At 40.4% G+C, this 72089-nt stretch overlaps 1 protein-coding gene and 1 long non-coding RNA gene across 5 annotated transcripts; one reads left to right on the top strand and one right to left on the bottom strand.

Moving 5' to 3' along the window:
- Window positions 1–18571: 18571 nt before the first annotated feature.
- On the bottom strand, window positions 18572–41529 carry LOC125447897 (uncharacterized). Its single transcript, XR_007246625.2, has 3 exons — window positions 37342–41529; window positions 35089–35219; window positions 18572–18867 (listed from the first exon to the last, which is right to left on the bottom strand). It is a non-coding gene; the product is annotated as an uncharacterized LOC125447897 (long non-coding RNA).
- irx2a (iroquois homeobox 2a) lies at window positions 39707–46934 on the top strand. Of its 4 annotated transcripts, XM_048522672.2 has the most exons (5): window positions 42498–43090; window positions 44055–44463; window positions 45069–45746; window positions 46012–46075; window positions 46378–46934. In XM_048522672.2, exons 1-4 carry the CDS (start codon window positions 42854–42856, stop codon window positions 46053–46055), a joined length of 1368 nt encoding a protein of 455 aa, XP_048378629.1. In that variant the 5' UTR covers window positions 42498–42853; the 3' UTR covers window positions 46056–46075; window positions 46378–46934. The 4 variants fall into 4 exon arrangements, with proteins under 4 accessions (XP_048378643.1, XP_048378635.1, XP_048378629.1 ...); XM_048522686.2 differs by lacking the exon at window positions 42498–43090 and adding an exon at window positions 39707–40391 and having other exon boundaries at window positions 46012–46934; XM_048522678.2 differs by lacking the exon at window positions 42498–43090 and adding an exon at window positions 41781–42333 and having other exon boundaries at window positions 46012–46934.
- Window positions 46935–72089: the final 25155 nt, after the last annotated feature.

Below are 72089 nucleotides of genomic sequence, written 5' to 3'. Positions count from 1 at the left end.
GCACCACACAACCAGCCCAGCTCTTCCCCTCCACCCACTGCATCCCAAAACCAGTCCAACCTGTCTCTGCCTCCTTAACCTGTTCTTCCTCTCACCCATCCCTTCCTCCCACCCCAAGCCGCACCTCCATCTCCTACCTACTAACCTCATCCCACCTCCTTGACCTGTCCGTCTTCCCTGGACTGATCTATCCCCTCCTTACCTCCCCACCTATACTCTCCTCCCCACCTATCATCTTTTCTCTCCATCTTCGGTCCGCCTCCCCCTCTCTCCCTATTTATTCCAGAACCCTCACCCCATCCCCCTCTCTGATGAAGGGTCTAGGCCCGAAACGTCAGCTTTTGTGCTCCTGAGATGCTGCTTGGCCTGCTGTGTTCATCCAGCCTCACATTTTATTATCTTGGATTCTCCAGCATCTGCAGTCCCCATTATCACTCACAATTACCAGTACTTGTACTCTCTGCAAGTGATTTTCCTTCTTTCATCAAAATAGCAAAGCAATTTAATTTCAGCAGCATTCCACGGAAGTATTTTGAAGAATTGTCAAAAGAGAAGAAAATGGCTTGGAATCCTGAACTGCCAGCTGACCATCTGCCATGACAAAGGAATTCTAAACTAAAAAACCCAGCTCTGGATTTTTACACTCCATATTGAAATCAGTTACATTGAGAAACTCACAGTCTTTAATTTAAATTGTTGCTAACTGAACAATCTCTTTTTCTATTTGATTTGATCTCTACAATTTGCTTGCAACTGTGCCTGTATTGTGAAGTAACACGACTCCCCATTTCTAAGAGTGTGTGAAATAAAATGTATATCTGAATCAACTTTACAATAGTTTTGCTTCAGTCCTTACAAAGTCAAGTCCCGAAACAAAGGAGTTAAGTAAATATGTCACCATTGGTTATAAAGGAGAATTTAGGTTAAATTTAGGTTTTTATTGTTACATGTACTCAAGTATAGGGGTACAGGAGTAAAGTGAAAAGTGTACAATGCTGCCATTCCCTGTGCTACCTTAGGTAGAAAGGTATCTAGGTACAAAATCTTAGGTACAAAAATAGAAAAATAAAGAAATAAGTTAAAAAGTTCGACACTGCTGGTCTCCTTAGTATAAAGTAGAAAAAGGTAAGAAACAAGTTAAAAGTTAAACTTTACAGTCCTTTCTTAAACTATGGGCCCTCAGAAGCTCCACACTGAGCTTTCCCCAAGAGGTCTCGTTTTCCCCCGCACTGGGCTAAGTCCCACCCAGGCTCACCAGCAGGCTCACTTTCGACCTCGGCTTTGCCGCTAACCACCGTCTGGGCTCACTGGTTTCGCTGATTTTTGAGTTGTACATTCACATTCCCACCACAACCAAAATCACAGGTGATATCACCCAGGCAGTTGTCTCCATGGTTGGGCAACTTCAATTTTGCATTTTTCTCTGGGTGTTTGTCCCTCTTCTAGCCTCTGCCAATCTCAGTGTTGAAAGAGGTAAACACGGCAACAGCTTCTGAAAACATTGAGATCTCTTGCAGAAATCTCAGTCTGCTTACAGACAGGTGTTGAAAATACGGAGAAATATTTGTTGTAAGACTCAGAATTGACAATAACACATTCATGGATGTTGAGGATGCTGGGCAAGGTGGGTCAGTACTGAAATGTGGAAGACAGGCCTGAGAGAATATGATAGTGTCTAGATTTGAAAGCCTTTGAATTAATATCAATGGGCAATCAGAAATGTAAGCCAATTATGTTGCTGAGACATGCCTGTACTCAAGGGAACGAGTGCTTTTAAAACAATACGATAATATGTTTGTCATTAATTGAAAGTTAATTTGTTCACTTGACACCAAAATCTTGCCCAGAGCATCACTATGGAATTATAGAGGATTACACAGAGGATACACTAACACGGCTCAAACCTGAATTTGTAAAGGACATTTAGAGGGCATCAGAGAATGGTTTGGCCTAGGCATGGTTTGCTCTGCGCTTCATGATCAAAATATGAGTACATGATGAACAAGAAATCATAGAGTCATATGCAGTGTGGAAATAGGCTCTCTTTCCCAACTCATCCAAGCTGATCAAGTTTCCCAGTACCCCTTATTAGAAATTGAGACCTCATTTTTCTATTTTCCTTTCACCAAGTTTGAAACTTTTAATAAATTTACTTGTGATGGCTTTGAATCTCTCACTACATATTGAAATATGAACAATCTCCAACAAAACTAAGACAAAAGACAAATTAAATTAAAGATTATGAAAGTTACGAAGGCTACAGACACCTGGTTGTTTAGGACCTTAATCCTTACCGATATTGCTAAGAAAAAAACAGAAGAATCAGCTCTTACAAAATATATGCTGACTTTGAGCTAGAGGCGGGCAAGAAAGCAATAGTATTCTGATGTCATGAGTAGTTGCCCCAAGTCAATTAGCTAGAAGGATTGAAATGTTCGATTGATGCCAGTAAATTACCAGCCCTAGAAACAAAGTTATCAACATATGCCCAGAGTCAGGGCCAGGCCTTGTCAGCTGTCTTCTTCAGGTGAAAAAATATCAAAAAACTGTTGTTTTGATTTCTTCATGTGGAAGGTGGATTAAATGAGGAAGAGGGAGACCCGAAGGAAAGCTCCTGAGCACTTTGGTTGGATAGCAGAACGTTAGCTTCACAAGTTCAACGACATCAACACACTCTGTGCAAATTGTCTGTATGTCCTCGGGTGTCAGTTGGGCACTCTCAATTCTTGCTGGGTGCATAATTTTTGGCTAATTAACTAATAAACTATATCTAAACTGCTGCTTCTTAACAAATTGAATAAACTTCTGTAAATTAATTATGAGAGAACAGTGTTGTAAGTGTGAGCAACTATCAGCCACGCCATGAGCTATATCGTATTCTGACAGCTGTGTCATTATTTTGCCAGGGATGGGCAGGGCAGATAGCCAAGGCTTGTCCAGGTGCACCGTGGCCTTCTACAAATGATGTAGTTACAAAGGATTCTGGTCTTTTGATGGATATCTGCTCAGTGGCAAATACTTCCGAGATCAGCATGTGGTAGCCTGGGGCTAGAATTGCTGAGAGGGATGCCATAGGGATGTGGTAGATAGTTACAAATTGAGTTCAGTAAGATGTGATGAGATATCTTGACAGTCTTTACAGCAAAACTTCCTCCAAAAAACTAATACTTAGCCAACAATATTTAAGATTCAGTCCAATAAGTGCTTCTGAGGCTTTATAAAGCTCTAGTTAGGCCCCATTTAGAATACTGTGTCCAATTTTGGGCCCCACATCTCAGGAAGGACATACTAGGCCTGGAGCGTGTCCAGCGGAGATTCACACGGATGATCCCTGGAATGGTAGGTTTAACATATGATGAACAGCTAAGGATCCTGGGATTGTACTCATTAGAGTTTAGAAGGTTGAGGGGAGATCTAATAGAAACTTACAAGATAACGTATGGTTTAGAAGGGGTGGACGCTAGGAAGTTGTTTCCGTTAGACGGGGAGACTAGGACCCGTGGGCACAGCCTTAAAATTAGAGGGGTAAATTTAAAACTGAAATGAGACAACATTTCTTCAGCCAGAGAGTGGTGGGTTTGTGGAATTCATTGCCACAGAGTGCAGTGGAGGCTGGGACGATGGATGCCTTCAAGGCAGAGATCGACAAATTCTTGATCTCAGAAGGAATGAAGAGCTACGGGGAGAGTGCAGGGAAGTGGAGTTGAAATCCCCATCAGCCATGATTTAAATGGCAGAGTGGACTTGATGGGCCGAATGGCCTTACTCCAGCTCCAATGTCTTATGGTCTTATGGTCAATATGTTTTAATGAAAGGGAAGTCATGTTTAACCAATTTATTGAAGTTCTTTGAGGCAGTAACATGTGCTGTAGATAAAAAGGGACTGGTAGAGATACTGAACTTAGTTTTCCAGAAGACATTTGATAAAGTGCTTCATCAAAAATTATTAAAGCTACTAAAAGGTGTGTGTTGTGGGTAATGTATCAGCATGGATTGAAAACTGGCTAACTAAGAAGAAACAAACAGTCAAATAAATGAGGAACAAAAACAGAAGTTTCTGGAAAGCCTCAGCAGGTCTGGCAGCATCTGTGAACAAAAAGTCAGAGTTAACATTTCAGCTCCGGTGATCCTTCCTCAGAATAGTCATTTTATGTTTGACAAGATCTAACAATTGTGTGCTAAGGTAAGCGCTGGTGTATCAGATTTGCTGATGATACAAAGCTAAGTAGGAATGTTAATTGCAACAAGTACATAAAGAGGCCACAAAGAATCAATAAACAGATTAAGTGAGTAGGCAAAGATGTGGCAAAATGGAGTATAATGTAAAAAATGTAATACTGTGAATTTTGGCAGGAACAATGAAAAGGAAACATGTTGCTTAAATGGTGAGAGTTTACAGTGCTCTGAGATGAAAAAGAGTGCCTTATCTCAAGGAAGGTTACTATGCAGGTAAAACAGTAATCAATAAACCTCATAGAATGCTGTTGCTCATTGTTTTAGATTAGAAATGTAAAGAATATGTCGCTGAAAGGATTTAAGTCAGAAGTCATATGACACCAGGTTGCAGGATTATTTGAAATTGCGAGCTTTTGAAGCACTGGTCATTCACCTGACGAAGGAGCAGTGCTTCAAAAGCTTCTGATTTCAATTAAACTGTTGGACTACAAGCTGATTTTGGGTGACTTCTGACTTTGTCAATCCCAGTCCAAGACTGGCACCTCCATATCACGAAAGAATTTAAAATCCCAAGGATTCTTGATGTTATTGGAAAAGCTGTTTCGTGATGTAGTGAATTGAGAACACTGTTTTAGAACAAGAAATCGCCTATTTAAAATGGATTTTAACAAAAGATTTTCTTACACAAGTTAATGAATCTTTGAAACTCTATACCCCAAAGAGTGGTAAAGAAGTATGGTCCTCGAATATTTTTAAGGTACAAACAGATGCATTTTTGATGGATATGGGTGAAAGGTTTTAGGGGTAGGCAGGAATGTGGAGTAATCAGGTCAGCAATGACTTTATTGAATGGCAAAACTGGCTGAATGAGCCAAATGGCCTACTCTTGCTGCTAATTCATATGTTTGCGTGTTTTACTGACAGATTTATGGCCTGCTTCTCAAAGTGTATCAGGAACCTACATCAGGCATCCCTCACTTCCCTGATAATAGAAACTGCAGATACTGGAGAATCTGAGATAACAAGGTATAGAGCTGGGTGAACACACCAGGCCAAGCAGCAGCAGAGGAGCAGGAAAGCTGACGTTTCGGGTCTAGACACTTCCTCAGAAATTTCATCCTTCATTTCTGAAGAAGGGTCTATGCCGGAAACGTCAGTTTTTCTGCTCCTCTGATGCTGCTTGGCCTGCTGTGTTCATCCATCTCTACACCTTGTTATCCCTCTCTTCCCCGTCTGGAGATGTTAGCTCTAATGAAAGTTGGGTGTTAATGCATTCTAAATAAAAAGTAGTTCCGAGTCTTCAAAGCGTTACAGTTTCTGAAAAACAATAAAGCACCATATGATGTGTGTGCCTGAGATACCTGTGAGGTGCTTATCCCAAAGGCATCTTTTATGGTTGTGTCCATGTCTCGATCAAGCCTTTGGTGAAAAGCTATCAAATGATACACCACCCTAGTTTTGATGAAAGATCTTGGACCTGATGATGAGTGAGCTGTTGACTCGTTATTCCTATTATGTTTTAAGTGTGTATGCCGGCAGATGTGTAGGAGGTAGTACCACTTTCGAGTGGTAAGTAGTGCTAGTTTGAAAGCTATAATGAAGTGATAGACATTGTTTGCACATAAAGCCTCTGATGGAGATGCAGCTACAACTTTACAGTCCTAACTGAAACTCATAGGGACATAAAGCATTGAGCATATTCTGTTGGATCACAGAAGATCATTCAGATTCTCTTGGACTTCCTATGGTGCTGAACCCTGCAATCACTTCCGTTCAGGTTGTCTTTGTCAGTCAGGAAGGTCTCCTGTTATCATTCATAGCTAAAATAACTTTCCTTCTCCTCTGGAGATGCTTCAGAAGAACATTATGACAGCCATCACAAAAAATTGGTGCAATATTTTTGGTAGGGGTGGGTGGGGGTTGGTGTCTAGAAGTTGAGTGATGCTCCTCAGTTACTGACAGTGTAGTGCTGTCCAGGTGTCTTTTAAATATTCATGTCCAGAATTTGGAGCCCAGAAGGTCACAACTGTGGGCAGAGTTTGCTGCCAAGCTTTTCCTAGAATTTTGCATTTTATGTACCAATGTAGTGAGCTTAGAAGAACATAATTATGCAAAAAATATGACCTACAGTTTAGAAAAGGTGTTGGCCACTATTAGTCTCAAAGCAACAAGATTCTCCCGATTGATTTCATGCTCTGTTTATCCTGTAGCTTGCACCTTTCCCTTTTCAGTTAATGATTCAATTCTCTCTTGAATGCCATGATTGAAGCTTCTCTCACCACACTCTTACCATTTATTTAATCAGTTATCTTTAATCTGTGCCATCTGATTCTCAATCTTCCACCAGTGGGAACAATTTCTCTCTAAATACTTTGTCCGGAACCCTCTTTTTTCTATATGTCTATGGATTATTCTCTCAATCTCTGTTATAAGGAGAGTAGGCTTAGCTTGCTCAATGTATGTATGTAATTGAAGTCTCTTATCCCTGGAAACATTCTCATGAATACTTTCTGCAGAGTCTCTAATGCCTTTAATGTACTGCACACTGTACACTACATACTGTAAGTAACTATTTATAAAGCTCATGGTCTCATATGCTTTATGAACTGCACTTTCAGATACAACCTTCACTGATTTGACCACATACAAACCCAGATTGCTCTGTTTCTTCACCCCCAATAGAATTAGAATTTTTTTTGTCTCCATGGGCAGAATTTTCCTCTCATTAGAAGGTGAGAAGTGAGGAAGTTGGTGGGAAGGTCAAATAATCAGGCCCATTGGCACTCAAGACATACCTAACCCCATTCCTCTGCCTCAGGAATTAAGTTCTGGGTGGAAAAACCCATGGTTGAACTTCTGACTCATTGCCAATGACATGGTCATATAATGACCACTTACAGAGCCTCAGACTAAGTGTGCTACAATTATTTCAGCTCCTGGGTAAAATGAGAACCCAAATCCCTAACTTATAAACCAGTGTGAACAGTCAGTTTAAAGAATGGGGAAAGGCTAGATTTGTTGGAATGACATTGGAAAACTAAAGTATTGTTTCTCTTCAATTGTGTTAAGCCTTGGTCAAATGACTACCTAGAATATCATGTCCAATTTTGAGACTCAAATTCAGGAATAATATATTAATTTGGTAAAGTGCAACACAAATTCATCAAAATTGTAATAGATCTCAAAGGGTTAAATTAAGAATTCAATTATAAAGACTTAATTTCATTCTTAGAACTCAGAATGGCAAGTGATCTCCAGAAGAAAAAGACTAACAAGTGATCTGAACAAGATTTTCAAGAATATGAGAGAATTTCATATGGTAAAAATAGAGATGCAGGGGAAAGCAAAATTAAAAGCAATAAATGTAAGAGAGCCACTAATAAATCCAAAAGGGAACTTAGAAAAATCTCCTTACTCAGAGAATGAGTAGAATGTGGAACTCCTAAGCACAGACAGCAGTTGAGGAACACAGGTCCATTAAGACGAATGTTATGAAATGAAAGATAGGTAAGCAGGGTGAATCGAAAAGGAGTGGAAAAGCCTGAAGTGGAACGAAAGTGCTTGCATGGACAGATAGGCTGATTGGCCTGTGTCTGTGTTGCACATGATTTGTGAGACTGTAAGCCTTTGATCTAACTGATGTCTTTAATAACAAAGATGCTACATAACGTTGCACGAGCTTGTCAACTCATTATTTTGTTATTAATGACGAAGGCTTTTGCCATCATCCTATATTAAATGATAGCAGTGTCCGAGAGCTGCGTGCTGGCTCCTGAGCCCAGAGCTCGTTCACTCCCATGTGCTTTTTTTCTCTTTTTACTTCTGCTCTTCTTCTTTCTTTCTCATTTTTCTTCTCTTTAAAGCCCATTGCAGCAGATTAGCCAGTGGAATTGGCACAGCAGCAACAGCAGGCAGTGCGCAGAATGGCAGTAGTGGCCGGGCTGCCGCAGATGCTGTTTCCACCAAACTCCTCTCAGTGATCGAAGGCAGCAGCAGCACTTCGGCACCGAGAGCGGGCTATGTGTAGAATGGTGGCACCGCCCCAGCGGCCGAGGACGGCAGCAATTGCAGCTCCTGCCGAAAATTCGAGGCAGTGACGGCTGCAACAGGAAGGTGGTTCTTTCAGCGATCGATGCGACACTCGCAGGCAGACGGAGACTCCATGCCGTGGCTAGGCCCAGGTTCCCAGTGATTCCATAGATCTTTATGGAGATAAGACTTAGACTTTAAGATCTTAACATTTTCTTACGTTTTAGCTTTCTTTTATTTCTGCTGTTGTTTTGTTTTATTCTGGCTGTGTAACCAGTGTGGTACCGGAGAATGGTGACTTTGTATACTTTTCAATGTACTCATGTATTCCTATACTTGAGTACGTGACAATAAAATCAAATTCTAATTCAAATAAAAGCAAGTGTAGGAAACTGCAAGGGCTTGCTTAGTCTACTGCAGGAGAAGCAAGCATCTCCCTTGTCTCACTCAAATATTTTCTTAGAGTGAACATAGTATATTGCATTTTAACACCTAGTTACAGTTCATGTTCACAGATGACAGACATTGTTAAAGACACTTTGAGGAGGGCCAGATGTTAAGTTTCAGTCAAGATTCTAAGCTGTTCTGCCTACAACCCCACATGACCTCATTATAATTGATGGTACTAATGTACTCTTTAGTGCTAACTGTTTTAGAAACTTCCAGATCACATAGCAACAGATAGCATACAGGCTTGGACACTGCAAATCAAGAACTTCCCCTTGGACTATAGTGGTTGCTGTCAGAAACGGATCTGAAGAAGGGAAAACTGGCCTCAAGGTTTACAGACACCGCCAGGCAGGGTCGACCTGAGGAGGTCAGTCCTCCTTCCAGCTGACTGCATCAGAAAGCTAATCCAGTCGGGGCAGAGGTCACGGCATGGTTCAGTGTTTTGGCCATACTTAACTGGGATGGTCAGAAGTGCTTGGAAATTGTAAATGATCTCCTGAGTCCTGCAAGGGTAAGTGGCACCATCTTCTCTCTGTTACTTCACACTCATGGGGCCATCACTCAGTCTGACTGTTTCGCTGTAAACATATTTTACCAGACTGCAAACTTCAGCATCACATGTACGATGTCCGCTCAAAGGCATTCTCATTCTCTCAAACTACAAAGACTTCCTGCACAATGCACTACTTAAGCACCCACTGGTCAAGTCTTGCTGTCCTGCCCGGAAATGTATGATCACGAAATGCAAAATTATATATTAATTTTTAAAATGTGGACAGATTTGACTCAGGTTGGATGTTAAAATTGTTGAAATGTAAATCCAAATGTCAGCCTCTAATCTGCTCATTTCCAATTTTAGTGAAAGCAGGACAGATAGCAGACAGAAATTCACTTCAAGGAGGCGGGTTTGTATTATCAATGTTTTAATCGGACTTTAAGTCCAATTTATTTTCATCATTTGGAGTTTCATTCTAAATTGGCAGGTAGCCCAAGCCTTGGGGAAGCCTGTAACTAAGCCTAAGTGAGGACTGTTAGATTCCAATCATCAGAGCTTTTCCATCTGTGTTTTGGGTGGGTGTGTATGTAGTGCATTGTGCAGGAAGCCTTCGTCATTTGAGAGAATGAGAATGCCTTTGTGCAGATATGGTATGTGTGATGCTGAAGTTTGCTGTCTGGTAAGATATGTTTACAGTGAAAGGGTCAGAATGAGTGCTGCTCCTGCACCTATTCCCATCATACTCAGGCCTTTTCCTTCTCTCTTTGCAAGTAACCAAGGCCCATAACAGAGCCAAGAAGGCCAAAATTGGTGGCGGGTGGTAGTGCATTGGAAGAAACCAAGTCCCTCATCCAGTTTGAGGAAAACATCATCTATCTTACTAGGGAAGTGTAGGATGGCCCTTTGGTGTTGGGGAGACAGCAAAACCAAAACAGTGACATTGTGCTCCATGGATGAACATCAATGCTAAAACTTTATTTTGCATAAGCTTCGCTCCATCTTCACCAATTAATTACCAATTTCTGTTATGCTGCTACTAGCAACATCAAGGAACCTCAAGTCAAAAGAGGCCACAGCCTGACCACTCACCTCCAGCATCCACTTCCTATAAGTTGGAGTGTGAACTCCCAGAGATGCCCTAGCAAGGCATCAAAATGCACCTTCTACCAGGACAGAAACAATTGCCTCGGTGATTAGTCTAGCTAGATTAGACTCAGCAGCATAATCTGGTAAGTATGTCACTATCATATCCTAGCAGAAGAAGAAACATCCCATTCCCTGACACTCAGAGGACTAATGGAGACCAGCCATTGCACAGCCTCATATATATGTGCTCAGCCATGCATTCAACCTGTAGAGGATTGGCACTGTTACATCAAGTAAGTGTGCCAGCAGTACGTTGTGGGCTTGAACTAAGATGAATATTCTCACTACTGTGGTGACTGTTGCCTGTGAGGGCATGAATGTCTTCATGGAAGGGATAGCAACAGCCTGGAATTCCAAATCCAGCAAAACACTCAATGGTTGCAGGATATGCAGTCAGACCGGCACTTCATCATATTACCCATGGGTGCTGAACATCAGTAGCAAGGTGAGAGGGGAATTGCGGGATCTCAACTTCGCTCCAAGTGCCTCTTCTTTTCAAGGAGCAATAGGGAGGAGGAGTGCCATCGTGGTCTCCCAGCACATCTTCTCAAGACATCTCAGTGGTGCTCTAACCCTTCGCCTCCCTCTGTCTGTGACCTCAATTCCTGCAGCTATTCAAGCCAAGGAGGGTAAGCCTGCATCTGTGAAGAAGACTCTTAGTAGGCTTGGGTCATTTAGGTCAAAAGGCACCAGGGGATCACCACCCTCATCTCAAGGTCACAAGGAGGCTTCATGCAGCAGACTTCCTCTGTCCCAGCTGCAGAAGTCAGGCCTGCAGTTCGAAATACTGGGAGACAGAGAAAGAGAAAAAAAGCATAGTCAGGGCTCATAAGTAGCACGATTTTCATTCAATTTATAAATACAGCACTTTTGTAAAAATACGTCCATTTGCACTGTTATAGCATCTGTTGTAATCCTATTGCACCCATAGGACCTAGTTGCGTTCTAACATCAGAAAGATGTGGTGGATCTGCAATTGCTTGGATCCTTATTGACATGAAAGGTCAATAAAAGGAAGGCCGCCAACACATCCTTGAACACAAGCTGACTGAAGATCAAATTCGAGAGGTACCTGCTCAATTTTTAGTTTTCAATATTTGAAGCATCTGGTTTCTTGACTGGGAAAAGGTTAACTGGAAAGCTGAAACTGATAAGGAAAATTCCATCATTAATGAGATGCAAAGGCATGCTAGAGGTGAGGAATCAGGCTGGGTCCTCTTTGACCTGAGGTTCCATGATGTTGCTTGTAGCACCATAAAAGATAGCGGTAATTAATTGGTGCAGATGGAAGGAAGCTTGTGTAAATCAAAGTTTTAGGCATGTCATCAGCTTCTCACAACCTGATGAGAGCATTTTCCAGATAGTCATGCTGGAGTCAAAACACAGGTGGAAAGGCTCTGATGATTAGAATCTAACAGTCCTCACTTAGGCTTAATTGCAGGCTTCCCCAAGGCTTCGGATACCTGCCAATTTAGAATTTTTTAAAATTAATACACCATTTTGCACAGAGATATCACTCAGCATGCAGTATGTGACAATTATAAAGTTGCCACAAAGAGTTTGTACAACAGAATTCCCACTTATGAACTTTGGGGATGTTGAATAAGCCAGATTGACCAGTTCATGACTGCTCCTGGTAAGCATTGCCCAATACTGCATAATTCTTAGACAAAAGTCACATGTTAATGCACAATTAAAAAGTGAAACCCCTTCCTATTCATAAACAGCTGGTGGATATGAAGATGGTTTAATAATCAGAAGAATGCAGATAGCAGCAGTCTACAGGACAATAGTTATCTAATTCAATCAGTGTGAATGAAGACACTGGAACATAACATCAAGCAAGATGTAAATAGGACAGTCACCAAACCCACCTGACAGGCTCTGCTCAACTTATGTACCTGGATTTGCATAGATTTGACAAATACACTTCATGCTGTCTGGTAAATATTGCTGTGTATATTTGCCTTTTCAGAGTATGTGGGTTAAGTTAGCTCAGTTGGATGGCTGGTTTGTGATGTAGTTGTGATACCAACAGTATGGGTTTAATTCCCAGATTGATTGAGGTGAGCATGAATGACACTTCGCCCCTTGCATGAGATATGATAAGCCTGCCTCCATCACATTTTCGACCAATGCATTCCATTTCCTAACTTTTTGCTGTGTAAAGAAGCCTTTTTTTTGTTTCTCACATCTCCCTTGCTTCATTTACAAAATCTGTATCCTCTCATTCTTGTTTCTTTTACAAATGGGAACAGCTGTTGCAAATCAACTCTGTCCAGCACACATGATTTTGAAAACCTCTATCAACTCTAAAAAAACAAGACCTATTTTCACTATAGGACTTGTTCATTTGAGCCCCTTTCTTTTCCTGTCATTTATTTTAATCACAACATTTAATCATCTATCAAATTTAATGCAATTTAAATAAAGTACAGGTAAACTATTTGACTAAAAATCCCTGCAGCATGCACATCAGATGGTAACTTAACATTGTATAATAAAAGCTTCTGCTTTGTTAACAGTTAAGTTTAACAAATAGTAAAAGTCAAATTTAGATCAAGCTAGTACTAACTCGCTCCCTGACCCCACCAAGTTTAATTCTCATGCTTTTTCAACTTTGATCAATTCAACACTTGATCAATTCAAAACTCACATATGTCCACATTTTTATCTTGACTACTTCAATTTGAATCATGACTTCCAGTGATTGAATATTGAGCTATCAACTGTACAAACTGTCTAAGATGTAGATTTAAGGAAAAGATTTGGGAAGAACACAAAAGAGGAGAAAAATCAGTAATAAAATAAATTTTTAAAAAGACAACCAATCAAAGGTAAATTGTACCTGTGAAATAAAATACTACTCATGTTGCAAATTAAAAATAAACAGAAATGCTTAAAACACTCAGCAGGTCAGGTTGAGTTTACTGAATGAGAAACAGAATAATTACGCCTCAGGATGATCCCCTTTTGTCAGAACTATGTTTATCAACTTAAAAGGTAAACTATTACCTAAATATGACAAACAGGCTGCAAATCACAGAATAATTCTGAATTAATTAATAAGCTGATTGTTTTCTATAATTACTGAATTACAGATTTGGTTAAATATCTGGTTCAATTTCACCATGATAAATATAGAGCTGAATCCTGTGATATTTTAATGAAGTGTCAATTCTGTCAAGGTACACAGCAGGCTTCTCTCATGAGTTTCAATCATGAGGCCTAGTGAGAGTTTTCTCACTATATTGTTCCAAACTTGCCTCATCAACCACCTACCCCACTCTTAAGGCAGCCCTTGTGTCAAATGCTAGCCCATTTCTACCATTCACCACAAATGGAAGAATACACCATTCACCAGGTATCCCAGAATAGATTGCCATTACACATGCTAATGCCAACCTTAAAAGCCAGCCAAAAACCAAGCTAAGGATTGACATTCTGGAATTGCTATCATCTCATTGCCTGACATTTCTGTGGAAAGGAAATTACTTGCTCTACATCAGCTTAAGCCTGGATATTGTCCAGATCTTGCGACATTTAAACTTGAACTGCTCCGACATCCGAAGAGTCGTGAATGCAGCTGAACATTGTGCAAGCATGGGAAAACATCTCCAGTTCTGATCTTGTAAGGAAGAGAAGGTCATTGATGAAGCAGCTGAAGATGGTTGACTTAAGACACTACCCTGATACTAGCATTATAACTGTAATGGAAGAGCTTGTCTAGGAGTGCAGGAAGTTCTGGAGTACAGTTCTTCAAGACTATTGCTAGAATGTTGTCAGGGTCCATAGTTTTTGCTGTATCTAATGCCTTCAACTGTTTCTTGATATCACACGGACTAAACTGAATTGACATCTGTACTGGTATCTGCAATGTTGGAAACCAGTGGAGGAGACCAAGATGGATCATCCATGTGCCACTTCTGGTTGAAGATTGCTGTGATTGCTTCAGCTTTATCTTTTGCACGTATGGGCTCTTCCATCATTGAGGTTGGGAATATTTGTGGAACCAGTTCCCCAGTGAATTGCTTAATTGTCCACCACCATTCATGACTGGATGTGACAGGACTGCAGTGCTTAGATCAGGTAATTATTGGGTGCCAATGTCTGTTGATGCAGCATGCATATAGCCAGTCCCCTAGAGCATAGCCTGAGATGTAGTTGCCAGGTGTCCGAGATAGCAGCCCAGAGGCATGAGCCGAAAGCTGAGGTTGCAAGGTATCTGCTCCAATTTTCATGTTGACGTCTAGTTTCCTTGAGACAGGAGGTACACTGAGAACTTATTGATGACTTTTGGGGAAGGAAATCTGCCATCCTGTCTGACCTACAGGTGGCTCAAAACCCACAGTAATGTAGTTAACTCTGAACTGCCCTCTGCGAATAAGAGATGTGCAATAAAGTCTGGTCTCGCCAGCAACGCCCACATCCCATGAATGAATAAAAAAACCTTATGTATTAATGAGTTGAGATTTGTTGTTAACAAGGCTGTTAACAAGCAATAATCCACTTAAATAGGCATCTTGCTACTCGCTAGTTAGAATCTTGTCTCAATGCCCAGAAGTCTGTTTGAAAATGCAACGCGTTACTCCCGATATTTGGAAAGCTCAACCTACTTCTCACACGGTTCTCCCAGATTTCTTCCCGCAGCTCACATTGTTCAGGATCCTATAAGATTCCACAAATAGTTATTGATATTTTCCAGCATTTGACACGTAGATAAAGACTCTGACATGTTCAATATGTTTATAGTGGCACATACAAAGTAATCAAATTGGTATATTTATGCCCTCAATTCAATTATTCAATCATGCAATAAATGAATATAAACTGAAGTTGAGCTTATACATTGAGCTGTTGATATGCACAAAATGACTGGTTTATGTTGGACTGGCATTATTTATTGTGATAACCCATGAAATGTGAACAACTGGATAAGATTTTAGATTTGGATCAGAGTTATTATTTTGAATGTTGTGCCTGGATCATAAGTTCTGTACAACAGGGTGTAGGAGTTGTGTCTTATGATTCAGTACAATTCTAAGGCTAGATCAGAATTATCCTTGGATTAAATATGTGTTCATCTGAAGTCAAGTGTAGTTAAAGAAAATATATCCTTCTCCAGCAAATTCATTCTTTCCTATTTTTGATCAAATAACTAAGTCCCATTTGAGATTATTTTAGAGGCCACTACAGCAATGTATACCATGATGGGAGTAAAGCTTAATCATCCAATCCTAGACTATATTGATTTTGGAAGTACTTGCTATGACTATATAAATAAGCCATTTTTCTGCAACTGTATCTGAGGCCGGTCATGAACCCAAAAAAACCTTCACAAGCTGGCCCAAAGTGAATTATGCCCTGCAGAAATAAATTAATAAAACTTACACAGCCGGCTTTTCTACTAACTTATTTTCACGTTTCAAGAGCTTAAAAATAAAAAATCAATAATCATTTAGTCATAAGGGTAAATGAACTGACATAACATCAAAGTATCCCCTTTAGCCATTCAGCTCATTCTAGACAATTTATCTAATCAAAAAGCATTGGTAATAATCCCTTTCCACACTGAGACAACCAGCCACACAGCTCCTATATTATCCAAGTGTAAACAAGTTTTGAGAAAATATTAAAAATCAATAGCTGTTTCCTTCTTTCAAATCAGTCGGTATCCATTATAAATTATATGATTGATAGCACTTGATTTTAAAGAAAACAGACTTTCATTTTTAGTTTCTAACTTACTTAATATACTGCATCGGCACATACACATTTATTTATGAAAGAAGTGTATTTTTGCGTACATCTAAGCAGTATGATACTTTAACAAGCATTACTTGTGTTGGCTAAAAGAGCTATTATCAGAACAAATTCTGTTTGACAGTTGCCGGGTTCAGTTATATTATGCTTAAAGCTTTTTGTTCCTTGATATTTCTCTGAAAGGTCTACATGTAAACATGCTAGAGACATATTTAAATACAAAATATTTGCTCACCAAAAGACCAACACTGCAAACTATCAAATGTCTTTGTTTAAATTATGAGGTATGCGTAGAACAAAAAAAATCAAGTAAGAGACTATGTAATATTTATTTTAAAATGTGCCCTTATTTTGGAATTAATGTATTAGCACAAAATGAAGTTAATGATTTATATGTGATAGAGCTATTATTTTCTACAGCAAATAAAGGCAGGGACAAATTCTAGAAATTATAGAATTTGTCACATAATATAGTATACACTGGACAATCAGAAAGCAATGAGTGCTGGCTGAGTCCTGATACTCAAATTTTGTACAGGATGCTCTGTGTCATCTAACATTTTTAGTAAGATTGGTTATGCCAGAGAGCATGAAGACTACTTCCAAATGTCACTGCCAAAGAACTTGGATCTAATTATTTAATTTAACATAATTGCACCATATGAACAGATGACTTAATGATGATAATGCATCATTTAAGTAGCATCCACTTAAATACATGGGGATCAGCTTTTCAGATCAAACTCAATATATTGTTGTTGCCCTGGGGATGGGTTTGCATTCTGCCAACGCCTATATAAGCCAGCAACATGAATCATGCACTCAAAATAGTGTGGTTTTGGAACATCAAATATCATTGAATGTCTGTAACATAACATAAATTCTGAAACACATTTTATAGAGCAAGTAGCCGTACAGAAAGCAGAATAATCATCTTTGAGTCACTGGTTAAAACTAATGAGTAAAAACTAAATACAGAAATGATCTAACCCCTGTTTAGGTGACTATTTGAATCGCTGTAAAAAATGAGATTTGGAATTTAGCAATGGAATCACAGATTGGACCTGGTTATTCAACTGAACCTCTGCCAGGCAAGAGAAACCCTATAACATGTTCAAGTGATTCTGCAGTCAAGTGCAGCAACACCTTGAAGTTTCTGACCTTGTCAGGTTCTTCTGCTGATATTGGCTTCTTAAATTCCCTGTGAACTTTGGGACCACAGGGTAATAATCATGACAAATGAGAGTTACTTGAAGCAATCTCACTTTTCTTTCTGAGAAACCCTTTTACTTTAGACTCTTCTGCCATACTTTTAATTTGAAAAGCTGCCACTTGCATTTTTGATTTTAATATGAAGTCAAAGGCCTTGTTTCACAGTTGCCTGTTCTAAACCTGACTGCCTTACTTTTTCTTCTGAAGAAGTGGATATTCAATGTCTTTGACACCTTCCTGCACTGGAATCTATCAATAGCGTGTTAACCAAATCAATAACTCTTTAATTCCAGGATGAACCTTCCACCAATTTGTCATGCTTTGTCTGAATAAAATGATCCTCAATACAATAGATGTGAAAGTTTATTTTGTAGGCCAGGATAATGCCCTAGTATCTAACTTAATGAAGTTCAGTTAAGACAAAATGTTCTTATTGTGTTAGTGGCACCTCACCCAATCTTGCCCATCTAGATTTAGTAAACTGTAACCTCTCCTGTGTGGAATGCTTTGGGATTTAGAAGTTTCTGGATTATTGAATGATATCAGAATGTCTAATCACAATTGCGTGAACCATGGATTTAATTATTTACTTAAAATATAAAACTGAGACAAAACGCTATGAAGCAGTAATAAAAGTTTCTTCCCCTATCCAAATACTGTATCTTCCATCTTCCTGTTGACACGTACATATTAAAATAATGCTGATGATTTTGAGGGAATCCTTGGGTTGAGGTAAAACATTTTTGAACTTACGTTTCTGAACAATCGATGTCCAGACTGGAGAGATAACAATGTACTTACTTTCATATGCCTACAACATGTGATCTTCAGTTAAGACTGTGCAAAATCATAATGTTTCAGAATAGAATATCCTTTATGTTGTGTCTACTCCAGTACAGAAGTACAAGAGTAGAGTGAAAAGTTTTCACAATGGCTGCCTCTAATGGTGCATCTCAGGTATAAGTACCTGGGTACAAATCTTCGATACAAAAGAGGAATAAAAGGTATTACCTGCAGTGTCTAAAAAATAAGTTTGTCGTAAGGTAGTTACAACATAGTTAAAGGATTGACATTACAGTCCGATAAAGAATTTCTGATCGACATTACCGTGCAGCAGCATTGCCTGCATGTGGTCTGATTGTCCGCACCAGGCCCCAGTTCAACATGAGCTAATAGGAACTGCAGACGGTGGAGAAGCCAAGATAACAAGGTGTAGAGCTGGATGAACACAGCAGGCCAAGCTTCTATGATGCTGCTTGGCCTGCTGTGTTCATCCAGCTCTACACCTTGTTGTCCCAGTCCAACATGAGTCCAGCTCCGCTCCAAGCCTCAGTCCGCTCTGCACCGGCACTCAGCTGTATATCTCCAGGGCTCTTTCTCCTCGCGCTGCACTGGAACTTGTTTCCTCTCGTTGCATCAGGAGACACTTATTGTGCTGCTCCAGGCCAAGCTGCCCTTCACTGCTCTGGGGCTCGTTTCCCCTCGCTACTCCGGGACATGCTTCCCCTCGCGCTGCCTCTCGTTCTGCTTTGGGACTTGTTTCCGCTCACTGCTCCAGTGGTTTTTACCTTAGCGCTGCTCCAGGACTCGTCACCCTGTGTAAATGTGAAAGTTTCAAATATACATAAATCCTTTAATATCTATAAGGTGGACATACACTATAACTGTAAGACTAATTACAAGCAATTTCACTTCACCCCAACGATGCTGTCACAAAGTGAAGGCCTGCTCTAATAGAGGAAGCAGGAGGAGTGAAGTAAATTTGTGAAGAAATTATACATAATTTCAGGGTCAATTTGGGCGTAGACATTTGACTTACACTCTATGGTTTCAGCTTTGTGTGAAACTGAACCGATAGATTCTGAATATACTATAATTTATGGGGCAGAATTTGACCATCTTGTACCCAAATTCAGCACGAACAGGGATGAATGTCCTGTCCATAAAGGAAACTGGGAAGCCATTTGTCCCGATACAAGAAACTTCAGACACTCCTGGTAATCACACCTGTAGCAAGCATTTGGCATCTTGCACAGTAAATTAGGAATCTAAAATCTGTTAAATGCCACCTCTGCTAAACTGGAAATGAATGAATAGAGCAGAAACTGGCTCTATTAGTTCAGCTTAAAAGAAAAATGTTTTGGAATGTGTCTTCACAGAGAAAAGAATGTACTTCCAGTTTTAAAGAATTCCGTTTGCCTTCTGCTCTCCTGGTTCCTCATGATCAGTTAATGCCAACCCTTCCCACAACCTTCCTGAAATTTCTTTTGGACCACTGTTTGTGAGGCAGAGTGTCCAAAAATCATATTTTCGAAATGAATGGCCTACCTTGGAGGTGTGCCAGGTCTTTGTCCTTGTACAATCAATGTTAAAGTGCTCATAAATGCCCAGTCTGAACTTGCCATTAGCTTCCATGATAGGAAAGGATATCCCTTTCATGAGTGAAAATGGGCCTAAAGCAATTTCCACAGTCATATTACTCCATGATTTTATGCTTTTGATAACATATAAGGTAAATATTGCATTAATTACAGAGAACATACTGGAAATATTCCTCTCTAACTTTGCTTTCCTTATCATTATTTTTCCAGCACATTTAACTTCTAAGTCTGAAGGTTTATTAGCCTATTATCTTCTCACCATATCTTTATAAAGCAAAATGCCCAACTGAATGAATCATGGTGTTCTTAGCCTGGCATTCATTACACAATAAACACACAAAAGCACATGTACTGAACACTAAGGAAAAGCCCAGTAGCACAACAGAAAACATGCATTTTAAGATTCAGAGATTGTTGGTTATCATCCTTAGGCTACCTGACAGTCAAATCTGCCAACCTCAATTATGATATGCTTCCTCAGTCCCAAGGGAAGGAAATATTGACATTGCTTATTTCAACATGCTATAGGTACATGCCCTGTCAGCCAATTCTGAAGAGACACTGGCAGCAGTTATAAAGAAGTCCACAGCCTTATCACCCTTTAAGGGAGTAGACTCAAATAATATATATTGTATAAGTCATTGCTTGTTTTGCTTAATGCTGTTCCAATTGCAGCAGCCCAGAAGTACACAAAGGTGCCCATTTAAGTGCAAGTTCAAAGTCAGATGTTATTGATGAGTTCTAAGTTTGGCTTCTAGGGTTCGCTTAGCTCGGAGCTTGTCACCAGGTGTTGCAGGAAGTGGTAACATTAATGCTTTGAGCACTCAAGTTTTTAAGGACTGCTTTGGGCAGGAGACAAGTCGACCCTTACAAAAGGAAAGAGAGACAAATGCACCTTTCCAAAAGTGAAAAGATTTAAGAAGTGCATTGATTCTGATCCCTAATACCTAAGGGGCATTGAGTTCCCATCTTTCTCACCATGTTATTTGTCTGTATTCTCATCTCTGGCTTCAGTGTAAATGTATATAATGAATGAGAAAAGGGAAGAAACACAAAGCCACTGCAAACAAAATAAAATACAATTGATGTAATATTCAAATCTCACATTTAATTGGTTCAAAAATGTCTTGTATTTGTCAATATGTTGACAATAGTAATTTTTTTATGCAAAGCCTCAGCTGTACATCATACCTTAAATTAACAGAAATATCTTTGAGCCTTTTTAAGGGAATTATACAATGGTCTGGTGTTATTGCAAAAATAATTTGATAAGTTCCACTGATCTGTAATCATAATCATTGACATTTGACTCACAGGGAAAAGCAGCAATATTTCATTCTTAGCAGCTTCATCCAGGAATATTATTAAGTATTAATAATTTCAGACTTACCTTCCAGAAGAACTTTCCCTACTTCCTCCAGTTTCCAAATAACTTCCTCAACTGACATGCTTTACACATTAGAGGGCAAGTAAAAATTGCAGTGACTAGTAAATTATTATTCTTCACTTCTCATGGCCTCTTACTGATTACCCATGTTGTAAAATTGAGGATAAAATTCTCACCGCTTGGGCAATCGCAAGTGCAAATCAACATTCACATAATTTCTGCAGTACATTATGAGTTCAAAAGCAGCTGTCCACCAGTATTCAAAGTTTTATTTTGTGTGTAAGATTATCTGCTTTCATTACATGTTAAGCTTATTATTATTTACAATTCTTCATTTTTTGAGAACATAAATGCCCTATTTTTTTTTAGCTTCTCTGCTTCTTGGGAGAAAAATTCCATCCTGCATTGAGAAATCATTTTGCTTCAGACTTCTGCTAAGATATTTGAGTCAGTCACTGGAAGGTTTACAAGAAAGTAAATGGGAGAGTTCACTGACTTTGTGTTGCCTGAAGGAGGATGTTTAGCTTTCTCTAACTATAATTCCACAGAAATACAGTTGAAGTCAGAAGTTAAATAGGTGTTATACCTCAATATTTCTGGATACGCTCAACTAATCCTATACAACAGCAAGCTGACTTCTTCCAGAGAAATATCCTCCCTATACATTGAACTGAAAAGTGAGAAAGAGTGAAAAAATGTGTCCATAATGTTATCCTCAAATTGAACGACACACAAGCAGCTAGAGACTACGAAATCAAATTTTAGAATTCCTGCATGATTTTGCTGATTTCTGCAAAAACATGGCCATCATAAAATAAAAACAGAAAATACTAAACATACACAGTAGGCCAGTCAGCACTGATGGAGACTGAAACAGAGTCAACAATTCAAGCTAATGACATTTCATTACAACAAGGAAAAGTTAGAGCTGTGTAAGATATGAAGTAAAAGTAGACGAGACAAGAATGAAAGAAAGATCTGTGAGAAGGTATTGGAACTGAAGGGATAACCCTCCAAGGCCAAAGGAAATAGTGACGAAGCAAGAAAAAGAAACAAAGAAACAAAAAAAATGCCTAGATCTATCAAGAGGATGAATAAAAGTTAAAACTATATATTGTGTAAAGCGCATTCTCCAAGTAAAATAACATGAATTTAACCCCAACACTTTTTTTTAACTTAATGATATTTATCTACACTACACAATGTCTTCTTTCAGTGCAAGCTGTTATTCTGGATTTACGTGGAAAGTGGAATTACCAGACGTAGGTAAGCCATGGGAAAGAACGGGCAGTCTGTGGTCAGGTTGTGAGTTTTACAAGTAGCTCTTCATAGAACTAGTTCACCCAAATGTTCTGCTTTATTAATGAATAATATTTTAGGGAAAGATTTTCTGTGGCTACTTCCTACAGTTTATTGGAGCAAGTTGAGGTATGGGTTAATGGGTTGCTTGTGTGAATTTAAGATCCAGAAATGGCATGGGAGCAGCTGTATAGGCAAAACTTGGAAGTTACCACAAGTGTAAAATTGGACCATACAATGAACAATGGAAAAGTAACTAGCAGAGAAGTACATTTATGCATTTTTTCCATATGATAAGCTGAATGTGACAGATCTGAGAGGAGTGAGTTTAAAGTTTTGATTTTCATTATTTAATCAAATAAATTTGCTCACTATAAAAATCAAAGACATAACTGTTTGATATCATAGAATCCCTCCAGTTTGGAAACAGGCCATTCAGCCCATCAAATCCACAGTGACCCTCAACAAACGCCCACCCAATCCCTATAATTTTGCATTTCTCATGGTCAACCCACCGAACCTCCAGTTTGGAAACTGGCCATTCAGCCCATCAAATCCACACTGACCCTCAAAGAATGCCCACCCAATCCCTGTAACCTTGCATTTCTTGTGGCCAACCCACCGAACCTACACATCCCTGCATATTGTCAATGATTTGGCATAGCCAATCCGTCTAACCTGCAAATCTTTGGGATATGAGAGGAAACCAGAGTACCTGGAGAAAACCCATACAGACAAGGGGAGAACATGCAAACTTCACACAGGCTGGATTTGAATCTTGGTCCCTGATACTGTGATGCAGCAGTGCTAACCACTGAGCCACCCCCTTTAGCTGAATCTATGCTTGTGATAAACAATTCTACAGTATTTGTTCACACTATTTCTTGGGTTGGTTCTTGCTGATCTGAAAGTTTGAAAGAAGCACAAGATGACTGATTAACTTATGAAAGGTTCCTGACTTATCCAACTCAATGATCAAACTTACAGCATCTCCTGAAGGAAAAATGGTTTTCTTCAGGTTTACTGTGGCTTACTGCAGAGAACTGCAAGAAACCTTTTGGTTGCTGCACTCCTAGTTTTGTTCTGGTCTGACTAGCTTCTCTCAGTCTTACCATCAGCCCAAGCTATTCAGCTACCGGACAACAAATCATGTCTGTTGGCAAGCAGAGGACTTTTATCATTGGTATTTGGCCACTAGTCTATACTAGTCAGTTTCACTTGTAAACAGCCCTTCAACTCCGTTCATCTGCACATTACTGGAATGTGCAGCTTCACAAACAGGGTTCACAATTAGAATCAAATACCTTATTTGCAAAGCATGCAGCTATCCTTGTAAATCGATGGTTTTAAATAGTTCCTTATCATTTCAGTTGACAGTAGAAAAGCAAAAAAAGACAATAAAAAGGCACCAAGAAGACAGATCCAAAGCTCTCAATCCTCAGAGTGAAAAAAAATCTCCTCATCTTTGTCTTAAGTGGGCAGCTCCTTAAACACTAATTGCTTACTTTAGATTCACCTACAAGATAAAACATTATTTCCCCTCCACTGTATCAAGTCCCCTCAGGATCTTGCATGTTTCAGTCAAGTCACTTCTAAACTCCAGTGGATACAAACCAAGCCTGTTGCTTTCTTTTTTGCATTTTTAAGCATTTATTGTCATTTCCCCTTTGTTTTTGTTGGTGATGTTATCCCAGAACCGAAAACATCTTCTTTTACCTTTACATAGAAACATAGAAGATAGGAGTAGGAAGAGGCCATTCAGCCCTTTGAGCCTGCTTTGCCATTCATCACGATTATGGCTAATCATCCAACTCACGAGTCTAATCCTGCTTTGTCCCCAAAACTTTTGGTCCCATTTGCCTCAAGTGCTATATCTAGCCACCTCTTGAATCCATTCAATGTTTTGGCATCAACTATTTCCTGTGGTAATGAATGCCATGTTCACCATTCTTTGTGTGAAGAAATGTCTTCTCATCTCTCTTGTAAATGGTCTAAAGCAAATCCTCAGATTGTGACCCCTGGTTCTGGACACACCTACCATTGGATACATCCTGCTTGCATCTCCCCTGTCTAGTCCTGTTAGAATTTTTTAAGTCACTATGAGATTCCCCCTCATTCATCTGACATCCAGTGAAAACAATCCTAACCTGGTCAATGTGTCCTCATGCATCAGTCCCACCATCCCTGGAATCAGCCTGATAAACCCTTCACTGCTCTCCCTTGAGAGCAAGAGCATCCTTCCTCAGAAAAGGAGACCAAAACTGCACGCAATGTGTAATGGATATTTCTTTTGAAATTACACTTTCAATATGGGAGATAGAATGCAATTCAATCTAAATAAATCAATGAATAGTGGAAGATATGCATAAGACCCAATCTTACACAATGAAGCAATGGTGCAGACAATGCCAAAGGTATCTATAAATACCTAAAGACCTTTGACGGTCCTAGTCTTATACACTCAATGAGAGGTCCGTCACAAAATCTCACCTTTTTTGTACAGTTATAACGCCAACCCTGATCCATGATTGGTACTGTGCTGTTCATGGTGTCAACAGCACTCCTGCTTTAAAACTCTGTTATGATTGATTTTTTTTTAAATCTACCTCTGGTGACTCTAGTCACTAGTAACTCTACCAAACTCCAACAGATCTGACTTGATCCGATCTTTCTTTTCTTTAAAGCCTGGAGAGTGGCAGGTAAAGGAAGAGCCCTCCATCAGCAGTTTTAGCAATGCCAGGATGAGCAGACATGGTTCCACACCAGTCCAAGAACCCAGCGAGTGAGGATCAGGCACTTTTTGGGCAGAATGGGACTGCTCAAGGTCAGCCGCATTTTTTATTCTCAATCTCCAATTTTTTTTTTCTTTAATTCATTTTCCTAACATGGCAGGGAGGCTGGAGCAGTGTCAAAAAGGACTCCTGGCTTCGTTGGCCCAATGCATGGACAGCCACTCACTCTTTATCACATGGTGAAGTTGCCTCCTCACAACAGAACATCCAGGCTCGGGTCCCTCTGACCAAATCAAAGGCTCTGGGCCCATAAATGCAACCACCTCCTGTAGCTGCTGAGGTGCAGTATCCAAGACTTCTGCAGAAACAGGAGGTCTGCTTTGATGTTGGTCTGGTAAGCCAACATGGAAACATACCACATGGTAGATTTAACACTGGCAATTTTAATACCTATTTTAACAGAATTACCCAATATTGATTCGCCCTCCATCTTGTCACTGGAGTACTCCCTGCATCCCTGTGGTGTAAGTGAATTGTTGTACACTGTATACACTGAAGTAGCCTTCTTGCTCCTCTCTGAAGGGACTGCCCTGCTCTAGTGACATCAGGGTGAGAACAAAGCCTCCAGTTCTGAGTCTGACAATGGGGCTGTCAGAGTGTCACTGCTGCTAGATGCCTGAATCTGCGGTATGGTGGGTATCCAATGGTTCTCAACCAGTGGGAATCAGAAAGCTTCCTGATCAGATTCAGAGACAAACAGGACTGCCCACTCTCTCCTGCCTTGATTGTGTATTGTATACAGCCCTTTGCCGAGTCCTTCAGGAAGCATGTGAACCTGAGAGGGGTGGCTTATTCCAGGCAATGGAGGCCTGCAGGTCAAAGCCTCTCTATGCATGGATGACGTCACCACTTTTTGCTCAAATCCGCTATCAGTGCACAAACTCAAGAGCATCCACGACCAGTTCAAGTTGGCCTTGGAAACCAGGGTAAATCAAGGCAAGACTGAGGCCATGTTCTTTGGGAACTGGGCTGACTGATCTTTCATTCCCTTCACTGTCAGGACAGATTATCTGAAGGTGCTGGGATTATGATTCAGAGAGGTTGAGGCGTGTGCAAAATCTTGGGAGGAACGCATCACAAAAGTGAAGCAGAAATTCCAGCCTCGGGTGACTGTGTGGAGTTTGCACGTTCTCCCTGAGTCTGTACGGGCTTCCTCCAGGTGTTCCGGTTTCCGCCTGCAGTCCAAAGATGTGCAGGCTAGGTGGATTGGCCATGCTAAATTGTCCGTAGTGCCCAGGATTGTTTAGGTTAGGTGGGTTAGACATGGGACATTGGGGGAATGGGTCTGAGTGGGATGCTGTTTGAAGGGGCAGTGTGGACTTGTTGTGCTGAATGGCCTGTTTCCACACTGTAGGGATTGTATGATCTATGATCTATGTAACTTGTCTCTTGGAGCACTACTCCCTTTATATTGCAGGTAAAAACCTGGTCATCAGGTGTGAGACACTCACACTGTCGTTGTATGTGGCACAAGCCTAGCCCATCTCCCAAAAACTCTTCTGATTCAGTCACCCGAGCCATCTCCTATTTTATCTGGAAGCCCAAAATAGAATGGGTCTGCAGGTATTCCATGTGCTAAACTCTGGGTAGGGGGTGGGAGGGGAGGGAGGAAATGACATACCCAATATCACCCTCATCTTGATGACAATATTTGTGTGCGGATACATCAAGGTGTGCATAGACCCTCGGTATGCAAACATCAATGTCACTACATGCTGAGGTTCTACTGTCCCTGATGTTATGAAGGTTGGGACTGGCCTCGCTTCTGCGGAATGCTGCAAGTAGTTGGGCCATTCGATATCACCTGTCCTTTTGTCGTGAAATTTGCAAAGAGAAACACCTTTGGCCATCAGGAAGTAGTCACCACGTAGTGTCCTTGAGACCCTGAGGGAAAAGGAGAGGGTGGATCCTGTCACATCATTCCCTGAGCAGACCGTCAAAGTCATTTGGCAGAAAGCATCATCACCAGAATTTTTCCAACAAGCACCAAGACATTGCTTGGCTGGTGTTTAGAATAAGCACTATCTCTGAGATCCTTTATGTATACCCAGTTAGTCTGCACCACTGCACGCTGCCTTCGAAGTAACTGCAGGAGGAGTGGAGACTGTCACACATCTGCTGGAATGTGCCTTTGCAAAGGTGGTCTGGAAAAATATGCAGTGGTTTGTGTAGAGCTTTGTCCCGAGCAGCTCTGTGACGTGGGACTCTGTGCTCTACGATCTGTTCCCCAAGATGCACACCGAAACAAACATCAGCTGTGACTTGAGTGAAAGATGATCTTTAGTCTACCCAAAGCTTACTGGTCTTCCAGGACAAGTAGTTGGCTCTGACCATATATTGCAGATTAGCACATTCCAAGGGCTACATGTTGAGAGACACAGTAAAGCTTGGGGCACCTGCCACCAACAGGCAGTGGAGAAAGATAACAGTCTGAGGTCTTCCTGCTGAAGCCAAATGGAGGTCTGTTCAGTTGTCAGACCCTGCCAGTGTGTTAAATATATACAAATATTAGTACTGTATATATACATATCTTTGGTTTTTTGAATAGTCAAAGTCCAATGTCTTGTTTGTTTATTTGAAATGCAACTGTATGGAACTGAACTGCATTTGTGATACTGCATATATACAAAGAGATTTTTTATGAATAAAGTATATTTTTGAAACTAAATAAAAGCCCTAACCATGAAAAACAGGTCAAAAACAACAAGGCTGTCCCGTAATCTACTTTCAATCAGCAAATTGAAGTACAGTGTTGTGATGTGGTCATTACACGGCCATTACCTGCTCAGACATATACAGTTTGGGTTCCACCAGGGCCACTCAACACACAAATTCATTACAGCCTTGAATTAAATGTAGACAAAAGAACTAAATTCCAAAGATGAGGTGACAGTGACTGTCCTTAAATCAAGGAAGCATCCAAAAGAGTGTGCCATGGAGACCCCTAGCAAAATGGAATCAAGGGTAAAACTGTCAAATGGTTGAAATCACACTCCACAGAAACACAGGTGGAATTGTAGAATAGGTGGCAGATGAGGTTCAATGGGGAAATGTTGTGATCTGATGAACTTTGGTCGGACGATTATTGAAAGACAATATAAAATTAGGGATACGTTTCTGAAGGGGGTGCAAAAACAGAGGGACCTGGGTTTATAGGTGGATAGATCATTGATGGTCAAAGGACAGGTGAAAAGAGCACTTAACAAGGCATATGGTATGCTTGGCTTTATTAATAGAGCCATAGAGTGCAAGAGCAATTATGTGATGTTAAACATATGTAAGATACTTGTTTGACCTCAGCTGGAGTATAGTGTACAGTTGTGGATGCCACATTATAGGAAAGCTATGAATGCATTGGAGATAGGGGTGATTTTCAGAATGCTCCCAGGATTAAGAAACGTCAGTTTGGACAGATAGAAAAAATTGGGACTGTTCTCTGTGGAGAGAAGAACGTTAAGAGGAGAACAGATCAAAGTTTTCAAAATCATGACCAAGCTGGATAGAATAGAAAGGAAGAAGTTGTACTGACTCATAAATGGAACAGGAATAAGACAGTTTAGATTTAAAGGAGTGTACAAAAAAAGTAAAGGTGATGAAAAAAACATCTTTTTAACACCATGATTAGTTAGAGTACGAGTGCATTGCCCTGAAATTGGTGGAGGCAAGTTCAACTGAGATATTCTAGAGGCCATTAGATAATTATTTAGAAAGAAACAGTTTGCAGGTGTATGGAGGAAACCAGGAGATTTGGACTAGGTAATGATGCTTGTTTAAAGAGCAATAGCAAACATAATGGGCCAATTGGCCTCCTAGTAACAATTAGGTGACCCTTTGAGACTTAATACAAAAAAAATTATACTGTTTATTGGAGACCAATAAACTCAGTCCTAGGGCATTGTTGCAAAAGGTTCTAGGTACTGTCTTTGACCCAGGTTTTTCAGCTGTTTCAAAAATAACTTTCTCTCCATCATAATGTCAGAATTGGAACGTTCAGTGGTGATTACACAGTGGAGCCAGATCAATGCATCCACAAGGCTAAGAATTAGCTGATAGCACATTTGTAAATACGTTGGAGGTATGATCAATAAGTTCACAGATGATAAAAAAATTTTTGGTGTGCTAAAGAATGAGGATAAAAGACTTAGACTACTAGATGGGCAGGTCAAATGGGCCGAACAGTGTCAAATTGAATATAATCCTGAAAACTGTGAGGTCATGTATTTTTCGACAACTAACAAGGCTAGGGAATATACTTTGAATGATCAGACCCTAGGAAATACAGAGGATCAGAGTGATCTTGCTGTGCCTGTCCATGGATCCTTGAAGGCAGCAGAACAGGCAGGTAAGGTGGTTAAAAAGGTATATGGGATACTTTATTAGTCAAGACATTCAATACAAGAACAAGGAGGTTGTGATTGAGCTGTATGTAAATTGGTCATTAGATGAACTACAATGTGCAGTTCTAATCACCATACTCCAGGAAGGATTTGATTTCACCACAGAGGGTGCAGTAGAAATTCAGAGGAAGGGTCACCGTACCTGAAGCATTAACTCTATTTTCTTCTTCACAGATGCTGCCAGATTTGCTGAACATTTCAAGCAACTTAGTTTTTGATCCTGATTTGCAGCATCTGCAGTTCTTTCAGTTTTTGTTTTTCTTACAGCAGAGAAGGCTGAGTAGGTATCTAACTGTGGACAAAAATTAACTGAGGGACATGGACAGGGTAGATAGGGAGAAACTTGTTCTCCTTAGTACAGGGGTCAATATCCAGGGGTAGGGTTTTAAGGTAAGGAGCAGAAGATTTAGAGGGTTTCTGGAACCCACTGTCTAATAGGGTAGTGAAGATGGAAACCTTCGTACATTTAATAACTATTTAGATGTACACCTGAAATGCCATAGAATACAAGGCTATGAGCCAAGTGCTGGAAAATGGGGTTAGAATAATGGATATTTACGTTACAATGGGCCAAAAGGTCTCTTTGTGTGTCATAGAAACTCTATGACTGTCGAACGTGCAATTCAGACTTCCCAAGACCTTCCTGCTCTCTCTCCACTGAAGATATTAGAGTGCATAGAGGTGCGCAACATTTTGATTTGACATGACAATTATTCTTTTTGTTTCTCCATCTCTGTAGCATATGTTCAGATGAGGCCAACTTCAACAACTGAACCTCCGAAATGTCCACCTTCTTCCTCAACCAAGGATTCCCCAGTTCCCACAAGCAATAACAGTTGACTGATCAGAAGGTTTCAGTTGTTAACTGCTGCTCAGGTAATTACAATGAGAAAAGTTTAAAATGATAGAAGCAGAATGCTCCAAGCACAGCACATAGCATATCCATACTGCCACCGATATATTTTGAGTTTAATGCAATCAACAAATCCTTGGTGGACTAGGTATTCTTGATTTCTTAGATATTTATACATGCCTAAGAAAATTGCACAGCTGCTTACATTGAAAGGAAACAATATGCTGCTATTCAGCACAGAGTTCTCAGCCTCTTATTCCAGATAGGACCACAGAACTGTGTTGATTATAGAGATAATGGGAACTGCAGATGCTGGAGATTCCAAGATAATAAAATGTGAGGCTGGATGAACACAGCAGGCCAAGCAGCATCTCAGGAGCACAAAATCAATGTGGACTTCACCAGTTTCAAAATCTCCCCTTCCCCCACTGCATCCCTAAACCAGCCCAGTTCATCCCCTCCCCCCACTGCACCACACAACCAGCCCAGCTCTTCCCCCCCACCCACTGCATCCCAAAACCAGTCCAACCTGTCTCTGCCTCCCTAACCGGTTCTTCCTCTCACCCATCCCTTCCTCCCACCCCAAGCCGCACCCCCAGCTACCTACTAACCTCATCCCACCTCCTTGACCTGTCCATCTTCCCTGGACTGACCTATCCCCTCCCTACCTCCCCACCTACACCCTCTCCACCTATCTTCTTTACTCTCCATCTTCGGTCCGCCTCCCCCTCTCTCCCTATTTATTCCAGTTCCCTCCCCCCATCCCCCTCTCTGATGAAGGGTCTAGGCCCGAAACGTCAGCTTTTGTGCTCCTGAGATGCTGCTTGGCCTGCTGTGTTCATCCAGCCTCACATTTTATTATATTGTGTTGATTATAGTTGTTTTCTTTCTTTTTTGAGCAAGGCTAAGGTAAACCCATTCAGAAATATAAATCAACACAACTGATAGCTGCATGTGTTATCTTGTGTTGCATTACATCAGGCCAGGAAGAGTGATGGAACATAGTCTGCATTGTTGAGCTAAATATGATGGATTCTTTAAGACATCAGCTTCAAAAATGAGAACAGTATCCATACTTTCACCAGGAAGTCCCTGTAACTTAAAGGGAAGAATGGTAAAAACATAAATATATGAATGAAATTTATTCCAATTTTCTACTAATGTTATAATAGTCCACTGGGGCACCCTCAGAAGTAACCTTGACATATTAATTTAATCAGCAAGCATTATCTCTTTACTATACTTAAAACTAGCCAAAATGTAAGGTCTTTGCAAAGATGTCCCAATTAACTTATATGCACTTCTATTTTGTACATGGGTGTTGGCCAATGAGGAGTGTTCTTGTTTATTATATATATAGAAGTTCATCCCATTCAAAGTTTGATACACCTTTCGCTTGTTCATTTTTTTTTATCCTGCCATGACTCAGTGATTCATTTTCGATTCCTCTTATAGTGATTCTTTTGTCAGTGCTCTGATTTTGTTGTTGCCTCCTCTGAGCAAAAAAAAACTATGGCTGCCACAACAATCAGAATCTTGAACATGTTTGAACTGTACCAAGAAGGACAATTTTTGCTGTGGTGTCAGTTGTGGCACTCAGGAGGACAATTACCCGTCTGGTGGACAGCAACTTAGAATGGACAAGTTGAATCCTACTCTAGTTTGCTAGCCAAATTATGAGCCTGCCTCACAGGCTTACTCTGTGTAAGGATTGTTTTCCACAATGCATCTGTGCTGGGAAATCAAAGAATCCCTACAGTGTGCAAGTCTGCACCAACCTTTCAAATAGCATCCTAACATAGACCAGCCACCCTACCCCTGCAACCCTACACCTACCACAGCTAATTCACCCAACCTGCACTTCACTGGAAACTGCAGGGCAATTTAATACAAACCAAAAGAACTGTGGATGCTGTAAATCAGGAATAAAAACAAAGTTACTGGGAAAGCTCAGCTGGCCTGGCAGCATCTGTGAAGGAGAAAACAGACCTAACGTTTCAGGTCCAGTTACACTTTCTCAGAAATGATGGTGCTGGGAAAGATTCAGTTTATATGCAGAAAACAGGGAAGTAGGTTGGGTAGGGAGTACATGACAGGATGGAGCCCAAAGAGAGAAAGACAGTTAGACGGACAAAGGAGTTGCTGATGATCAGGCTGGAAGGGTGAATTGTTGCTGATAGGGACTGTTGGTGACTAACACCAGTATGTAATGGCAGGCTATGTGGCCACAAGGCCTGGTGTGTGGGGTAGGGCACTGGGACATGGGACAGTTTAGGCCCTAAAATTATTGAACTCAATATTGAATCTGAAGGGCTGTAGGGTCCCAAAAATTGGAAAACGAAGTGTTGTTCCTCCAGCTTGGGTTGGGCTTCTCTGGAGCACTGCAGCAAGCCAGAGACAGAGAAGCTGGTCAGGGAGCAGGGTGATGCATTGAAGTGGCAGGCAACAGGTAGTTCAGGGTCTTTTTTGCAAGCAGAACATAGTTGTTCTGTGAAGCGATCACCAAGTTTATGCTTGGTTTCCCCAAAGTAGAGGTGACAACATTAAACTCTGCCATGTCGCAGCCCTCCACCCCACATACCAGGCCTTGTTACCACATAGCCTGACATTACACACCCCCTGTTGTTAGTCAGTAACAGTCCCATTAACAACTATTACCCTCCCAGCCTGATGCTTAGCAACTCCTTTCTCTCACTGTCTTTCTCTCTCTTTGGGCTCTAGCCTATCGTTCATTCCCTACCCCAACCACCTCCCTATATTTTCTGCATATAAACTGACGCTTTCCCAGCCACCATCAGTTCTGAGGAACGGTCACCGGACGCGAAAGGTTAACTCTGTTTTCTCCTTCACAGATGCTGCCAGACCTGATTTGCAGCATCCGCAGTTCTTTCGGTTTTATTCCTTTTGTTTTGTCGTTGTACGTTCTTACTTGTCCTTCTTTTAAGGAAGTTGGTATTTCTGATGAATTCTGACTGATAACCTCCATACTTAGAGCATTATAAAGCAGGAACATACAATCGACACCCAAGCTCCAAATGGCCATTGCTCCAGCACGCTGCACACGCTCGCCGCCATCATGCCAACTTTGCCGTCTAAGGTGAGGTGAGTTGCTCACTGCGCCTCTGTGGGATGGAGTCGCCCAAATTGTCCGGGGAGCTGACCTTATGCTGGGGAAAATCCTGCATCGCAGCAAAAAGATGCAGCAAACCAAATGCAACACATACATAGTTGATGTGTTTGCTGTCTCTTCGTCCAGCCCTGGTACTTCCAGATAGAAACATTGTTGTTAATTTGTTGCACATGAAAGCGAAATCTGCATATTAGTATAGAATTTATATTTCCCGTCAGTTCAACTTCACCTATTGGGGAATTCTATTTTGCATAATATACGGAAGTGTTATAAGTGCGGGAGTTTCGCTGATGTAAACATAAACCATCACAGGCAACAATAAAATCCGTTACGTTACGATCGCTGTGCAAAAGACAAACCGTCATCGTATCTCTTAATATTCTGTAAAACAGTAATTTTGGCCAGTCAAACTATTGCCGAGCAAGCACACCCTCCTTCACAAAACTGGAGCATCTCGACTTATTATTTTGTGGCTTTTATCATTGAAAATGTTCTTAAAATAGGGAATTTATTTTAAAAGATGTGGCCAATTGGAATACACTTCCCCATGAATTCCACCACAGGCAATTTTATTTATAATCCCTCGAGTAATTGAAGTCGACGGCTGCTGAGAATAATAGTGTTGGAGTATCTCGTTTTTCGAAACCTTGATCCATTGGTTCTCCATATTTGTCATCACTAATCTATGTAAGGGAGGCGAAGATTGCTATCTGACTGAAATGGAAAGTCGCCGGATTCATTCACTACTTTTGACAATCCCGCCAGTCCGCTAGCCTTGTCAGAAAATAACCATCACTATTCTATGTTTACATCTCGGGGCTAGAACAAGTTAATAAGCAATGTTTACATATTTGCGATTAATACGGCAAATTAAGTGTTGGAGAAGGTAGCATTCCTAATCTGATGGTACATAAATGACTTTGCTACTGTGAGGTTGTAATCAGTAGTCACACAATAGCAAACGTTCTTATCAATAAGATGCCACACGTTCTGCATGGCTATCCCAATGCGCTGAGCTCTTCTTCCATCAGTTAAACCATTAAAATACTAGGACCGGCGTTTGCATTTAACATTGATGTTAAACTATGCTTTGTGCCTGGGAGGTCCAAGGACAGTTTCCCGTGCAGTACATTTCACACTACTGGTGTTAAAGCTGGAATTATTGTATGTCAAACCCAACAAGTACAAGAGTTCGGAGCTTCTTGCTTCGCGTTGCTGCCGGGACGGATCGGTCCCCTCGCCTTCCTCTTATCTGGTAACTGTTTCAGGGATCATACAATAGGTAATGGAACCGAATCCATTGTGTGCAATGGTCGAAGTCAAGAGGCTGCTTCATTCCTCGCCCAATGCCAGCCACCATGTTACATTGACTAGGAAATAATCATTACTGCTGGTGCTCTTAATCTGTAGAGAAGCAAGGTCATACATTCAACCATTGTTATTAACAAATCATATCGATGGTCTACAAGTTTTAATCCACTGGACCTATGGGAGAAAACACGGCCTCGGGCTTATCACAGAATAACGTCAAGCCGGCTTCCAGAAGCATTGACAAAACAGACTTGTAAAAGATTTACCTTTAGGTGTTGTTTGCCGTTTTAACTACGGTTGACTGACTGCCGCAGAGGTAGGAGTCTTCAGCTTGGCAAAGGTCAAATGTCAGCTAAATATGATTGGCTTATCTGCTTTTGTCTGATGCGGGAGAGTCCTGAAACAAAACGTATTTTACCAAAGTCATGCTAGTGTGATGATCATGTTGTTTTTTAACGATCAATATGCGTTCAACCATCTTAAGACGCAAAATCACTTTAAATTGTTTAACTATGTATGAACATATAGATGTGCGTCACGGAAGTTATAATGCAGAAGCAGACACATGCAAATAATGTGTTGTATTTTTTAAAATCTTCTTGTAACGATCATATCATCATAGAAACAAGTTCCAACAATTCTCAGTATGGTAGCCCAGGTGTCCAAATATTTAACTTTAAGTGGCGTACAGTGAAAACTTTGTAATACAACCTTCGATTTAATGTAAAGTTTAAAATTCTAATCTAAATTTGATAACGTTGAATATTACCGACCGGACATGTGAAATTGGCCAGTAATCTGTTTTTTTTAATGCAATTCTTACTAACTGAAAATGCGAAATGTTAAATTGCTGTTACAATCTGAGATTAATTGTTTGCATCTGATTAACCATGGGGAAATTCTTTATTTTATATATGAGGACGAATCAATTGTGAAAGTAAATCCTATGCCTGAAATTATATAAAAATACACTGAAATTACTGGAGAAACTCAGCAAGTCTGGCAGGATCTGTGGAAACAAAGTAGTCAACGCTTAGGGCCCACTAACCATTCTTCAAAACGTTTCAGCTTTTCAGCACTTCTTTGTTTCTGGATTCCTGAAATTGAGTTTTGCTGGAAGAAAATCAAGGCTGAATCTATTTCATTGACTTTCCTCAATTCTCTATCAACAATTGCCATTGTCTGTACAATATCCCGGACATTTGTAGAGTATGATGTCATTAAATTGCTAATTGACAGTGCAATCTGGTCGGGTGAAGATATATAGCAAAGATCAACTGGATAATGAATAGCGATCCCAGTGGCCTAGCGATTCTGAATTAAATAATACGTGTACTTGAGTGCTGGAACTACTTTGGTAGTATATTGATTCTGGCCAGAAAGCAAACGTGTATCACCTGTATTACTTTTATGAATCAAACATGACTTTTAATAGAAAGAAATGCAAACTGTCTAAGGCTCTCCAATAAACCCTGTGCCTATCTCTGACATTCGCTGGCTAAAATATAAGCGTATTGAATTGTAGCTGCTGCATTAGAGAGTGGTTAACCTTGTGTTTTGGAACAAGTACTGCGAGAAAACTAATATAATTTTATTTTATATTGAACAATGATACACGTGTAAGGTCCATTTGTGCAGGCCAGAGTTCCACCTGCTCAACGCTGAATGTTCAGGATTTACAAACATGTAACGGAGACCATTGCCTAGAAAGAATACCTTAAGAAAGTTTCTGCCGAGAAGCAAAACTTCATAAATAATATATTCCATTATGTAGATGTACTTAATATTTTCAGGGAAGGTGTCTTTTGGTAGGAAAATTGGATAACTTTATGAGTCACGAAAGGCACTTTACCATATTATTAGTGCAAAGAAACCAAAAGGAATAAAGTTCAGCTAATGGAACTGTATACTTACAAAGGTACAAACAGACAAGAAGATAGTAATGTGCTTTGAAACACAAATGTATTGCCAGAGATCCACAGGTTTGAGAAAACACCTGAGGAATCAGCGCTTGTCTGGAGTACAAGATAAACTTTTTTTAATGGAAAACAGGTCATGTGTCGTTTATACGTTAAAGTATTGTCGCACAAATCGCTTATGAGCACTTTACGTTGAAGTTGGATTCACGAATCAATATAATTATTCCAAAAAAATATTTCCAATGTGACTTGTTCATAACATCTGTAAAATAATGCATAGCATAACAGTTCAAAAAGGAATTGCATAAAGCCTAATACAGGCCTCAGTCTCTCAATACTGTAGGTGAGCTGCTTCTGTTTTCACCATTTTATATCAAATATTCCCTGGGCTACAGGTCACCAGGACTTTTCAAAGCTTCCAACTCCTGGGTGCACAATAGCGAGAGGGCCTTAGGGACTTTTCCTCAGCACATCCTTGCGGCTGTGGCCATGCAGTTAGTGTGGTCCTCAGCACGTAATCGTGGACCTTGAAAAACTCCTTCTAACAAGAATACATGACCCATTCAAAGAGATAGAAAATAAAATATCTTCTGTTTATACCTTTCTCGAATGTCCTGAACGCTTCACGGCCAATTAAGTGAGATGTAATGAGCTGCAAGCGACCAGGTAACGACCATTTCTCAATTTTGGCGAATGGATATTCTGTTTTCTACACAGTAGCTGACACATTGAATGAGCAAAATGCTAGATGCTCCGTTTATGTTTCAATATCGCGCCCTGCATATTAAGCTCGAAGAAAAATGCAAAAACATACAATAAGTCTTTCACCATCTCACAATCTTTTAACATAACGTATAAGTTGACAAAGAGCCATTGTAAGGATACTGTCTCTTTCTCTAAAAGTAAATATTTGTTCAGCCTCGGTGTTGACTTCCTTTGCGACGATAATAGCACATTATTCAAATTTTCAAATGGTCTTTGTTAGTTTCACGAAATCATTCCAGCGTAGGATGAAAAATAGATGGTTTCTTATATCCTGTCTAAATTTTGTGACTTATGTAAAACTTTTATGAGAACCTTAGAAGTACTTTGAGTTCAGTTGGCGAAGTAGGGAACTCGCATACATGTTGATATGAAATGTACACGTGTTAAACTTAACAATCAATGATGCTAACACGGCTTACCGAAATTTCATTGGGCGATTCTTCAAGAAAAAATGTGACGACATAGTTTGCCAAAAAGTCTCATTTTTACTTTTGCTTCTTGATTACAAAATTAATAATAACGACATTAATTGCGTGAACAGTAGAATAAATAATTATATTTATGTTTAATTCGCATCTGATTTGCACTGTGACAAATCGACGAGCGTTTACGTCCGAGATAACTTGGATGATTTAATTGACCGGTGTAACTGAGTGTCAGGACTTAACAACATTGTTTTATATTCATTTTATTAGATATAGCCCCTCGGTAACGCTGTAGATTTGCGACAATATTTTGTGCAACATATGTTGATAACCGTTTTATTCCAGGTGATAACAACGTATTCAGCGAAAAAAAATAGTTTTTTTTAAACTGTAACTTGGAAATGTTCGTCCATTAAATTGAATTAGTTCGAACTTTCACAAGCGGGTTGCACTTAACCTCCAGTGTGCCAGTTATCCTTCTTCGAGCGCCCTCTCTCTCCCCACCTAGTCGGTCATCATATTCCCTACTTCGGTGCCAGCATTTATCAGCTGAAATCTGATGATCAGAACAATGGAGAATTATGTATTAAAGCACTCGTATCGAGACCATGATTACTGAGAAAAGTCCTGGGCATTTTTGTTAAGTGTTACAGACGTTTTGACCTGTGTCTTGTAACGTAAGTAATGAATGGATACAAAATATTTGTGTTATCTCGCCCAAATATGGAAACGTTGGACTCGTTTATTCTACAGAGGGGCTAAATAATTGGAAGGCACCATAAAGTATGTACCGAGCAACAAGTTGGTACTAGTTTGCAAATCCACTTGCTAGTGTACGAAGAGATCCATTCTTTCTAAAGAAAATACTAATTGGACGTTTTGAGGCCAGTTATGATTGGCGAAATTATTTTTGAATTAATTATGTTTTAAGAATTGAGACCCCGTGTGGTTTGTTTCCTCGTCTTTAAAACCCTCCATTAAGTTATAACGAGAGGTGCAGCTATTTTATTTTGTAATGTCATGGACTTTAGGGAGTTGTTTGTCAAATGTTCCAAGAACTGAACACTCACAATCCGAAATTTCCGGTTACCATTTTTCCAGCCAAAGTTTATTTTCAAATCTGAGAACCGCAGTCAGTTTGAAAGCAGCGAAAATGGACCGATGGTCCTTCGCAACACACATTCGAAACGCACGAGACACTAAACGAAAGTAACAAAATGATCCTGATTTTAGAAACCTCGACTTGCCACCTCCAGAAAATCTGTTCCTGAACGCAGAAGACTTTACAACCAGTGGCAAGTTATTTGATTGACGAGTTTACTATCTGAAACCCCAGAGATAGGGGGAAGATAGTCGAGGAAATTTTGGTGCAAAGTTTAGATAAACCGTTGGTGTTTGTTATTAAATTCGAATTGCTGTAAAACTAAAACTCACATGTTCGAATCAAGAAAACATGATTGTGTCATGAGCTGCTCTTTCTGGACAAAAATAATGTGGAGCCAACAACAAAGTTTGCTGGCTGTGTTTACTTTTGCACAAATCTTCATTCATACGTTGCAAGTTTTGCAGGCAGCTGATCAGTTTGGTTTTCATAGCAACAGGGGTCCAGAAAGAGCTATGGCTTAACACAATAAAACATTGTCTCTGGCTCGTGCCGCCTGAAGTCCTGGCCAGAAATGTTTCCTTCACTGGCAACAAAGTGTTAATTAATTGAAGTGGTGGGGGCGGACGGGGGGGGGAACGTAATAAAAGACCCCGTGGATCGCAAAGAGGTGGTCGTGCTAACGGCTTGGATTTTACCCTCTTTATACTTCACCACTTCTCAGTATTTTCGAAAAGGATTCTGTTCTTATGCAAAACATTGTTTAAAATTCAAATCCGAACACGAGCCATATCATAAAACAGGAGGGTAGTCTGTGAGTTATCGGAAATAAGATAGCTTTTCATTGCACTTGGCCGCAAACGTGGCGACTAAAATGTTGAAATGGGTAACGGTATCTCCCAGTGATCCTCACAGCAAAAGAGGAGGATAACAGAAGTAAATTGACATACCGGTTACAAAACTGTTACTCATTTTAACGATGTGTGAATAACCCGAGCGTGAATTGATGCAATTTAGTGCTAGAGGAGGCGATTTCCAAGGGGACGAGGCTCCCGTCATTTGCAAGTGTGAGTCCCAATGGGATAGATGGTGCTTTACTAATCTCGATTGCAGTTTTATGTCTTAGCTGTCCTGATCGCAAATACATGCACCGGGTGTGAATGGCCGTTTGTATTTCAACCGAATGAGAAGAAAACGGTAAGAAGGTGGGTGAGCTGCCTGTTCAGAATCGCAGCTGCGTGTGCCGAAGCTCGCCGTGCTTTACATATTCAAAAAGCAGCGGATGTCTCATGTGACATGGTGATATGCAATTAAAACATCGGGCACTTTGCAATTATTAAAATGAAAACAATGAAACGGTGAGTACTGCAAAAAAAGCAGAACTACAGTGTTATTCGGCGTGTATAATACGCTTGGTTGTGGGTGAACATACCCGTGAACGATGTTCTTTCCGTTGTATTATTGTGTTGCATCCCTGTTTTGAACTTTGAAATCGAGAGACATGCCTCCTATCTGAGTGGCGGCAATTATGTCAAATCGCTTTATTCATTGCGTTTTACCATAATCAATTTAGTAATGGTACTTTGAATCAGCCACACAGATTCATTCCCAGTCTTTGCAACTACGATTAGTTGACTAGAAACGTTAGAAGGACAATATTAAAATTGCATACTACCGCTCTTGCCTACTAGTAAATGCAAGGATGCACTGCATGCAATCAAAGTCAGCCAAGCAGAAGTTTTTGCGTCCTTGCTTGCTAGAATTAGAAGTGCGGCAGTTCATGAGCGGAATTCTCCAAAACAAATACCAGAGCAGGATGGAGTTATTAGATAAAAAAAAATTTCCAATATTACTGTATGTGATCCATAACAGAAATACCCGTGTTTTTTGCTCACATCTGCCTTGAGATATCTCGTCTCGTGAAAGTTCTCACAGCACACGAGTGATTGCATTTAAGATCAGATCTGCACACCAATGGACGCCAGTCTGGTTCAGATTCGCGTCAATAATAATATATTTAGCTTTTCAATCGCTCTCTCAGAATCCAGTTTACATTTTTTGAAAACAAAAATAGAACCTGCCTCCCAAGTATAATTTGGCGGTCGGTCCGGGAACGGTTCAGTTCAATCGACTTCTTCAAGATCACGACCTCGCAGTGAGTGTGATCTGCGCATAATCCATCAGCTCCCTCTCCTGAAGCCTCACTGCTCCCACTGCCAAGTTCAAATCACTTGGACACACGATTCTTTCTCTCATTTGACGTTTTAAACCGACACGAACCGGGAATGCATTCCTGTCATTTTACCGCGTGTTTAGTTCAAGTTCGTTAAAATGTGCCCCAGAGCTCGCTAGCTAGCGTTTTATTTCTATTTTCCCTCTTTTTGCTTTTGACATATCGTAATATACACCGGCGTTCCCTAATTGATTGATTAATTGTCTGTCTTCAAGATGATATCTCTAACTAATTTCCAAGACCCTCTTGTAAGCGCCAGTCTTTTTTTTTCCTACTGCTGCGACGCAATTAGTCTTTCGAGCAATCTTAAACAAACGTTTAGCAACGTCAGCTTGTCCCGCATAATTTCCACACACGTCAATCTAAATTCATTTTTTATTTATAATCCCCCATTATTTCAGGCGAATTGAATTTCTAATATTGCTGGTCGAATTTTGAGGAGCAATATATCACATTCGTTGTGGAAAATCTCAGCACATTCTTACGAAGACAGAGTAGATCCCTTGACCTCAAAACTGTATTTTCGTAACTCGTTTATTTTGAATATATTTCTATCTGTGTGTATCCCCCCCCATATCATTTGGTGATTGAAATAGCCGGTAGATGATGGTGTTGTTTATCCAGAAGCCTGTCGTGAAGGGGGAAAGCGGACGTACAAAATAAGGCGAAAGGCGAAGACAATAAATTAATCAGAGCTTAAATGCAACAAAAGAATTCTATGGATGCCGAAAGTCCGGTCCGGATCGGCCACTTGCAATATTGTGCATTATATTTTAGAGAGAAAAGACGAGCATATAGCTTAGTTGGTTGGTACATTGGTATTTTTTAACTTTTAAAATAAATAAACTTATAGAGATTATTGTTTGGTGACCCAATCGAGCAGAGCGGGATGTTTTCCGAAAGAGGGCCACAGCAGGACAGGCAGCGGAGCGAGAGCTGCGGGATAGCAGGAGAATGAAGCGCTGGTGAATCGAAACCGTTAGAGAGAGAGGCGAGAACAATAAAAAGGGAAAGAAACGGGGCAAAACACAGGAGAATAGGACAAGGGCCACGAGATGGAATGAGAGGTGAGATGCAAAGTAGTTGAAGAGAGAGACGAGAATTTTAGATAATGTTTAATCATTTCTGCGGAATGGGGGAGCGAGGGCAGAGGGGAAAGGGGATATCAGACGGAGCGAGGAGTTGCAGAAAGTGGTCTCTCGCTGTGAGCCGAGGGCCAGCGGCTGCTAACTACTGCCTGCAGCTTCCCTGATCCAGCCGGAGCTTGGGAGGCCGAAGTAGGGCGGGGCGCTGCTATGTAAATAAGACAGGCTGATTGACAGGCGCTGCCCGCCGCCGTTCTATCTAACCAGAACTCAGCTGCAGCGTCCAGCAAAAGCACTCAGGCTTTAGAGCAGTTCCTGCAGCTTTATGCAGACACCTTCCTAACCCAGCACTCAGCCAAAGCAGGGGGGAAGCTCAGCTATATGCTACTTCTCTAGTAACAATCGAATTTTCCTCTTCTTTCTGCCCTTTTTGTTTCTTTTGTGTTTTTTTAAAATTCTTTTGTTGCGTGCGGGTTTTGACTGGGGGGGAGGGGGCAAAGCAATGTCTTATCCTCAGGGTTATTTGTACCAGCCGGCAGGTTCTCTGGCTCTTTACTCGTGCCCGGCGTACAGTGCTTCCGCTCTGACCGCCCCGAGGAGCGACGAGCTGGGTAGAGCCTCGTCCGGCTCGGCGTTCAGTCCGTACGCGGGCTCGGCAGCATTCACAGCCCCCTCTACAGGCTTCACTAATCCGCTTCAGTACTCAACTGACCCCGCTACTGGATTCCCGTCCTATATGGTACGTCAATAAATTTCAACTGACTACATTTGCATTATTCTAAACATTAATTTATCTTGCATTTATTTCGTGCTCTTTAATTTGAGGAAGGCTTTTAACTTTAATGAAGTTGGGTTCTGGAAAATGTTCGAACGTGTTACTTGTTATATTTAAACTGGCTTGATGCAGCACAGAATGGTGCTACCATTCGCCAAATCCAGTCCGTAAATGTCGTGTATTGAATTAAAAAATATATTTTGTAATGGAAGCATTGAAAAAGGATAGGACACAATTTAGAAAAAAAAGCATGAAAAACCAATTTCGCGACATTGGGTCAGCTGCAAAACCACACATACACTCAAAAGTTTGATGGTTTTTGGAAAGGTCGAACTGCAAACGTTGGTGGGAGGAAAAGTGGCGAACTGCACACGGTCAAAGTTTAAAAAAAGATGCCTGCTTTTCGGAAGTCAAGCCGGATGGTGATTGTAACATCGTTGAATGCACATAGTCAGGGAGGTCAGCAGATACTGTCGGCGCTGGCAAATCTCAACAGCTACCATATTCCAAAGCCTGGGAGCCGCAATTCCTTCAATATCTATCTATCTATATATGTATTATATATATAATATATTGTATATATATTTATATATGCAGATTTACTGTTTGTAAGTTTGATAACATGCGTGATGAGAATGCACAAGGGAGACCCGCCGCCATTTTTGGGTGACATGAGAAACAACTTTAAGAATTAAAAGGTTGGGAAGAAAAATACCTATAACAATGTAATTTCGACTAAATTCAAACAAGAAATTCAAGCTAGTGGGAAGTATTAGACCTCTGAGTGAATGCAATTGCATTTCATTATGTTAACTAGATCGATTAAGTAAATTAAAAACATTGTCTTTACATTTGCAAAGCTCCAGTAATCAGTATACTGTTACGTCTATGTGTTGACATAGTGACTGATATTTTGTTGTCTTTTTAGGGTTCCCCATACGATGCTCACGCTACAGGGATGGCTGGAACCCTCAGTTACCACCCGTACAGTAATGCGGCGTACCCTTATCAACTCAACGACCCGGCTTACAGGAAGAACGCCACACGAGACGCCACGGCCACACTCAAAGCCTGGCTGAACGAGCACAGGAAGAACCCCTACCCGACGAAAGGCGAAAAGATCATGCTGGCCATCATCACGAAAATGACCCTGACTCAGGTCTCCACCTGGTTCGCCAACGCCAGGAGGAGACTCAAGAAAGAGAATAAGATGACCTGGGCTCCGAGGAACAAGAGCGAGGACGAAGAAGAGGAAGAATCAGGGGAGAGTGAAAGAAACAAGGAAGGAAGTTTGAAGAGAAAACACGAGCAAAACGAAACATCAGCAGAGGATGAAGGTTTGTCGTGTTGAAAATTGTTTCCACATCACTCGATATTACGCAATTACCACTGACAACATAGCATTGCATTGAGACAAATGTCGGAATCGGTATTTGATGTATTCATGCTATGGTTGACGTATTCGGGCCCCGATGGGTACAATTACTGACCATGCAGCCACGCATATAGGCTGAAACAGCGTCTGCAATGTTGCAAACTTTTCTTTAATGGAAAGTGTTCGGTGTTTTGAACGCGCATTTTAAATATTAGCAGCTAATAGTTCCAGACGGAACTGTTGAAATAAGTCTTAAGTTTTCAGTGTTAACCCTATATTAGGTTGTCACACAGAGCATCTTTTACTCTATTTGGAACTGGAGGAGAATTGATCAATTTCACTCCAGAACCAATTACGCCACGTTATGTTCTGGTTGCTTCAGGAATGCAGTGCCCACTGTACCAACTGGGAACAACTTCAAAACACACACACCAGTTTTACCAGCGGCCTGTGCATTTACGTTAAAAGATGGCGCACATTTATTTTCTTTTCGAACGTGTTGCTCTCCTTGAAAGGCAAATGTTGATGCTGCTTATTTAACCGCGAGTTGTTCTGGTTTGATTTCAGGCATTAGTTTGCACGTTGACACGCTGACTGACAGCTCCTGCTCCCCAGAATGTGAAGGAGACAAAGTGTGCAGGGTGGAGGACAGCGTTTGTGAATCTGGCTCCGACACGAAGGAAAAATGTGACAATTGTATTGATGATGATGATGCCGTTGGTGTTGATGCTGATGGCAGCGACGAGGAGCGGGACCTTTCTCACAAAGCCATGAACTCTTCGCCTCTCACTCGGGTGGACGCCGCACTACTTCACGTGCAAGAAGACGAGAGCTCGGGGAGTAGAACCAAACACAGCCTAAACAGTATCATCACCTCCGCTTCACAGACTCCAGTCAGCAAACCCAAACTTTGGTCTTTAGCGGAAATTGCCACCTCGGATATTAAACAGCAATTCGGACAGATCTGTTCTCCGTCGCCGAACTCCTCTTCATCGACCTCTAGCTCTACCTACCCGGCCACTTCAATCCTTGGCAGGCCCATTTACTATACTTCACCCTTTTACACTAACTATACGAACTACGCCAACTTTAACCATCTGCAAAGCCAAGGCATTTTGCGATACAGCACCAACGAGACTGTCTTAAACACTGCCTCCATGCACAAACAAAGTACTGACTCTCTGAAAAATACGAGTTCCCAGCTCGAACAACACTTCAGGGCCACAAAGTACGACTCCAAAAAAGGTATGTGCTGATGCAAACGTTCTGCTTATAACTGCAAACCTTCAGTGAAAAGAAAGAAGGCCATTAGCCATAGCAATCAAACGCCCTGAAAATGCAGTTACAGTACAGAGCTCCAGTCCAAGTATAGTACATTTGAGCTGCATATGTGCAAGGTATAGGAAACATTTATTTCTCCGGACTAAAAATGTGTACTAGCAATAGTAGTTGTTAGGCTGATAGATATCCGCGGAGAGTGTAACTAAATGATGGTTGTATTTTTTGACAGACCCCAGTGATGTCTGCACAGTAGGAGTGCAACCATATCTATAGATGTGTTATCAGCAGTGCAAGTAAGTGATCATGTGAAAAGACGCATCCAAAATACAAAGTTTGGAGCCTAAGCAGTGAAATCAATGCGCTGCAAAATGAGGAGGGGAAATGCATTTAAATATTGTCTAACTGAAAAGTACGAAAACTTATTTCATGACATTATTTATTGGTAAGAAACACATAGGGTTTATAATAACAATGGTCCACACCGTCGCAAATTTTGCAATATTTTAAACTGTGCTCAGTATGTCTCTAAAATTGTGACAGCTCGATGCTTACCAGTTGGTTGACTGGGATTCTCTTTTATTTCCTTGGTCTGCAGGTAGGTGTCACAATTGCTTTGAAAATGTCAGCGAGCCATTCCCCCCAGCTATTAAGCAAAAAAAATGTATATAGTACTGGATCACATCTTGTGCCACTGTATAGAGAAGACCTCACAGAGCACTATTTTAATTCACAGCTGATGTTATTAAGAAAGCAAATCCCTGCAACATATCTCTGCATTTGTTGGCTAACTATTATGCTGTAAATGTGATTTTTTGGAAAATGTCTTCTCAGGTTTTCTTCACTTGATCTGTTTATTTGCCACGTTCTAGGTGTAATGCGGCTTTATTGTAAAACTATTTGTAGATATACGGTAGAACAATGTGATTGAAGAACTTGAGTATCTGGAAAACATTTGATATTTATTTTTGTAACGATGACACAAAGCTTCTAGTAATTTATGCAAGTTGTATTGCAATGGAATCTGAACATTTTGTAAATAAATCTGCTTGTTTTTTTTGGAACGTGATAACAGTTACAATCTGGTTGTTATAGGGACACTTTACTAATTTATATCTTTAAATGTAAATAAAATTGAGTAGTCTGCAACTGCAATTTCTTCGAAATGTTTGGATTATTTGGCATTTTCTCTTCAGAGGTATATTTGAATTTGAAATATTTGATTTAGTTTTGGTTTTGGAAATTGAATTAAAATATCTTTAAACATGCGTTTGATACTTATTTCAATGCAAAATTATTATTTATTAGTTTCAACGTAGGTAATAGTAAGACTGAGAAACTCTACCAAACATTCGGGCACATTCCAATAATAGTGTATCGCAAATTTAAATGATAGACAAAAGCAATTAAGTATTAAACCACATTTTCAGTGTGAGGATCATACGTAGGCCCCTTATGTAACTTTGCTCTTTTTTTTACAGTCTGTCATTTGCCTGTTGTGTTAAATCATAAAACCGTGTTCAATTACATTACCATGATATAAATTCGAAATTCTGATAACGTTCTGCTCTAAATTAAATGCGAAAGTAAATTATTGGAGCTCACTCTGTCCAGTATTTAGGCCAGCATGAGCTTTGTAACACTTTAGGCCTCGACAACAAAAAAAGGACGAGATGAAGCTTTTTTAACATTGATAACATTAATTGGAATATTTGAAGTGTATATCTGGTCTCAATCCAACGCACAATAAAACAAAATACACAGTGAAAGTGGGCATAACGATCACAGAGGACTGAAATCCTAATTTCATCAGCAGGTTGCTTTTGTTTTATCAAAATATGCCACAATTTATTCGATGGCAGGGATCATTACGCTTAACTGAAATCTGAGGACGTGCAATTAATTATAATAATTAGTGCAATTTCTAAAGGAACATAAATATCCAAAATTAGCAAATGTGACAACTAGACGACCTACAACAATGCCGTTGACTTCGGTGCAATCAATCTCAAGATATTTCAAGTGCCCCAAGTATTTCATACCGCGGAATGAGTAATAATGGTATACAGTGCGATTTTAAAAGGGGAGCATTAGATCCAGCGGGAGAAATATTAGTTGTTGTTCCGTTTGGAACGGCCAGTCGGGGTTCATTATGGAGTATATTCGACAATTTACAAAATCTTGTCTAAACATCTGCCATCTCAAATGCCTCAATCTGGCGGTTGAGGAGAAATTGCTTTAACAGGAGAAATTGACACATAGGCTCTGATAGCTTCCCAAGTGACTTATTTCGCTCTGAAAATTGTTGGCGTTGGTCACTTCTCGTTAGCGAAGGGCATTTGAAAGTGATCCCCTGTAACACTTGAAGCCATCAGCCTTCGGGATGTTAAGTGTCTAATGACCCATTAATTGATCAAGCCTGATGTTATACACTAGTTCTTTTTTCGGGAAAATGATGTCTTTTTTGCCGTTTATCATTTATTAGAAATGTATTTCTTCGTTGCTAAACAAGAAGCCTGCCTTGTTAAAGCGCTGTAATCCAGACATGGTGTCTGACAGCCTCCGCAAAATAATCAGAGCAAAATCATCTTACTGTTTGAAAATTCTAATTTTCCATAGAAGATTTTTTTTAAACATTGCCCTAGAGCTCACATCCTCCCTCCCGTCCCATCCAATGGGCTACATTCTTACTAATTAAACAAAAGGTGACAACCGAATGTAAACTCACACCCAGTTATTTAACGAGATTGATATCCCCTCCTCTAGAATTAAACAACTAATCGAAGCAACGATTTCGACTTTTGAGGGTTTTTTTTTCAATTGGACCATTATCTAAGAATATAGCTTTTTCTTTGGTTACGGGTTATACTGCCTGGTGGAAGTGCCAGTGATTTCTATCGTTGTATTAATTAGAATAGACTTTGCATTGTTTGCCTGTAGACCGAAGTGGCCATTAATGCGGAATTGCATAACAGGGACTCAAAAGGTCACGGAGTGATGAAAGCATACTCTATTTAAATAGTGCTTGGTATGAATAGGAACGTGTCTCTAGAGTTTTAGAAGAACAACTCCAAAGACTAGCGGGTGATTTAAGCGCAAAGACAAACAGTCCACGACATCTAGTTCAGGGCGCTTTATTCGACCTGATTTATTGAAATTTAATCTTTAATCTCAGGTGGGTTCCTGAGGGAATATCGGTGTTGTCACATATTACTGGAGGCAGTTTCAAAATCGAGCTGCCGCTGTTCCTTTCTGTAGTCTCTTCAACTGTCAACATTTATTCTTAATGAAAGAGTTATTGTTTTTGTCAGAGGGACACGGACAGCCCTTTTTTTTGGCTAGGAGAAATCTTTAACGTGATTGTTTGATTGAATGCAAAATACAGACAAAAATAAAGCAATGCACCGAGCGTAAATGTGACAATGTTACTGCTTGACAAGCTCCTTTTAGAAAGCCCAATATCCCTGCTGGACAAGGGTTGTATGTATGAGCTTATTCAAGTTAGCTAAAGAAGCATTTCATAAGCCTAATGGGAACAGTTTGAAAGCCATAATGAAGACAATCAGTTGCATTTTCTACACGTTCCTTGACAATTAAATAGCGCAGAAAAACAGTGAAGTCTTCGCCTTGAATGAGCTAATTATCTTCATTAAAGGTAGAAAGTGCACTGGCAACACAGTACCACCCTTTCTCCTCACCCAGTCTACGAATTATAACTAGCAGCAACACTTAACAAGAATCCTGCTTAAATACACAATACAGTATATGTATTCAGTAACATAGAGAATTAGTGTACTGAATATTTTTTGAGAAAAGATTAATACTTGGATTTTAATGGACGGCCATTGTACATGGAAACAGTAATGGTAGTGGTTGCCTGTGTGTGTTTTAGGGTAGGGGTAGGCGGTAATCTTAATCATTATCAATGCAATAGATAAGTTAATCGGAATTCGATGTGTGAAAATATATTATTGGATCGTGCTGGGTAATTTCGTTTCATTTCCTTTAAGGTAGCATTTCGCATGCACAGGAAAAGCAAGCGATACGTTCATGACTGTTCATCCACCTCTACGATATTGTTAAAACCATTGATAGCTTTACATTGATAGAAATACTACCAGGACGAAACCCGGTTTGTTTTGTGTTTTGTTTGATGACTCCACAAAATAGTCAATCATTATTTCAGCAACTGTTATTTCATAAATACAGCTAAATATGTAGACGATGCTTCAGTAAAATGATGCTAATCAGGAGACAATCGAGTCACAATTAACAACTGATCAGGTATTCGTGTGGATTCAGAAGCATTCCATGTCGGGATGGATCAGCAGCGAATATAATGCTCCCAAAGGGAAAAGTTAAATAATTTACTATTTTATTTTATTACATTTTAGAATTGTCTCAACAAAACCTATTCCCAAAACTTCTGTAAAACGATAATCTTAGTTATTGCTAACATTAGCCAACCTATTACTCCACCTGACAAGAAAACTTTAGAAGTCCTAGCTTGCACGAAGAAACCACATCAGTTAACAATAGTGGCTGAGACTATTGTGTGTCCCAAGTTCTCGAGGCAGAAATTGCCTTGACATTATTTCGCGCCTAGTTCTCAACAACAGAGATGGGATCGATGGCTTTTTAACATCTGAGTATATGAGTCCAAGGAACAAATACGGTTTTTTTAATGCTCGAATTACTTTCTACAACTGTTGGTAATTAACCCACCAGTTCTGCCTTTTCCGGTGGTTTCATCACATTTCTATTCAAATCAACCGAAATAATTTATTTATGCGTAAAAAACTGTAGTGAAATGTTTATAGTGAATTATATATTATTCGTAAATGTTATCTGTTTTGATCAAAAAGTGTTAATGTTTGAAATATATAAGTCATGGGGAAAATCAAATACCTAAATAAACATTAAGTGCAGTTAAAATACCGATGAATTTTTTTAAGATTTGATTTAGTATACTGGGCATGTTATTTCATTTAGTTTTGAAAAAATAAAGTGAACACGTGTGTTTGATGAATAGGTTGGCACGATAATAATGCAAAACCATCTAACTATTATCAAGCTGTATTATATACCAGTACACTCTCTCATGTGCATGACAGATACGTTCAGGTAGTCACTCTGGGTAAAAATAGAATTTGTGTTTACTGGAGCAGGACCCCGGAGACCAGCCAATAGGCGAGGAGTTGCTAATGAAGTAATTCCTGATCTGGTTATAATTTGGTAAGCAATGTTGCTTCTTGCCCTCGCCTGTTCTTGCGGTGTCTAGTGAAGTCAGGTTCATAGTGTTCATTCTATAGCCTATAAATAATCTTATGATGGAAAAGGCCGAAATGACAAACAAATAGACGGCAGCTGGGATTGATGAAGGTGATCAAAGTTAGTGGGCAGGTCCTGTTCAAAGTATCAGCAGGCCTCAGCCCCATAAAGGTGCCAGCAGCCTCTTTTTCTTGCAGATCAAGGAATGGGGCAAAACCAGTGGATTTCTAACCCCTGACATTTCTCTAGAACAAAGACATGGGAACTTACACGATACTAATTACAGCACCTCGGGGGACCCTTGGAGACGGCAGAGCCAAATTAACACAAATGCATTTCGAAAGGGTTTCGCCATAAACGTGGTAATTCACATAGACAAGCACACCTGGTTACTTTTACTTCCGTGTCAGTTTAAGAACGCCTTAAGCTAACCACTCATAAGTCAGAAAATAGAGAGCATATTTTAGAAGCATTTCAACTGTATATTTCATTTTTGAAGGAAATTGTAAACACCAGCTCTGCAGGCTCTAATGAAAAGGCTGATAGATAGATATATTTACATGAAATAGCAAAAGTGTTCTTTGGAACATGTCTGCTCTTTCTTTCGCCTTGTCCTGCCAGTTCTCTGACTTCCAAATTATGTTCCCACGCAAACGGATGTGTACATTTTGTTTTGTGCAAATCGTTGAGGCCATTAAAATGTTTTATAGTTTCAAAGCCCTAATTGCGATTGTAAATCTTTAATAAGGCCCAAATATCCCAGATGCACAGAACTCTTCCTAGGTTATGTCATGTCTCCTCCTGTCAGTGAAAAATACCACATGTAACTTTTTTATTGGGTTGGGTGGAGTGGGGACAGAGCATTAACAAATCTATTGCACAAAATAACAGAAATTTCATGTTAAACATTTTTTGTTATTGGCATTTGGATTTCATCGACATTAACAAAGCTTGTGTTCCGATTAGCTCAATTCTGCGATTTCATCACCGCTCGAAGATATGATTTTCAATTTAACATTGACAAACTGTTCCAACTGAACGACGACTAGGGCCAATTTAGCATTTAATTTTAGAACATTGAAAAGCACTAGCAAAATATAATTTCTTGCACTCAGAGTTGCAGCATACGCGCTTATATGCACAGTTCCAAGTGAAAGAGATTTCTGTTTGACTCCCGCGTGGGATAATACAAGTTCCCATATACCTTACACATACATTTATTACCTTCATTTGGGGACTTAAAGGAAGTTTTGTGCAGGGGTCTGTTAGGGGCGGTTGTCATAAATGTTCTTTCTGTACTGTAAACATTGCCCGGCCTTTAGAGTCTTGGAGTCGGGCAGACTATACAGATTCCTCATCTGCAAGGATTTTTGCAATCCACATTAGATTTCTGTCATGCTTTGCAGCAGAACACGATATCCCCTAAAGAACCAAGAGAAAAAAAAATATCCTGACAGCTAACATTAGTTAAGTGTGCAATGAATAAACCCTTGCGTGCAGTTTTGGGGCTAATTAAGATTCTGTTTAAAGTCCCTGTTTAGCAGATCTGCATGGAATGTTAATGCAGCTTTGACTAACTGGAAGAAGAAAACTGCATTTTAAGACCCATTCTTGGGCGATTACATCTCTCACTTCTGTATTCAAGGTCTGTCCGAGCCTGTTACGAAGTCATTATCTCAAATTACTCCATCACTTCATTTTAGGGTTTGGGCACCAGACTCTCTTCTTAGTGAGGAGCTGCCTCGTCTCACAAAGCCTATACTCTCTGAGGGGATAAAGGATGAATTAAGCCAGTATCTCTACCTTAGAGAGTTTGCTCCTTCGAGCTCCTGGACAAATATAGCCAGAATTCAGCAAGCAGATTATATCTATTGCTGGCGTCTCAGCCGAAATCCCCGAAGGCTTTTTGACCCTTTGAAGTTTTCGCTATTTTGCTTACACAGAAGTTTACATGATTAACTCAGGTTTTTACAAGGCTCAACAAGGAAAATTTAATCACTTCTGGACACTCAACACCAAAAATACACCAGGCGATAAATTCTGCAACTTCAGCAAGCTACAGAAGTGCCAGATTTTAGGTTTCTGTTTAATTAAGCAGAAAACTTTATGTATTAGTGGCGGTCTGTCGCTTAAAAGTTCACGATGCAATGAGTTTACAGAAGTACGTTCAACTAATTAATTAATCTTGACCAAAATGTTGAATCCCTATAAGCAAATGTTAATAGTGGATTATTGACGGCAGGCTGACTCTTTGATTTCATTGATATGCATTAAATAAAAGAACAGTATTTCGCATGTCTTAAAGCCTGTTTGCAAAATGTCTCAAGCAGAATGCTATTTTTGGAAACCGCTTCTTTGCAGAAGGCTAGGACTGTAAACAGCGACTGTTCGCAGCTTCATTGCACTTTGGGTTGAAGGCAAACACACACAAACCACAATATTCATTTGGTAACCTGTTACTGTTCAGCAAGTTTCAACAACAGGGAAATTGACCATTGTGGACACGCATACAATTCTGCGTCGACAAATCCTGACGGATTATCTGGGTATGGTTGTGTAGTTATGCGCGGTGTCCTTGTAACAACAAACAAATGACACATTTTCTAATGCAATTTGTGCCAGGGTTTTTTTTATGCGCATCATTCGTTCAGGAGAATTCCATGCTGCATAACTCCATAAATGCTTAGTCCTTCAACACAGCAGCCTGGCGGCAGGCGAGGAAACTGCATGTTAAAATGGTATTATCATTCATTAAGATTTTGTTTAAAATGAGATGCATCAACAGAAAAGCTACAACTTCGTGGTCGTTTTCTTTATTATTTGGTATTAAGATGCAAAGCAGGTTAAGGGCGCTGGGAACAAGTCGATCTACTGACTATTCCTGCATCGGGATATCGTTTCACGTTCTTCCTAAGCTCATTTTGACTGTCCTATGAACTGGAGACATCTTCAGATCCGGCAACGTGAGCATGTCGGGATGTTTCATACAGCCCGCCTCCAGAACACACACACACACACACACAGGCAAACGACAACTTTGCCGTATATCAAATCCCTAAGCAAAGCAAGAAGACTCACTTTTAAGACAATCTCTGTTTTCAGGGCACTCAGCTTTCAGCGAAATCACCCAGGAATATTAGTCTTATTTCATTTAATCAGCAAGTCCTAACAACGAAGATTTCAATTCATTAAAGGCACTCAAAAATTCTGCCCAGCTGTTTCCTGCCGCTTGGCTGAGGACGAGGTGGAGAAAGATCCGCAACTCAATCCTCAGAAACGCTGGGCTGTGTTCAGCATAATTCATCCGTCTAATTACACTTTCATCTCTTTCTTCTTAAATGATCCCAGTTATAGACAGATGGCCCTTTCGCCGAGCCCCTCTGTTCCTACGGTATTAAATAAAGAATGTGATACTTGCAGAAATCTCCACCATATCTGCAGGCATTTACTACTCATTTACATTTTTATCAGCCGCATGAAAAAAAAACTACATTTAAAAAGAAGAAAAAGCACAGGGAAATAAACAATTTAAAAGCGCGCACAAGTGCTGGAGGAAATGCTAATGTCGACATAATTGAGAAGGTAAACTTTCCCTTTCAAACTTTGAAATTGTCAGTTGATTTGCTGAAGACGACCAGCAAATGACAACGAGGTCATTCCACTCAAGACATGGCACTGGCTGTTACTGACAAGATCAATGGTACCTAGGTACTTCTTACTGTATAAACTGGAACTCTTCAAAACCATGGAGGATATCCAGCGTTATCATCAAAGAGGGACGAACCGTGACAGAGGTGTCCAGCACTGAAAAAAACTAGACCATATTTAGAAGAAGAAAATTTAAATGCTTAAAAAAAGGAAGGGGTCCTATCCTTGGTGTGGCCTCGTCAAAGTTTGTGTTTCACATTTTGGGTGACATGTCTGATGGCTCTTTTTGGCTATTTTAACATCATGACGTGACTTGTGCCCTAGAAATCAGCGCGCACACACACATATTGGTCTGAGCAGCAGTTGTTGATTACCTGGCTGTTTGCATTTTACTTCGTGTGTCTTGACCACTTCTGTATATATATAAAAACTGAATTTTGAAATAAAAATTCATGAATGGTCTGCTCCAGTAATACGTTTAACCCCCTCAGCAAAGAAGATTCATTGGTTTGTTGCATGATACATGTGCACAGAAATGTAATGTTTGGAAGCAAGAAAATTTTGCTGACGCCCCAGCTATATTCTTTAAAAAAACTTAGACTGTCACATAACCAAACCAAAGGAACTAGCCTTCAACATTAAAGCATTGGAAGTCTTGAATAAAATCAGCCCTTTTGCCGATCAAACAATTGAAAGAGAAAAGTAATAGGGCATATAGCAATTTGAAGATTAAAGTCCCATTTGGATAATTGGACTAAACTAACTCAGCTGAGTTTTGGAACAAAATACAATGATTTGATAGAAAGAAAATCCCTTAGCCTTAACATGCTTGGCAGTTGGATGCCAAACTTTTTTCTCTGTTCTTTTCTTGAGGCCACTTTATCTCTAGTCTCTGTCAGCATTCCTGAGCTTGAATTTATCAGTTGCTTCCCATCTCTAAAAGCCACAGCCCCTGGCTCTGATCCTATGCACCTGTTAGGACCTGTTGGCACTGTCTGCACTCTGTTCAGCAAGTACAATTTGGCAAGTTGTGCCACAGCTTGGGGCTTTTCGGTAATTGCCTACAAAGATTTTTTCTTCCTTGTACATATCTAACAACAGATGCATTTAATTAACACCATAAACAGTGTTATTCATTTGGTTCCCTATAGCAAGACAGTGTGTATAGCGAAAGTAAACAGATTGTACAACAAAGTGTTCTGTTGCTGTCAGCAACAGTTCTGAAAATGAAACACTTCCCTTTGACTTACAATTGGCTGACAATCAGCACATAATGAATATTAGCTCCCAGGCCTAAAGAGAGAGATGTGTGGGAAAACTTTAATTAAAAGCTTGTCAGTACAACTTTACCTGGGTGACATCATCTGACTACAATCTATTGCTGCTGCAGTCGTCTGTGAGTTAATGGATTGCATTCTTGTCTTGCCAAAAGCAAAGCCTGCAAGTTAACAACATTAAAGATGGCCAGCAATAACATTCCAGGGAGTACTTTCTGTGCTATATTTATTTTATTAGCAAACACTATTTGTTAGTCCTTTAATAGCTACATTTTAGGAGCAGTTGTTTAGGGATAATTTCTTGAAAATGTTACTTAAATGCTAATTCAATTTTTATGTACTTAGTTCTGTTGCCTTTTTGTTGGGCATGTTGTTTTCATAATGCAATTTTAAACTGTTCAATATAAAAATGAGCATTTTAATTTTTATTAGGAATGCGAAATACTGAAAAAATGCTTAAGGATTTATAAAAATCCCAGTTGGTGTTTCTAGAAAATAGACTACATTATTAGTGCAGGAGAAAAAAAAACCTGATTTTATGCATTGCTGTCTTAACAGCAAAAAAAAACCAGCGCTCTTAATTATAAGAGATAGTAGGAACTGCCATTTTCTGAAGAAGGGTCTCCACCCAAAACGTCAGCTTTCCTGCTCCTCTGATGCTGCTTGGCCTGCTGTGTTCATCAGGCTCTACATCTTGTTAGCTCTTAATTATAAGTTTGTTTATTGGGCAGACTGCACCCCACCCATTACCCCCCGCCCCCCCCATCCCCACAACCCCCTCCATTGCTACCTTTGGCAGCTGTACAAGAAGGGTGTCACTGTGAAGAGTGTATCAAAGTTGTGGTGATTTATATGATTTCTTTATTAGCAACAAAACTGTAAGCACTTAGAAAAATTTTAGAGGTCATAAAGCACAATATCCAAGCATGATAATAGTGATGTGTTACTATGTTGATTTTGCAAAAGCAGCATTGTTATTTCTCATAAATCATACCTTTATTAGAGGTAATTATATTCTTGAGTTTGTAATGATATTATTCATAATGAACAATGACAATTCATGCATAATTTGTCACTGACAGTATGGTGTAATACCTTGAATTCTCTAGCTTGGCTTTAGGTGTGTCATGAACACCTGGGCAATGCTGCAGGCATGATAGTCAGCCATAAATTAATGCAGAGATAGTGAGAACTGCTAATGCTGGAGTCAGAGATAACAGTGTGGAGCTGGAAGAACACAGCAGGCCAGACAGCATCAGAGGAACAGGAAAGCTGATGTTTCGGGTTGGGGGACTCTTATTCAGAAATGGGGAGGGGGAAAGGAGCTCTGAAATAAATAGTCAGAGAGGAGGGATGTGGCTGGGAAAGGTAGGTAGGATAGTGACAAGTGAGTGCAGGTTGGCAGCGTTGCGGATTGGTCAGTGAGGTGGGAGGAGCAGATAGGTGGGAGAGAAGATAGACAGGACAAGGAGGCAGAGATGAGAGGGAGGGTTGTTCACGGGATGAGGCCAGAGGTGAGGAGGTTTTGAAACTAGTAAGGTCCACATTGAGACCTTTGGGTTGAGGGCCCCCAAGGCTGAATATAAGGTGCTGCTCCTCCAGTTTCTGGGTGGCATCATTGTGACACAGGAGGAGACCCAGGATGGACATGTCTTCCTGGGAATGGGAGGAGGAGTTGAAGTAGTTTGCGACTGAAAGTTTTTGTCGTTTGTCGCGAACAGAGTGCAGGTGTTCTAAAAGCGGTCTCTGAGCCTCTGCTTGATTTCACCAATGTAGAGGAGGCCACATTGGAAGCATTGCAATGAGGAGCAACACCTCATATTCCGCCTTGGGAGCATATAACCCACTGGTCTCAATGTGGTCTTTACCAGTTTCAAAATCTCCCCACCCTGGCCTCATCCCATGACCAACTCTCCCTCTCATGTCCGCCTCCTTGACCAGTCTGTCTTCTCTCCCACCTATCCGGCACGGTGGGCTGGTGGTTAGCACTACAGCCTCATAGCACCAGGGATCCGGGTTCGATTCCAGCCTCAGGTGACTGTCTGTGTCGAGTTTGCACATTTTCCCTGTGTCGGCGTGGGTTTCCTCCGGGTGCTCCAGTTTTCTCCCACAGTCCAAAGATGTGCAGGTTAGGTGGATTGGCCATGCTAAATTGACCGTAGTGTTCAGGGGTGTGTGGGATGCTTCAAGGGGCAGTGTGGACTTGTTGAGCCGAAGGGCCTGTTTCCACACTGTAGGTAATCTAATCTAATCTATCCGCTCCTCCCACCGCACTGACCAATCCCCACCTGCACTCATCTATCGCCATCCCACCTACCTTCCCCAGCACCACCCCTCCTCTCTCTATTTATTTCAGAGCTCCCGTCCCCCTCCCCCATTTCTGATGAAGGGTCCCAACCAGAAATGTCAGCTTTCCTGCTCCTAAAATGCTGCCTGGCCTGCTGTGTTCTTTCAGCTCCACACAAATTGATGCATGCCATTTATATCATCATCAGTTATTTTTAACACATTTCCACTTTCTTTAAACGGAACTTCTGGATACTTAAAGATAGGCAGCCGTAACCTCTTAGTGACATGTCTTCACATTTTTGTCAATCAACCGGGCCTTCTAGTAGAAGCTGAGTGATGGTTACTATGCATTGGCTTGCCCTTTGCCAGTCTTCACAAGATAGTTACAGTTTCTTCAAATGGAGACCTTTTACATGGAGTATGGATTAGATGCAATATGGAACAAATTTCATGTCTTAGTTTAATAGTTGGAAATATTCATTGCATTTGCTGATAGTTGACACCAAGGCAGCACTAGCGTATAAGGCAGTGTCTATTGATTAGATAGCATACCAATCACACACTCTAGAAACCACGTTTTTGTAAATTTTGATGTTACTATCCTAGCATGTCAAATTAAAATAGTAATTATATTTATATTTGTCCATTACATGTCACCTATGAATAAATAGGGAAAAAAAATTGTCGGAGTTTAATGCTCCCAACATGTGTTCTGCCTGTTGGTTGGAGAACTGGTTGGAAACCTATATCACTCTTCTGAGCACGTCTTATATGTCTTACAACATTTCACTGGCCAGCATCAGGCCTCCTTCATGATTTAGCATGTCAAAAGCAGAAATCCCATTCGCGGTGCATTATTAATGAATCCAGAGCCAGCAGCTTTACATTGTTGACTGGCCAGTGGTGATGGTAGTGGGTGCAGTTGGTCGTTCAGGAAGAAGTTTACCAAGGATTGTTGTTGGATCCTTTGATTTTGGTATCAGAGGATGGGATAGGTGTTCAAGCAGGCTTCATTGGGATGAAGGCAGTGGCTTCCAGAGCTAAGAGCAAAGAGCAACACATTGATCGAGTACAGGTGCCTGGCAATGAGGACCATTCCTTCCCCATAAAAGTGGTAAGCCAGCAGGGCAGCCTTGTGCAATAAACCCAAACTCTCTGCAGTTTCTGCTTATTCCATGGGCCAACACTAAATTTGGTAGGCTCAGGGATAATTAGTGTGAATTGGCTCATTAATGATCCTAATTTGTATCTTGCCACAAGCTGCCAATATGAACCTCTTTCTGCCTTCTACTTATTGGTGTAGTTTATTTTGCCTATGGGAGATTGATGAGCATCTTTTTCCACAACTAAGTGGACCCAGTCACCTTATTTCCCAATATGAAAAGATGTTCAGTGTTACTGCTTTGACTTAATCCAGTTTTCCATCTGGCATTAGTTTTCTGAAGTTGGAAAGAATTATGAATTTAAAAACCCTTCCGAACAATGGATGGAAAGATTGTACGTAAATTACAGCTTTGGTTAGATTGCTTTTGAGCTTGAGTGATATTAGCCTAAAACTAGGCCACCGACGAGCTATTCTTTAGAGCTAGTTAGCCTATTAGGTCTAAATACAACAACTGGAAAGAGCCTGATGATTTCTATCCAGAAGTGTGCCACGCACCTTTTTGAACAAGGTAGACATACTGGCGGCATGAGCTCAAGCCAACACCATTTAAAGTGCAGAACAATTAATTTAAATTAGAGAACCGTATATCCTGCAGGATCTGTTTCCACTTCTTAAATGACCCAACCCTTCACTTGCCAAGGCCTGAACTCACAAAGAATGACATTGTGTTAATGCATAGGATGTACTCATTGTCATGTCAGTATGGTTCTCGGGTGTGCAGCTTAGTCTAAAATTAGAAAAATGTAGCTGCCATGCTCCTTTGTCACTCATTTTTTTACGAACTGATTATCAAAAACAATTCATTATCTATTCTGTGATGTTCACCAGTATTGCTAAAATAAATCTTTTGGTTTATTGCTGAGGCACAATGGATTTCACCATTCAGACATGCTATAGAATCCAAGAGAACAAAGTGTGGAACTGGATGAACATAGCAGGCCAAGCAACATCTCAGGAGCACAAAAGCTGACATTGCGGGCCTAGACCCTTCAACAGAGAGGGGGAAGGGGAGAGGGAACTGGAATAAATAGGGAGATGGGGGAGGCGGACCGAAGATGGAGAGAAAAGAAGACAGGTAGAGAGGACAGTATAGGTGAGGAGGTGGGGGTGGATAGGTCAGTCCAGGGAAGACGGACAGGTCAAGGAGGTGGGATGAGGTGGTAGGTAGGAAATGGCGGTGCGGCTTGAGGTGGGAGGAAGGGATGGGTGAGAGGAAGAACTTCCTCTCACCCATCCCTTCCTCCCACCTCAAGCATTCTTCCTCTCACCCATCCCTTCCTCCCACCTCAAGCCGCACCTCCATTTCCTACCTACTAACCTCATCCCGCCCCCTTGACCTGTCTGGCTTCCCTGGACTGACTTATCCCCTCCCTACCTCCTCACCTATACTTTTTGATTTTTGTTGCTGTTTGCTTCAATGTTTCCAGAAGGACAAAGTCCTACTGAGATTCAATCCCAAGTATCTGAGACTCAGATCATGTTTTAGACTCTGACCATCAATACAATTCTTTATTGTAACTGACATTGTGGAGGTGGAATACACAGGAGATAACAAGGTGTAGAGCTGAATGAACACAGCAGGCCAAGAAGCATCAGAGGAGCAGGAAAGCTGACTTTTCGGGTTGAGACTCTTCTTCTGAAGAAGGGTCCAGGCCCAAAACATCAGCTTTCCTGCTCCTCTGATGCTGCTTGGCCTGCTGTGTTCATCCAGCTCTACATCTTGTTATCTCAGATTCTCCAGGTTCGGCATTCCTACTATCTCTGGAATACACAGGATATGGTTTTAGAGGAATTCACTAGGTGATGCCATGTGTTTAAGTAATCTGTCAAAGTACAGAAGGGAGACAGAGGGCTTGATGACACACTGCAGTGAAAACAATCTGTCTCAACATCAGCAAAACCAAAGAACTGATCATTGGCTTCAGAAAGAAGCAGGGAGAGCACAGCCCCATCTACATCAATGGAACTGAGGTTGAGAGGGAAAGAGCATGAAGTTTCATGGAGTGATGATAACTGGCAACCTGTCCTGGACTTCCCATTTAGATGTGACAGTCAAGAAGGCACAACAATGCCTCTTCTTCCTCAGGTGGCTCAAGAAGTTTGGCTTGTCTGTAATATCCTTCACCAACTTCTACAGATGCACCACTGAAAGCAAACAGATTGCGTGCATCACAGACTGGTACGGTAACTGCTCTGCCCAGGACTGTAAGAACATAGAACATAGAACATAGAACATTACAGCACAATACAGGCCCTTCAGCCCTCGATGTTGTGCCGACCTGTCATACCAATCTGAAGCTCATCTAACCTACGCTATTCCATGTACGTCCATATGCTTGTCCAATGACGACTTAAATGTACTTAAAGTTGGCGAATCTACTACGGTTGCAGGCAAAGCGTTCCATACCCTAACTACACCCTGAGTAAAGAAACTACCTCTGACATCTGTCCTATATCTTTCACCCCTCAATTTAAAGCTATGCCCCCTCGTGCTCGCCGTCGCCATCCTAGGAAAGAGGTTTTCCCTATCCAACCTATCTAACCCTCTGATTATCTTATATGTCTCAATTAAGTCACCTCTCAACCTTCTTCTCTCTAATGAAAACAGCCTCAAGTCCCTCAGCCTTTACTGGTAAGACCTTCCCTCCAAACCAGGCAACATCCTAGTAAATCTCCTCTGCACCCTTTCCAAAGCTTCCACATCCATGGAAACTATGACACTATCAGGCAGGAGTTGGGAAGTACAGATTGGGAGGAATTGTTCCACAGAAAGGGCACAACAGACATGTGGAGACTGTTTAAGGAGCAGTTGTTGCGAGTGATGTATACATTTGTTCCTCTGAGTCAGGTAAGAAGGGGTAAGATTAAGGAGCCTTGGATAACGGGAACAGAGGTGCTTCACGTCAAAAAGAAAAAGGCAGCTTACGTAAATTGGAGGAAGCAAGGGTCTAGCACAGCTTTGGAGGATTAAAGGCTTGCTCAGAAGGAGCTCAAAAGTGGACTGAAGAGGGCCGGGGAGGGGCATGAAAAAGGCTTAGCAGGAAGGATTAGGGAGAACCCGGAGGCATTTTATTCAAACGTGAGGAATAAGAGAATGATCAGGGAGAAGGTAGGACCGATCAGGGATAGCGTAGGGAACATGTGCATGGAGACTGAGCAGATAGGGGAAGCCCTAAATGAGTTTTTTGCTTCAGTTTTCACTAAGGAAAGGGACCTTGTTGTGAATGAGAACTTTGAGGAGCAGGGAAACAGGCTTGAACAGATTGAGATTGAGGAAGTTGATGTGCTGGAAATTTTGGCAAACATTGAGATTGATAAGTCCCCAGGGCCAGACCAGATTTATCCTAGGTTGCTCTGGGAAGTGAGAAAGGAGGTTGCTAAGCCGCTGGCGAAGATCTTTGCTTCCTCACTCTCCACGGGAGTCGTACCGGAAGATTGGAGGGATGCAAATGTTGTTCCTCTTTTCAAGAAAGGGAATAGGGAAATCCCTGGAAATTACAGACCAGTCAGTCTTATGTCTGTGATCAGCAAGGTTTTGGAAAGAATTCTGAGGGATCAGATTTATGACTATTTGGAAAAGCACAGCGTGATTAAAGGGAGTCAGCATGGCTTTGTGAGGGGCAGGTCATGCCTTACGAATCTTATTGAGTTCTTTGAGGAAGTCACGAGACAGGTTGACGAGGGTCGAGCAGTGGATGTGGTGTACATGGACTTCAGCAAGGCATTTGATAAGGCTCCCCACGGCAGGCTCATTCATTAAGTCAGGAGGTATGGGATACAGTGTGATTTGGCTGTCTGGATTCAGAATTGGTTGGCTGACAGGAGGCAGATTGTGGTTGTAGATGGTAAGTATTCTGCCTGGAGGTCAGTGCTGAGTGGTGTCCCGATGGGCTCTGTTCTTGGGCCTCTGCTCTTTGTAGTTTTTGTAAATGACTTGGATGAGGAGGTTGAGGGGTGGGTTAGTATGTTTGCTGATGACACAAAGGTTGGAGGTGCCGTTGATAGTATCGAGGGCTATTGCAGGCTTCATTGAAACATTAACAGAATGCAGAGCTGGGCTCAGAAATGGCAGATGGAGTTCAACCTGAACAAATGTGAAGTGATGCATTTTGGAATGTCGCTCTTAAATGCTGAATATAGGATTAAAGGCAGGATTCTCGGCAGTGTGGAGGAACAGCGGGATCTTGGTGTTCAAGTGCATAGCTCCCTCAAAGTTGCCACCAATGTGGATAAGGTTGTGAAGAAAGCATGTGGTGTTTTGGCTTTCATTAACAGGGGGATCGAGTTTAACAGTCACGAGGTTATGTTGCATCTCTACAAAACTCTGGTGAGACCACACTTGGAATATTGTGTCCAGTTCTGGTCGCCCTATTATTGGAAAGATGTGGAGGCTTTGGAGAGGGTGCAAAGGAGGTTTACCAGGATGCTGCCTGGACTGGAGGGCTTGTCTTACGAGGAGAGGTTGACTGAGCTCAGACTTTTCCCTCTGGAGAGAAGGAGGAAGAGAAGTGACCTGATTGAGGTGTACAAGGTAATGAGAGGCATGGATAGGGTCGATAGCCAGAGACTTTTCCCCAGGGCAGGAATGACTGCCACGAGGGGTCATAGTTTTAAGGTGTTAGGAGGAAGGTATAGAGGAGACGTTAGAGGGAGGTTCTTCACCAAGAGAGTTGTGAACGTATGGAGTACTTTGCCAGTGGAAGTCATGGAAGCAGAGTCATTAGTGACATTTAAGCAACTGCTGGACATGCACATGGACAGCAGTGAATTGAGGGGAGATTATTTTATTTTTGGATTAGGATTATTCCACGGCACAACATCGTGGGCTGAAGGGCCTGTACTGTGCCGTACTTTTCTATGTATTCTATGTTCTATCCTTCTTATAATGCGGTGACCAAAACTGTACGCAATACTCCAAGTGCGGCTGCACCAGAGTTTTGTACAGCTGCAGCATAACCTCTTGGTTCCGGAACTTGATCCCTCTATTAATAAAAGTTGAAACACTGTATGCTTTCTTAACAGCCCTGTCAACCTGGGTGGCAACTTTCAAGGATCTGTGTACATGGACACCGAGATCTCTCTGCTCATCTACATGACTAAGAATCTTACCATTAGCCCAGTACTTTGCATTCTGGTTACTCCTACGAAAGTGCATCACCTCACACTTGTCCGCATTAAACTCCATTTGCCACCTCTCAGCCCAACTCTGCAGCTTATCTATGTCTCTCTGTAACCTACAACATCCTTCGTCACTATCCACAACTGCACTGACCTTAGTGTGATCTGCAAATTTACTAACCCATCCTTCTACGCCCTCATCCAGGTCGTTTATAAAAATGACGAACAGCAGTGGACCCAACACTGACCCTTGCGGTACACCACTAGTAACTGGACTCCAGCATGAACATTTCCCATCAACCACCACCCTTTGTCTTCTTTCAGCAAGCCAATTTCTGATCCAAACTGCTATATCTCCCACAATCCCATTCCTCCACACTTTGTACTATAGCCTACTGTGGGGAACCTTATCGAATGCCTTGCTGAAATCCATATACACCACATCAACCGGTTTACTCTCATCTACCTGTTTGGTCACCTTCTCAAAGGACTCAATAACATTTGTGAGACACGACCTACCCTGCACAAAACCGTGCTGACTATCCCTAATCAAATTATTCTTTTTGAGATGATTATAAATCTTATCTCTTATAACCTTTTCCAACACTTTATCAACAACTGAAGTAAGGCTCACTGGTCTATAATTACCAGGGTTGTCTCTACTCCCCTTCTTGAACAAGGGAATCACATTAGTTATCCTCCAGTCTTCTGGCACTATTCCTGTAGACAATGATGAGTTAAAGATCAATGCCAAAGGCTCAGCAATCTCCTCCCTGGCTTCCCAGAGGACCCTAGGATAAATCCCATCCAGCCCAGGGGACTTATCTATTTTCACCCTCTGAAGGATTTCTAATACCTCTTCCTTGTGAACCTCAATCCCACCTAGTCTAGTAGCCTGTATCCCAGTATGCTCCTCAACAACATTGTCATTTTCTAGAGTGAATGCTGTCAAAAAATATTCATTTAGTGCTTACCCTATCTCCTCTGACTCCACACACAACTTACCACTACTATCCTTGATTGGTCCTCATCTTACTTTCGTCATTCTTTTATTCCTTAAATACCTATAGAAAGCCCTAGGGTTTACCCTGATCCTATCTGCCAACAACTTCTCATGTCTCCTCCTGGCTCTTCTGAGCTCTCTCTTTAGGTCTTTCCTGGCTACCTTGTAACCCTCAAGCGCCCTAACTGAGCCTTCTCATCTCATCCTAACATAAGCCTTCTTCTTCCTCTTTGCCAGAGATTCCACTTCCTTCATAAACCACAGCTTCTGTGCTCTACAGCTTCCTCCCTGCCTGACAGGTACATACATATCTAGGACACACAGGAGCTTTTCCTTGAATAAGCTCCACATTTCTTATGTGCCCATCCCCTGCAGTTTCCTTCCCCATCCTATGCTCCCTAAATCTTGCCTAATCTCATCGTAATTGCCTTTCCCCCAGCTATAGCTCTTGCCCAGTGGTATACGCCTATCCCTTTCCATCACTAAAGTAAACATAAAAGAAATGTGATCGTTATCACCAAAGTGCTCACGTACTTCCAAATCTAACACCTGGCTGGGCTCATTACCCAGTACCAAATCTAATGTGGCTTCATCCCTTGTTGGCCTGTCTACATACTGTGTCAGGAAGCCCTCCTGCACACACTGGACAAAAACTGACCCATCTATAGTACTCGAACTATAGTGTTCCCAGTCAATATTTGGAAAGTTGAAGTCCCCCATGACAACTCCCCTGTCTCTCTTACTCTTATCAAGAATCATCTTTGCTATCCTTTCCTCTACATATCTGGAACTATTCAGAGGCCTATAGAAAACTCCCAACAGGGTGACCTCTCCTTTCCTGTTTCTAACCTCAGCCCACACTACCTCAGTTGACGAGTCCCCAAACATCCCTTCTGCAACTCTAATACTGTCCTTGACTAACAATGCCACATCACCACCAGCCCCCCACCCCCCGCACCCCACCTTTTACCATCTTCTCTGTTCTTACTGAAACATCTAAGTCCCGGAACCTGCAACCATCATTCCTGTCTCTGCTCTATCCAAGAATAAGAAGCTACAGTAAGAAACTACAGAAGATTATGTACACAGCCCAGATCAAGTAAATCATTTTGATCTGTACATCTTTTGCTTTCTGTGATCTGCCTGTACCACTCGTAAACAAAGCTTTTCACAGTATTTTGGTACCTGTAACAATAAAATCAATCAATCACTTTACAATGTCTTTGTTAAGGGCCTGGTCCAGAGTGGAGAAGGATTGAACCAGGCAGTGGAGCAGATGACACCATCATCATCATCACTGAATTTGCAAAACATGCTTATTGCAGTTCATTTGACTGCATGCTGAACAAGGTTAGGTCTAACACTGTCATAGTTCATTGGTAGTATTCATCATGTATTTCCCCCTTGAGGAAGGTGGGCTCTAAGTCATCAATTATGACAGAGTATTTTGATAATTGCCCTGATATGGCTTGGTGGACCTTGGACCCCTTTAGGAACAAGAAATGTTAAGAAGTTGCTTGGGCACCAGCTACTAGAGATTGAAAACTGAAACATCTGTGCATTAATACTTATAAATTATGAACAAGTGCTCAGAAGTGGAATCTCTGTGACAGAAATTTCTCTTGTCTAAGTCAGGAGTGTGAAGACTTCCTCCCCTGCTCCAGAGCTGTCCTGAATGATATCATGTAGCTCAGCAGTGTTATCATTTTCAAAACGATTTTAAATTAACCTTATTCTCAACAATATAGTGGTGGTAGTATGGGGAATAATTAATGAAAAGGAAAAAGCTTATGTTTTTGAAAGGACCTAAATATATGTAATGTATTCCAAAACACATCCAATTAAATTTGTGTTGGAAGTATAGTTACTGTTATAATGAGTGGCACAATTTTCTGCATTTTTGCTTTTAGTGTCATCACAAAACATTCCAAAAACAGTGGGGTGGGCGTATGAGTTAGATTATCTGTATACTTTTTTATATAAGCAGCAAGGAAGGCTGAATGGTGCCACAACAATGAATTCAACTTTCTGTTGTTAGTAAGCAAAATAATATCCACTAAATATACCAAGAATTGTAAGCCTGTTCAAAGCAGTAGAATAGAAGTAGTGCCAGCTTCATGTTTTTGATGCTGGAATGAATTTACTGACAAGGTACAGTGAAAGGAAAAGCCCTATATGAATAGTAGCGTGTGACTGGAATTATCAACTCAACACCCAGTTTTCCTTTCGACATGATAAATTGACTAGTGGCAGAGATAAGATCAACAGAGTTTGCTGTGATCCTTTCCAATGCTACCTCGATTCTGTGGAAAAGAAGGAAATATTGTATTTATACTGATCATTGCCAGCCACTTAATTTAGTTGAAATGAAAACATAAGCTCATGTTCAGATGAGTATCCATGAAGTTGTGAAAAAAACAAATTAGAAAAATAACTTACCAATGTACTCTATTGAGAATAATCGGAAATGGGAAATCATAAATTCCACTGAGCATTTATTTGTACAGTTGAAATTAATGGATAGCATCAAAACATGAATATGAAACAATAAGCTCAGAGCAGTTTATTCCATCGAACAAACTAATGATCATCAAATGGAAAACCTTGCTCAAGGTACTTTATTCTCTATACTAAAATAACCCACGGTTTCACATGTGAGTTTTTTTTATATTTCTAGGCCAGTAATCTTTAACTAACAGTATATTGAAAGCTGAATGTTCAGTACAAACAGCATGTCTCTCTGATGGCACTCACAAATGATCTGACCGGCTTCCTATTAAGTCCTAATCTGTAAATTCAAAGCAGCAAATCTCCACGGAAAGGGGAAAAAAAGACTCCTAAAATTTAACTTAAGAATATCTTCTGTTTGTTAGGAATCTTTATGAAAAATATTTTAGTTAGTTGGATGGGTTGCATCATTTAATGTTCCACCTACAATGGAGTCTCCTTTGGGATTTAACTATTGATTAATAAGCAATTGTTAGATGTTGGTTGGAGACTGGTCAAACTCATCTTACTTAACATCAGTTAACAATGCAAAGTAAATGGCTCTGTTAAAACAACAGACAAGGAAATTTGATGCAACACTAAGCTCTATTGCTGCAACATAATCACTTAAGAAAGAACCTCACAACTGTACATTAGCACATGCCATATTACTTCAAGTGGTGACAAATCAGCATTAACATCACAAAATGTTAACTCATAATGCTTACCTTATCCTTTTAAATGAACCCGTTGCTGAAATTTTCACAGCAATATCTAAGTTGGCATATAAGCTTAAACACACAAAAACTGAGCCCTGTGAGAAATTACAGAAGTTATATTAGTGAGTCAAGATTCTCTCGAATTCCAATATAAATACAAAATCCCTCCAAGAGTCTAAAATGATTATGAAAGCTCACTGAAATGTGAGGCTGGGTCTCTTAGGAGAACAAACTCATCCTCTATTTTATGTGATATGATTAGATGTAAATTAAATCTTTATTCATTGTCACTTTAAATTTATATTATCTATTTAAAAGGGGTCTTTGTCTTCTCATGGCAGAGTTAAGATTCTGTCTGTTGACTACAGCATTTGGCGGTAAGGCTAAGCTTGTGTACAGATGTCATTTGTTATGGTGATTGATCATCATTTGCGTGTTGTTTCATTTGGCTGAGAGCGATGTTCTTGGAGTTTCACCAGCAATTTGCCACTTAGAAGGAGAATGCTATTTTATCAGGAATGTACAATGGCATTTTTCATTATACGTATAGATTGTCTTTCTAAATACAGTATATTTACTATGGCATTGTATTTAGAGACGAAGCAACAAAAAATGCGAAAAACAAGTATTTTGTATGGATTTTCTAATGATATGAGCATTGAATCAAATATACATTGCAATCAGATCTTATATTTCAAAACAATATGGCAAGGGGCAATAGCAATTATTTCTGACATAGAAAAAAATACACACAAACTGAACCATGACCTGTGACAATCCATTCTTACAGCATCTATTTTCTGTCTCTTACTTACAGGTTTCCGTCTTCTACGTGCATGTAGCAACTTTACACTTGTTCAATTTTCCTCTTTTCCTTTTGTTTTACTTATAAATTAATCCCATGTCTCTTTATTTATTGCAACACATATCGTTTCTACCCATGATTTTCATCTTCCTATCTTTAATTGTCTTTTTCATCTTTTGTTCATTTTTATTTTCCTATCACTCCTTTTTAACAACTGCCTTTCAAGTGTTTACTGAATTACTTCTCTATCCTTTTGATCTTTGCTGTTTTTAAAAGTTTTTTGGGTTCATTTAAAAAGTAAACATTTCCTAGACACAAATGATGAAAACAAGTGGACAATAGTATACTGAGGTAACAAGGTGTAGAGCTGGATGAACACAATAGGCCAAGCAGCATCAGAGGAGCAGGAAAGCTGATGTTTCGGGCCTAGACCCTTCTTCAGTTCACTTTTGCTCAAGATAAAAATTGCATCATTGTTTTAATTTTAATTTATTTCAGATGTTGAAACGCTTCAAAGCAGAAAACTACAATGCGTAGATATGTCAGTTACAATGCAAATAATCTATGCTCAGTTATCACAATGGATATTTACTGAAGAACAATAAATGTGAAATATGCATTACAAACTCAAAAAAAACACAACGTGCAATGTGATTTTAGGCTGACAATCGAGGAACCTTTTGAATTTTGGCAAGTGATGTAAGACCACCTTCAGAAAGTCACATCATCTGGAGTGAGCCCTACAATTTCAATGTTAGCAAGCACTCAAATGGTAGAGTTTATTTTTCATTGACTGCAATGTATTTATCATTGTCCTGAATACATAAAGGCATGGTGAAACACAATGCAGAAGTTTACTTTTCCAAAGTAGTAACTAGTCTTAAACTGTAGCCAGAGGGAGATGCTGAGTAGAGATCAGATATCTCCTGGGTAGTTTCCTTAACAACAGCCTGGGCAAAGGCCCAATATGGATTTGCCTTCTTGCTGATTCAGCTGTCAAACAAAATAGGAAGAAAACCAAAAATCCACATGGAAAAATTGAGATCGTTAAATTAGGCAAAGACATTTATACTTTTGATTCCTGTACTCTCAATGTGAAATGTGACCCCATAATTGGTGTTAATCCAATTATCATGAGCAGCATCAACATAAATTCAATTTAGACTATAAATTAATTAAATGGCTCTAAACAAATCAATATTCATGGCAGAAGAATATTAGCCCTGTGCAGTTCAGTTATTTTAAGCAACATGTTTGAATGTGCTGTGAAACAACTCCAGGGGTTGGTGGGGCTTTAACCACATCTTCTGGCACACTACCATTGTGCCACCAGACCACTTATGAATCAGACTCCTAAGTTAATGAGTGCACCACTCATAGACATTATAAGGCATTTTTAATCAACTTGTTACGGTACATCTCTATGGCAAGTAGGACTTGAAGTTGAATCTCCTAGGGCGGTGTGGACTTGTTGGGCCAAAGGGCCTGTTTCCACACTGTAGGTAATCTAATCTAATCTAGCCCACAGTGAGGAGCAATATCACTGTGTCACAAGAGCCCTTGTGGCAGTATAAACTGTATAAACCATTAATGGGGTGCAGATGGGGTACTCTGGAGGTTGTAAGCAGGCTAATTGATTTCACTTTTTAAAACATTCAGCAGAAATAAACAACTTAAAACTCATCATTCTTAAATCAACAGCAAGTGAAATAATGGAGATGATTATCAGGTGTAAATCTGAGATATGACTGTTTCATAAAATCGATTAGAGAGATTAATGGTCAATATTGATTCGAAAGGAGATAATCAAACCTTAGCTGCCATTTAATTGTTTTGAGGAACTGACATACCAAAGGAACTGCATAAATCCCTATATATTTTCAAAATAACTTTTCACAAAGTTCAATGTATGATGCTGTTACTTAAAGCATAGGGGTCCAAGATAAAATTTGGAAATAGATTTGAAATTTGTTGAAGGAAGTAAGCAGTGGATATTGTTTTAGAGCTGTTATCTTAGACAGGTAAAGTTTGAGGTTTTCCTCAAGAGTACATGTTGGAATCTCTATATTTCTAACATTGCTGCATTATTTTCAGAATTGCAATACAAACTAAAATTTTCATTGCATTAATATCTGTGCAAAGCATGTGAAAGCTGGCCTGCATGATGTTTAAGTCATGGAAAATATAAATTAGGGAAAAAAACACTTCAAATAGAGCATGTTAAAAGAATAAGAGAGTCTGGTGCCAAATCAATGAAAGTCAAGTTAACATTGTTATCAGGAAATTCTTTTTCAAAGAAAAGATTTCCACATACTGCAGGATAATAGCTTGAGAAAAGAAGTTCATATATTATTTAAGAAACAGTTTGAAACTTCAACAGGTTTTTCGCACTTACTGTTTTGCAGGCTCTAGCATAAGCTGAGTAGGGAAATTCAATTCAACAATTTCTTGAGAGTTTGTAATAGAATAAATTAAGCCAACCTTTTAAACTTTCCTCATGGTTCTACATTGCAATTCTCAAACAGACA

Source organism: Stegostoma tigrinum, chromosome 2 (genome assembly GCF_030684315.1).
Source record: "Stegostoma tigrinum isolate sSteTig4 chromosome 2, sSteTig4.hap1, whole genome shotgun sequence".
Classification (NCBI taxonomy): domain Eukaryota; kingdom Metazoa; phylum Chordata; class Chondrichthyes; order Orectolobiformes; family Stegostomatidae; genus Stegostoma; species Stegostoma tigrinum.
This window is presented reverse-complemented; position numbering and strand designations above follow the sequence as displayed.

What these genes read in the sequence shown, in the direction of transcription:
- irx2a (XM_048522672.2), top strand. Translation starts at nt 42,854, where the DNA reads ATGTCTTATCCTCAGGGTTATTTGTACCAGCCGGCAGGTTCTCTGGCT. An exon ending in CTGGATTCCCGTCCTATATG is followed by an intron (nt 43,091 to 44,054) that starts GTACGTCAATAA and finishes TTGTCTTTTTAG; the next exon opens with GGTTCCCCATACGATGCTCA. An exon ending in AAAGTACGACTCCAAAAAAG is followed by an intron (nt 45,747 to 46,011) that starts GTATGTGCTGAT and finishes ATTTTTTGACAG; the next exon opens with ACCCCAGTGATGTCTGCACA.